The sequence below is a fragment of the Rhineura floridana genome, chromosome 1, assembly GCF_030035675.1.
Source record: "Rhineura floridana isolate rRhiFlo1 chromosome 1, rRhiFlo1.hap2, whole genome shotgun sequence".
NCBI lineage: Eukaryota > Metazoa > Chordata > Lepidosauria > Squamata > Rhineuridae > Rhineura > Rhineura floridana.
The window spans coordinates 181,852,514-181,924,602 of record NC_084480.1 but is presented as its reverse complement, the minus strand read 5'-3'; positions in this window follow the sequence as shown (position 1 = coordinate 181,924,602).

Sequence of the window (72,089 nt, the reverse complement as noted above, 5' to 3'; positions counted from 1 at the left end):
GAAACATTCAGGATGCTGATACTTGACCCCTGGCTGCAAGCTTCTTTCTAACCCTGCCCATGTATAAGATTATGGGCAGACATTGCCACTGGGGACCACAACAAGGAGCAGGGATACATGAGAGTTTCCGGATATCAGATGAGGGAAGCAGCCCACTAGGTAATTTCAATCAGGGTGACTTATAGGTCTTCAGTAATTGCTGGAAGTGATTATTGTAGGTTGCAGTTCTGACCAGTGAGTTGGTTGCTAAGGCCTCTATCAGAGTTACTATGGGTGGTATTCAATCCAAAAGTTGCGCTAGCGCAAGGGCTAGCATGATGGGATTTCCCACTATCCTCCCCCACCCCGGATGAGCTGGGGAAGCCCAGAACAGATTTAGAAGGCAAGTGAAGGGACAAGAGGGGGAGATGGCTCCATTGCGCAAGGAGAAATCATCAGCAGTTTTTAATATCCTGATTCAAATGTTGTGTGAGAATAAAGTGACCTTGGATTTCTTTCATGAACTCTGGAAAAAGGACGATTGCCCCACTTTTTCCAGGAATTCATTCCAGACCTTGGGGATAACCACATGAAGGTCCTGCTCTTCTAATCAACCATGTCATCCTCTTTGGTGGACGGGGTTTTGAGAATAACCTTATTTGAAAATTTGAATGAAGAAGCTCATGCAGTGAGAAGCAAACCTCTAGAAATATATGGGCCTTTGTTGTTTAAAGAGTATAGATTTGACTGTAACAGACATAGTGTGTCTGTTACCATCAAACTATCCAGAGTAGGAGACATATTGCTCAGTGGGGATATCATGAATCTGTGATATTCCATCTAGTCCAAAAACACATAAAAATATTTGTTGTAACAGATAAGGGTAAACTGGTAGCAGGTTTGATATGTAACAATGATAACTGTACATACGATGGACAGACCCAACTAGAGATGTCTATGTTTTTGAATGAGGAACAAGATATGCAATGAAGCCTATTGTTACAGATAACAGGCATATAGTGTGCAACAGTGATTCAGATCTGTACTGCAAAAAAGAAAGAAAGAAGCAATGGTAGCATTCAGGAAGGCAACATATATCTGTGAAAATGAAAGGACAGCTTTTGCTAATCCTTGATATTTATTCCTTTAACAGTGAATAAACTGAGTCATCAGACCTGTGCACCTCACATTTATGTTGCCGGAGAGACTCTGGGGCATAGATTGGTTGTGCAGGATCAGGACATTGGACTGTGAATTTAATGGGAGGTTGCTAAATGAGGCTTTTTAAAAATAATAAAAAAAATGCATCCTTTTCTTCCTCAGGGAGATCTGGAGGCAGTGGTTTTTGTCTTTGAACATCCTCAAGTCAAGCATCAAGAAAAGGTGATGAAGGTTAGGGAGGCTCCCCTGACATTTGGAGCCCTGGCATCAGCCTTTGCAATTATGGGCCACCTTTCTAGCAGATGGTAATTGAAAAGTGCGACCCACATGGGCTCCAGTCAATAATGGCGTCAGCATACAAATGACGCTTAGCTTCCCTCCCTCACCATCCCCTGTTCTCGCTCTTCACCTTTTATCCTTCTCAGCATCGTGACTTAATCCACTCTAATGAGGTGAGCTTTATTGCCAAAAAGACAGCAGCTACCATAGCTCGCTATCCTGGCACCACGGGGTTTGCAAGGAAGTCAAAATAAAAGAAGCGATTTTGTGAGTCTTCCAGGAAGGAGGACAATGTAGTCTTTGAAAAGTTACTGCGCTGCCTTTTCAAGTGTGGATCTTTTCTTCCCCCTCGCTCTGTCCCTGCCCAGGAACACTTTCCGTCTTGCTAAGATGTGGCCATCATTAGGGCAACATCAAGCCAAGGTGGCTAAGTTATTGACTTTATTGTTGTACAGGATTCACCTAGCTTGAAGGCCATTACTGCCAACCACATGACACTCTTTACAAACGGGAAGCAATGACCAATATCAGTGAGTGTGTGAAATTCTTTGACTGTCCCCCCCCCCGGTTTCTGAAGTCAGAGTAGCCTTCTTAAAGGTAGCCAGATGATATGGTTTCACACACACAGAGCAGAATGGGGTGGAGAAGAAAGTTGAACACTTCCAAGTAAACAATCAAACAGGAGAGAAGACACGATGGAAAACAATTCATTTACAGAGGGTTACCCCCCCATATTTCTGACAGTCACTCTCAGGCAATATAGATTCTCAGGCTGCATCCGCACCACAGATTTGAAGCACATTTTCTCCCAAAGTATCCTGGGAACTGTAGTTTACCACTTACAGAGCTGCAGTTCCCAAACTACAATTCTCAGGATTCTTTGGGGTGGTGGGAATATGATTGAAATGTATGGTGTATATGCAGTCAGTCTATTCACACATATGGCAAAATGCAGTATGGCAATGTGACGTCTGAGTCCACCTCACCTTCATTTTTTTTCATTAAATTTCAGTGGCAGGCCTGTAGACAAGTGCTCAATCACACTCTGTATACCACCCACTTACCCCCAGTGATGAGGGTTCAAGATTGCACCTTAAAAGATAGCAAATGTTGCAATGGGTGAATGCAGGCTGTGTTTAGTCTTCAACCTTTTCAGAGCCAGGACACACTTTCACTCCAACTGGCAGCATGGATTTGGGGCTATTTAATTTTTTTCACCGTTCATTTACATCTTTTCTCTCTCTGCTTATGTTTTTCTCCTCTTCCCCACTTCCTTGTTTCCATGTCTATTTCCCTCTCTTTCTCCTCTCTCTTTTTCTGCCTCTTACCTAAACTGCTGGTACAAGCCACCTTGAACCGAGGTGCTGTTCAGTGAGTTTTTGAAGATCTAGATGTTATGTTAAAAGTATGGGCAGCTTAGTGTGCAGAGTAGGGATGGGTGAGAATTTCGATTCAGTTCACATCTCAAGCAGAATTTATCAAATTCGTAATTTCCGAAACAGTATGAGAACCGACACACAGCCATCCTTCAAAATTAGCATTTATAAGAATTTTGGGATGCAGTTCGCTAATTAAACAACATTTACAAAAATGCATATATTAGGGGAAAGTGTGCATAAAAATCAATACATGAGTGAAAATAACAGGCAAAAAGGCATGAAATGATGAGAAATGGCTTGCAAAAATGTGTACCTTTGTCAACACTGCCTACAAAAATGTGTTTATTTCGAGAAATTTGCACTAAAATGGTGGAGAATTTTCATGAGGATTTTTTAAAATAAAATCGCAGATTGCTGTAGAAATGTAGAGAACTGAATTTAACATTGGAGAAATGAGCAACTAAGAGAACCGAAAGAGACAGATCTTTCCATCCCTAGTACAGAGGTGCCAAGGCCAATCCTGGCATCTCCATGTAAAAGTAGCATGTGTGGAGAGCAGCTGTAGAACTGTTGCCAATTAACACTGACAGTATAGGGCTGGATGCACAAAAAGTCCAGCCTGATATAAGGCAGTTTCTCTGTTTCCATTGTCCCATCACACATTCATCTTACCCATTTGTTGAATGTTTCATTTGGCCTTGTGGGTCATCTCTCTATCTATACTGCAAATGTTGTGTTCTGTACAATGCCGTATGAATCCATCATTAATTGCTAGGATGCTACAGCTCTTTAAGCCATGATTTTATCATTTCTGTTTACCACAAAGGTGTCTTCTCTTTGGTCAGGGTTTACCAGAAGGGTGTCTTCTCTTCGGTCAGGAATCCCAGCGCAAAAATCACTGGTGAGTTGGAATTGCAGTTAAAAAGGCAACTCCCAAAATGCCACACAAAGCTTACCATCAGTCCATATGCTTCAGAATTCATGTCAGGCCACTGATGAGAATGCAGACAAGACTCATGTACCAGGGCTTTGAACATTATATGTTAAAGGGAAGGACCAGGAGTCATTCTCACATCTCTTACCTGCTACCCCCCACTGTAATATACAGACAAAACAACCTACATTATATGGCCTAGGTGAGCCTTTGCCAAGCTGGTGCTGTCCAGATGTTTTGGCCTGCAACTCCATCAGTGCAGCCATCGCGGCTGTACTAGTTGAGACTGATGGGAGCTGCAATCCAAAACAACTGGAAGGCACCAGGTTGGTGAAGACTAGCCTAGCTACATTGGCAAGCATTCTGAACTGGAAAAAAAATCATACTTTAAATATATCTAGCCACCAGGAAGATATGAGAAGCACTGGGGGAGGGAGAAATATGTTTGTCAATGAGACTTGCACAGAAAATGTAACAGTTGATTGTGCCCAGCGTTACTACATATTAGGGTTGTAGCTAAAACTACTCACTTTCTTTTTGCATTTTTCTCAATGCCAAAAATTGCCTCCCCTCTCACGCAGAAGTCGCACTGTGTTCAAAAGGGCTTATAAACAGGTAAGTACACATAGGCAGAGCTTGGAAAAATTACTTTTTAAAACTACAGCTCCCATCAGCCCCATCCCACATGGCCAATGGATTAGGCTGATGGGAGTTGTAGTTCAAAAAAGTAACTTTTCCAAGCTCTGCACATAGGATTACAGCTTTCTTTGTTTCAGTTGCCTTCATTTGCTGATGTCGGACAGCCAGACCTGATTGGCTATGTAGCATTGTGGTGTCATCTTATTCACTACGCAGTGCCTGGTTGGTGGGTGGGATGACTCAGGTGACTAATCTGAAGAAGGAAGCAGCAACACCCAGAGGAAATAATTGTGCTAAATGGGATAAAAGATGAATATGCACCTGGTGTTGTTTTGGGGAGACATTTCCATCTCATCATAATCTCTAGTTTGGACCAAAAAACCCAACACCCAAAGTTATTAATGTTAACATTTATTAGTTGATAATAAATAGCATTAGCTGTTTCCATTTTCAAAAATGAAAGGAGCAGGATAAAAGTGAAAGACAATGGGAAGGCTTTCTATGGGATTACAGTGCATGATCTTAAAACACTATATACACAACCAAGAAAAACAGAGAGAATCCTACCTCTTAGACTCCTTGGACCTCCCCTCCTTTTCTTCAGCTCTAATCTGATTGTTGCTAGATCCTTTTGATCTCCCAGAGGCAAGCAAGCAAGGTCCACCACTACAGATGGAGTAAATATGGAGATTAGCCTCTTCTCGAACTGCATTAGCTCCTAATACCTGATTAAGTCCCCCGAATCAAGCAATTGTCTCAGCTTTGACTATCAGAGAGGCAGAGCACAGAAGGGGGCAGGATGAAGGCTGATTTTGTAATGGATCCTTATTTTATCCCAGTGCTCTAAGAAGATTAGGCCTGGGGGTGTCACATTAGCCATGATCTCTGGGCCTCTGGTTGTCTCTTGCAGTTTTCAAACGCCTAGGCTTCAGCCTTAGAACAAACAGTCCGCTTGGACTCTGCGGCCCCATGTTGTGGCATGAATAATGGCACGTAGCAAAGCATCTCTGAAGCTACCCAAATGCTATGCAAATTCACCAGTTTTGCCACAGACAAAAAGTGACTTGTGGCAACAAACCAAATATTGGTGCAATGTGGGATAAAACTACATTTGTCCATAACCCTGGACTAGGAACTGTGCATCATCATCATCATCATTAATTATTATTATTATTATTCCTACTTGCATCTTATCTTTCCACTTCACAGTAATCACACTGTGAGTTATCTGGAGAGAAGATGACCAGCCTTGGCCACCTAATATGTTTCATGACTAGAGATCAGAACCCAGTCTTCTCTGTAGATCCACTACACTCTATGCGTTGCACTATACTTGTCCTTCATAAGCAAGCATTAGTCTATATATAAAACACTGGAGTGAGGTTCACAGTCCGAGATTTTATTTTTAATCATTTCACCACCACCATGGTCATTTGCACACAAGTCTAGTAAATAAAAGTCTAGTAAATCTTGACCATACCAAAGTCCAGATTTTACAGGCCCATTGCTGCACAATCTAAAGGGATGATCATATGACCAGTATAAATGGTAGCACTCAAAATTTTATGAATGATTAACTGCACAAATCAGTAGCTCCTTGTAAAACTAATATTTTGCTCACTAAATATGCTCACCAGAAGATATATTCTTTGAATTTTTGCCAAAAAATTACCAAATATTCACTATTGTTATTTGGCATCCCCTAATACTTACCCATACAGTGAGATTTCATTTGAATATTTAATCTCTGATGCTTCAGTGAACAATCTGATTACTTCGTGGAAATCTTCAGCACTATTATGGGAAGTGATTGGGTGAATTGGCATCAAAACTACCTATACAATAAAACTTTGACTGGATTCCTGTTATGTGAAAGGGCAAAGAACTGGTGCTCATTTATATGCCCTCATTAGAGTAAAATCCAAGCTATGGGTGTTTACTAGGTTTCTCATAATCCACGTACTCATATGTGAATATTTGATTTATTTCTGTTGCTGGTTGGGAAATGTATCTATGCATAAATATCACATAAATCTTTGTGATAATGACATTACAAGTCATTACTTAATTATTTCCAGTACCTGATTGTTCCCAAATGCAGTATGAAATGTTTTATTATTACATTATAAAAGGGTGTGTGTGTGTGTAAGAGAGAGTGAGAGAGCACCCATGCACATGTCATCACTTTTCAGTAACCTAATCCAGTGATTTCTAAAGCTTTTTAAAATTAAAAACCCATCATCAAACCAATTCACATCTAACTGATCTCCAAGGACCAATTTCTGTGTGGAGCTTCTTGCCAAGAAGCTGCCTACTTCAGTGTTAGGGTTCAGCTTAAGCAGTGTTATGCATCACTAAAGCAAAAGGCAACATCTTCTTGCTTCCCAACTTTCCCAGAACCCCCACCCCACCCGCCCGCCTGCCGGCCCGCCCGCCTTTCCCTTTCCTTCCCACTGTTTATGGCTGGTCAAGCTTTGTGTCAACCCCTGTGCCTGTTATGAGGCACAGAAGCCACAGGAGGTTGAAGCAGCCCCTTCTACAAATGAAGCTCACATTTGTGTTATAATTCATCCCTTGGTACTCTTGCTCTCCTTGGCCTTCTCTTCTCTCATGTGATTTCCCACTGTGAAAAAAACCTGAGATTCTAAGCTCTTTGGGACAGAGAATTGCATTTTATTTTGCTTATGTTATTCTGTAAGCCACCATATACATTGATGGCACTCTGAAGGCATCAAAGTGTCATTGTTTAATGCTGTTAATGAACAAACAACATTCATTTTTGGACTACTTTGTAAACTCAGCAATGCATTTAAAAATAGCTGTTCAGTCTCAAAGAAACAAAAAGGATCTTTTGATATTCTTCAAAGTAATATGGCGAAAGCTAGTCAAGCAAACTAGCATAGAGAAAGGATTGAAAGAGTGTAGAGCAGATTAATATAAAGATTTTCATTTGTATTTTAAGTGATTGATTATAATCAACAGTTAGATCAGCGCAAAGTCTGTTTTAATTCTTCCCACAAACTGAAGCTTGTTTAGTGAGTTTTCCATATAAAATATATAATGGAAAGCACTAATCCATTTTTCTTCTTCTAAAGTAAAGCTGCTTTCTCCCTGCTTGGATGAATTAATATGTACTGAGAAAACTAAAACAAACATCCTCCAGCCTATACACCCTTTAAGAAATGGGTGTGCTTTGTTTTAAAATAATAAGATATTCTCAGACAAGTGGGGGGGAAAACAAACCACCAAAACATTGATAGAGGCAAAGTAGAATGTTGTCTAGTGCTACATCAGTTCCTGCAGGATTTAGAACAAGTGTGCACTAAAGCATAAATAAACAAAAGGAAAGAAGCAACAAAGCCAGAACAAATAGCAACATCAGTCTTCAGGGCAGATAATCCTGTGCCCTAATTCAGCAAGTGTGACGCACACAATGTAGCAGGCTTCTGCATTCTCATAACTTGCGACATTGGAAATCCTGGGTTGTATCTCAGTTAAATCATGCTCAGAGTAGACCCATTAAAATTAGTAGGCTTAAATTCATCTTAATCCATTGATTTTAATGGATCTACTCTGAGTGCGACAGGCAGAGCAATCGAAAAGATGGGGAGCTGGTGGAGGAGGAGCCGGTGGAAAGCCCTGCGAGATCCTCCACCCGCTCAGGAACTGGTTCCATTGGGAGCTGCGTGCATGATCCAGATGAGAAGCACTGGCTCCCACTATCAGGCTTCCCGGGGAGTAAGCGCTTCTCTTATGCCTTTATGGTAATGCTTTTACTGTGCCAGTATTTTGGCCAGCAGAGTTTCTGGGTGGATCAGAACCCGGGGGAGGGCTCTGAATGTGAGGAGGATCTCATGCAAGCCACCCCCACCATGGCTCTGCCACCATACCCACACTACATACCATTTTTGGTCTTCTGCTAGCTTCCACTGGCCCTCCATCTTCCAGGCTGCCCATCCCCTGTGGATCCCTGGTGGTGCCGGCAGGTTCCTGGTGGCGCCACAGCTCAGCCACAGTGGGGGGGAGCTGCTGCTGGCAGAGCCCAACAGTGGCTGGCAATGCTAGGAGCCTGCCAGCGCAGCCAGGAGTCCACAACATCCAACTCGCCCCAGCCCGGTGGAAAGATAAGTTGGATTGCGCTCTTGGTAAGATACAATCCCATATATACAAAAGGACATCACATCTTCTGTTTCTGATACTGGATCTCTGTATCCAGACCCAAGGCTACACATACTGTTCTTGGTACTGGGATGAACACGGTACCTACAGTGCCAAAGGTGTGTAGAGAAGAGTGTAGGGCTGCCTCAGCACCCCCTTCTCTCCTCCTCTCCCATCTAAATGGAGACTTGAGTTCAGCTCTCTCATTGCACCCCAAAAGGTAAGCCAATACTGCCAAAGCATGGGTATCCCTGACCTAGAGTTGCATGCAGCCCACTATTGTCTCCCATCTGAATACCAACCAGGCCTATCCCTGCTTCCAAGGGACTGCATCAAGCATTTTCAGACTATTATTTGGACCTGACGACAAGATCCTTGTGGAACTCGGATGTCTAAAAGTATCCAATGCACACTGTTGCCCCCATTCTTTCAAGAAATGTTATTTCAATTTTTGGATCATATTTATGATCCTTTGATGAAACAGTGCACCACTGATATGACCAGGCCTATCCTAAAAGATAAGTAGCTTGAAGAGTAATAACTGACCCTTAGTATTCTGTTATCAAAATACAGGGGACGGGGAAGAGGATCATATTTTATTTTAAATTAATGTGAATGCATATGATGTGTGTGTGTGTGTGTGTGTGTGTCTACATACATACATGCACATCTTCATTTATTTATGTACTAACATTGCCTTGACTTACATTTTCCTTGTGCATGAATTAACAAAACAGAGTGAACAGGGCTGACATTATGTTAATAGATCAATATTAGTCATACCAGGAAAGAAACGGCAAACTTTGAGAGTTGTATAAATGCACAGTAAATCTTTCTTAACACCATTATTATTTGTAAATTGCTTAAATGGATATTAGAATTTAGCAGCTGCCAAGTTAAAGATTAATATTTCCAATAAAACCCTGGTTCTACAAGAGATATTACAGTATCTTCCAGGTTTTTTTCTCTCTTCATGTGAGAAATAGAACATACATTACTCAATGGAGCAACTAAAACTTGTTTAAAGGAGAGATAAGGTAATTTCAAGGAATAATCTTGTTCACATTTTGGCAGCTGCTGCAATTATTTGTCCTGCTATCATCAAACTGACATTTTTATGAACTATTCTGTCCAAATTTGTATTAATATATGATTTAGTAAATTTGTTCAATGGAGTTGTTTAGGGAAGAGAGAGAGAGAGAGAGAGAGAGAGAGAGAGATTCCTATGCAGAAACAGACTAATATTAATGGATATTTAAGTGTCATTAAGCAAAGCTGCTTCTATGAATGGTCCGTGATCTGTGTGAATATTGATTCTTTTAATTAAAAGAGATCACAAGGGGAAAAAATCTAGGGGGTGAAAAGCACCTGAAGAGATACCTTATGTACCTATTTATGGGATTGCAAATGATCAAAGCTTTTGAGATGTCAATGGTTGGGGGCTGCATCATTTGTAATATACATCGTTTGTGGAGTCTTTCAATTGCACTATTCAGATTTTGAATGTGAAATTTTGATATTATTGCTCCATTTTTAAAACATTCAGTTCAAACAGGAAATTCAAAACATGAGTTATTTCAGCTGCTGCCCTGTGTACATGTCATAGAATCATAGAATAGTAGAGTTGGAAGGGGCCTATAAGGCCATCAAGTCCAACCCCTTGCTCAATGCAGGAATCCAAATCAAAGCATTCTTGACAGATGGCTATCCAGCTGCCTCTTGAATGCCTCTAGTGTCAGAGAGCCCACTACCTCTTAGATAATTGGTTCCATTGTCGTATGGCTCTAACAGGAAGTTTTTCCTGATGTCCAGTCGAAATCTAGCTTCCTGCAACTTGAGCCCATTATTCCATGTCTTGCACTCTGGGACAATCAAGAAGAGATCCCGGTCCTCCTCTATGTGACAACCTTTCAAGTACTTGAAGAGTGCTATCATATCTCCCCTCAGTCAGTGGCGTCACTAGGGCTGGTGTCACCCAGTGCGGTAACTCATGGTGTCACCCCCATGGACCTCCTTCTGTACCAGACCATACAGAATCCTTAGTAATGTTTTTTGTACTAATGTTACTTGTAAATTGTAATTCCCATATATCATTGAATGTAATGGCAATAGTAGTGACATAAACAACTAGCGAAATTAAAATTACACCTTTAAATTACAATATCATACGCACAGCCCAAATTCTTGCTCTTATCACTAATGGAGTTAATTATCTTGCATATGCCCATCGTAAATTTTCAGATACTTTCAAATCCTCAGCAATTTTCAAGTGGTCTATGTAGAAGAAAAGTTTGGGAACCCCTAGTATAAGACATCTGCTTATGTCCCTATGCTGCTCTCACCCCTCATTTAGGTGCCTGGGATGCATGCGTGTGGACATACCTCCTTACAGTTATGGAAAGTGATTCTTAATAATAAGTCTCCAGACACAAAGTTACATAGGTATGTATCAGTTGTTTAGTAGAAAATTCAGAAGTGCAGAATCATAGTTTGCAGCCACATACACCCTTTTTTACTCCTGGATTAAGAATGAGATCTTTGTTAATGCATTCTCTCACAACAACAAACATCTCTAGGAACCAATCAGCATGTAAGTGGAGGGAGTTAGCAACTGAGAAGAGTCTTCTCAGTGGCTGACTCACCTCCTTTCACTCTGATTGGCTCCAATCTGCAGGAAAGGCAAGGAAGCATATTAGAAGACTCTTCTCAGTGACTAACACACTCCCTTTTCATGCTGACTGTAGGATGCTTGGAGACATAGGGACCCTGCTCCCAAAAAAGCAGAGGGACTAAAATCCCCTGGGTGACTACCCTCCTGGTGCTTATGGACATGACCGTAATATATTTTGTGATGTGCAAGTTCGATATTATTTATTAAGTGTGTTTAGGATTACACTGATGGCATTCCCAAATATGTACTTTCACACAGACTTTGCTTTTCCATGTTTGTCCAAGCCTCCACACTTGGGGGCAGGCACTACTTGCACACCCCTTCCATAAGCACATCAAAGTTGGATACACACCTGAACCAAGACCCAGACAAAAGGGCACTCAAAACAAAAAGGTAATTACAGTGGCTGAGTAGATCTTGTACAGTGGTTATACTGACTGGGCAGCCACTGTCCTTCATATTTTACTAAATACTTTTTCCTATACAAAGATTAAATGTCTGTGTATGAAAAAGTAATATATGAAGTGGTCTCAATAGTGAGAAAAGTAAACAAGTGAATGGTGATCCAAATGTTTTTCATTCTTACATTATGAAGCTAGCTGCCAGATGATGTATCACCTTCCCTACGCATGCAGCGTAGACTGAAAAAACAGCACCCAAGCCACCATTCAATACGTGCATGTGTTCTTTCCAACATGAATATACAGGTCTCAAAAAGTAATGTGTGACACAGTCCTCAAACACCTTATAACATGCCTCAAACATGGTCTATTGTTCTACCAGCATGCCTTCACACCATCACTTTGCCAAAGCACAAGGATAGGTAAATAGCTTTTAGGGAGGTTCACAATTATGATTTCCTATTTATTTAATCTAAAAATATTTAAAATACATAAAAACAGCCAGGGGAAGATATTGGAGAAATATAAAATAAATACAAATAAAAAAGGGGGGGAGGTGAAGAGACCTTAAATGTGCTACTCACCATCTCTCAGCCTATCCTCCCCTCGGGATGAAAACAATGGAGAACCATGACCACCCCCAGGAAGAAGGGCACACTTAAAATGTAGAGGAAAAAATCATCTACAACCATAGTGTGAAATCAAATACTTGTTGGGACACAGTATGAAGAAATATTTATATAAACATGACTCTCAAATATGTTTATGAATTACACAATCTGTAAATATATTTATAGTGCAATCCGATGTTTGTTTACTCAGAAGCAAGTCCCAATGTATTCAATGGGGCTTACTCAAACTGGGAAGTGTGCAGAGAACTACAGCCTCAAGTGATAAGGAACTTGTTCTTTCAACTTGTTCTTTTCAGTTGAGACCTTATCCCAGTCTGAGTCTGTGTTGGAATTGCTTTTTAATATATTTTTAAGCCTTTTCTTTTTTTTAAAAAATGTTTTTTTAAAGCTTTTAAAAATATTTTCAAAGATGTTTTAATATATTTTAAAGTCTGTTTTTATGATGTTTTAAAGTGCTTTTAGTGCTTTTGTTTGCTGCCCTGGGCTCCTACTGGGAGGAAGGGCAGGGTATAAATCAAATAATAAATAAATAAACTTCATTCACCCAACCCAAAATTCAGGATCATGCCTCTTTAGGCTGTTTTCCAACTGTTTATTCTTGCTTTATGGTTATTGGATTTTAAATGGCTTTATTTCTTGTTGTGAGCTGCCTTGGTTTCCAACCCTACCGCACAGGGGTGTTGGAAAGACTGCACACACACACTGCAGATGTATAAATACATACAGCCCATATAATAGTTTATTGTCAAACCAGTTGGTCATTGCAGAAAAATCAGTATTAGTTTTTAAAAAATCAGTATTAGTTTCCTACAGAATAAAAACTGTAATACCTAAGTAAACCCTGCCTACTTGCTTTAAAATAGGACTGGAAAGGGGGGGGGACAGAAAGAGAACACAAACACAATTTTTTACATTCATTCCAAAGTCCCATTGATTTTCAGCACATTCATAACCATGTCTACTCAAAAGTAAATCCTATTGAATTCAATGGGATTTACTCTGGAGATATGGGATTTGCAATGCTTTTACCCCCACAAAACAAGTATTGGGAAGGTTTTCAAAACACTGCCCAGGATCTGACTCCTACACACGAGGGGGAAAAACTGAAATGTATATACTTACCCAATATATGAGATTTTCAGATAAACGGGGGGGGGACCCACCATATTCTGGCCTTGCAATGAGGTTTACTAGACACTGGCACAGGTCAAACAAACACTTCACTGATTGGCTGCAATCCTGAACGGGCAGGGTTAAAGCTACGAAGTGCTATACAGTAGTTTAAAAAAAGATTTAACGGGTGGGCTGACGTTTTTATGTATATCTCGAGAATCGGACCACCTAGAAGCTTAATTTTTTTTAAATTAAAGCTGAGAATCACCCCCCTCTGATGGTGTCACCTGGTGTGGTCTGCACCCCCCCACACCCCTAGTGACGCCACTGCCCTCGGTCTTCTCTTCTCTAGGCTAAACATGCCCAGTTCTTTCAGTCTCTCTTGGCAGTAAGTCTTTCTGGGAACCTCGGTGGCTTCAGTATTATACCCTCTAATAGTGTTCCTCCGCTGACAGAAATGGAGGCTAACGGGGACCACTAAGAAACAAGAGGGAGATAATAGCATCCTTGAAGGAAACCCCAACATCTACAGAAGGACAAAGCTCCTTAAAAAAATGCTGAAAGGGGGCAACCCCCCCCCAAAATAACCAGCCCAATGAGGACTGAGCATGCTTAGTGCTCACCAGGAGCCATGGAATTTTGAGTGTCAGTTGGAAAAGAGAAATGGAAAAATTAAGGGGTAGAGTGAATTGGCTTGCATGAGCCCCTAACAGCTGATAGTATTCTAGATGGTGTGGCTGGCTGGACCATTCCTGTTTAGGGATTGAAGGTATGCTGCAACATTTTGTTGTATTTCCCACTCGAACCTCTGAATACCATGCTTGTGGGCTTCCCCTGTCCTTCTTCTCCAGCAGGGTTCTTCTTTTGTTCATATGTTCTGCATTCTTCTTCTGAGTAAACATACATCAAATTGGGATGTTTGACTTGTTGGCATTTCTTGATTATTTTGGTAGACATCAGATATGAGCTCATAACCTGTCAGCTGTCAAACAGTATAATATGTTAACTTCTATTAAATGTCATCGCTCCAATAGTGCCAGGGACTGAATACTGTTGCACACCAATTGTCAAATATGACATAAATATCAAATATTGTAAATTATCCCTTGTCATATCTCAAACATTAAAATAAGATCTCATAGGATATCAAAGATACCACCAGATACTAAGTGTCATTGCATGTCAGCTATACAATGCTGCCACCCTCTAAAAACCCTTGCTTGTTAGCTGTTAAACATTATATGTCAACTATCCATTACAGAATAATAGCAGCATTTATTACCCGCCCTTCACCCAAAGGTCCCAGGACAGATTACAATAATTTTAAAACATGACATTAAAAATAATTTGAAAAGCAATCTAAAATCACAAAATAGGGTGAGTCCTAAAAACATACCTCTCAGTTGTTAAAGGCCAGGGTAGAGAGGGTAAAAATGAACTCTCACATGTCACATATTTAAATGAATTATTGTGAGTGGTCAAACATAGATATCAGATATTCAATGTATATTGAAAAAATCAGAGTGTATTCAACACCAAAATTTGTAGAAAGAGTCATTTGGGGAGTAAAGGAATTTCAGCTTTAATTTGGGCTTGTGGGTGACTTTGTGTGTGTGTGGGGGTAATGCCTGAGATTGTAGAATTAAATGCTTAGTGGATGTTATGGCTCCAGCTTTAACAATGAAGCATGATGATGGCTTTTAGTGGAAAGGATAATATTCAGAGCTGACAGTTTAATGCTAAAATATAATTTACACTTTTGAATCTGTTTAACTTTTGCCACATACAAAAAAGAGATACAACATGATACAAGATTTTTCTCTCTGCTTCTTGAGAAACACAGTTACAGCAACAGCCTAAGGGGCATCTGATAAATTCCAAATAGTATCCAATGATATGGTGTATCCAATACCCCTGGTCTATTGTCCACATGTATTAGAGGCCTAGCTTTGTGTATTTATCCACATCACTGGCAAAAAAAACTACCACAGGATCAATGTGGGATAGTTAGTGCCAGTGATTAGGGTGGAAATTTTTCCAGTGCTTTAATAATAATAATAATAATAATAATAATAATAATTTAATTTCTGTGTCGCCTATCTGGCCAATGGCCACTCTAGGCGACGTACATCTTTGTTTCAATAAAATACATCATAATAAAACAATACAATGATAAAACTATAAAACTATAAACAATGACAGTTCAGAGTACTAGGCAATTTATCATAGTGATTAACCCTCCCCAGAAGTCCCAAAGGCCTGTCTGAAAAGCCAGGTCTTCAAGGCCTGGCGGAATACATTCAGGGAAGGGGCATGCCGAAGATCATACAGGAGGGAGTTCCAGAGAGTGGGGGCAGCCACTGAGAATGCCCTCTCTCTCGTCCCCACCAACCTAGCTGTTTTAGTTGGCGGGACTGAGAGAAGGCCCTGTGTGGCTGATCTTGTGGGGCGGCATAATTGGTGGCGTTGGAGGCGCTCCATCAGATAAACTGGGCCGAGACTGTGTAGGGATTTAAAGGTTAATACCAACACCTTGAATTGGGCCCGGAAAACAACTGGAAGCCAGTGCAGGTCGAATAGCACTGGGGTGATATGCTCCCGGCGGCGACAGTTTGTAAGTAGTCGAGCCGCCGCATTTTGTATAAGTTGTAATTTCCGGACCGTTTTCAAGGGTAGCCCCACGTAGAGCGCATTACAGTAATCCAAACGAGAGGTGACCAGGGCATGTACCACCAATGGGAGCTGGTGAGCAGGAAGGTATGGTTGCAGTCTACGTATGAGGTGTAATTGATACCAAGCTGCCCGACTCACTGCCGAGATCTGAGCCTCCGTGGACAGCTTGGAATCAAGAACAACCCCAAGGCTGCGGACCTGGTCCTTTAGGGGCAATCTCACCCCGTCGAACATCAAGTCAATATCTCCCAACCTTCCTCTGTCTCCCACGAGTAGCACCTCGGTCTTATTGGGATTCAGCTTCAGCCTGTTCCTTCCCATCCATCCACTCACGGATTCCAGGCACTTGGACAAGGTCTCCACAGCCAACTCTGGTGAGGATTTAAACGAGAGATAGAGCTGAGTGTCATCCGCATATTGGTGACACTGCAGCCCAAATCTCCTAATGATTGTCCCCAGCGGCTTTATATAGATATTAAATAGCATGGGAGAGAGGATAGAGCCCTGTGGCACACCACAATTGAGAGGCCAAGGGTCTGAAACCTCTTCCCCCGATGCTACCTGTTGATGCCTATCGGAGAGGAAGGAACAGAACCACTGCAATACAGTGCCCACTATTCCCAACCCCTCCAGGCGATGTAAAAGGATACTGTGGTCAACAGTATCAAAAGCCACTGAGAGATCGAGGAGGACAAGAAAGGTGAATTCTCCCCTATCTAATGCCCTCCTCATATCATCCACCAGAGCGGCCAAGGCTGTTTCAGTACCATGTCCAGTCCTGAAACCCGATTGGTATGGATCCAAATAATCCGTTTCATCCAAGTGTGTCGACAGCTGATTAGCCACCACTCGCTCAATGACCTTGCCCAAGAATGGTAAATTTGAGATTGGGCGAAAGTTGTTCAGAACTTGGGGATCCAAGGAGGGCTTCTTTAAGATGGGCTTTACAATTGCCTCCTTGAGGGCTAATGGCATTACACCCTCCTCCAGGGATGCATTAACCACCGCCTTAATCCCCTCGCCCAATTTCTCTCTGCAGCTCATAAGGAGCCACGACGGGCAAGGGTCATTTAGACATGTGGTAGGCTTCACAGTTGAGAGCACCTTGTCCACATCCTCAGAAGGGAGAGGCCGAAACCGATCCCATTCGACCGGCTTGCAGCTGGTCAACTCTGGTTCATCCACTGTATCCACGGCGTACGGGATCAGGCTCCATAAGTGTTCGATTTTGTCAGCAAAGTGCTTTGCTAATTTGTCACAGGAGGCTTTTGACTGTTCCAAGGGTTCCTGAGCAACTGGACCAACCAGGCTTTGGACCACTTGAAACAACCTCCTGGGACAGCACTCTGCAGACGCAATGGAGGCAGCAAAGAACCTCTTCTTTTCTGCCTTCACTGCCACTTGATAGGCAGCTACTGCTGCTCTAACCTGTGTCCGGACATTTTCGGAACGTGATTTCCGCCACCGGCGTTCTAGTCGTCTCACCTCCCGTCTCAGATTACGCAACCGTGGTGTATACCATGGTGCTAACTGAGTTCTATTCAGGGGGAGAGGACGTTTCGGAGCCACCCTGTCCATTGCTCTGGTGATTCCCTCATTCCACTCAATCACCAGGGTATCGACCGGGCAGCCTTCAGCAGGTTCCAATTCCCTAAGCACAGTCAGGAATCCTTCTGGATCCATCAGGCGCCTGGGGCGGACCATTCTAATAGGTCCTTTACCCCTGCGGAGGGTGTGTGGCATCGAGAAGTCTATGTTCACCAGGTAGTGATCTGACCATGACACAGGGGTGGAAGAAACCACCCCCAATTTCAGAGCACTTCCTTCCCCTCCCAGGACAAACATAAGGTCGAGAGCATGATCGGCTACATGGGTGGGCCCAATGTTACTAAGGTGCAGTTCCCAGGAAGCCATGGTTTCCAGGAAATCCCGAGGGCTCCAGTGAGAGTGGTCTCGGCATGCACGTTGAAGTCACCCAGCACTAATAATTCTGGGGACAACGCCCGTACAGCCGAGACCACCTCCAGCACCTCGGCCAGGGAGTCTGCTGTGCAGCAGGGTGGCGGTACACAAGCAGGATCCCCAAACTGCCCTTCGGGCCCAACCTCCAGTACATGCAGTCAACAAACTTAGTCCTGTGAAGAGGAGGTCTGGTGAAAACTAAAGACTCCCGATAGATGACTGCCACTCCCCCTCCCCGCCTTCCTACCCTCGGCTGCTGTGCATAACGGAAACCCGGCGGGCACATGGCCTCAAGAATGGGAGCTGAGGCCTCATCCAGCCAAGTCTCCGTAATACATGCCAGGTCTGCCCGCTCATCCAAGATAATATCATGGATGTGTGATGTTTTTTGTACTACAGACCTGGCATTGCACAACAGCAGTCGTTTTACCATGGAAATTTTTTTGTTTTGTAAGTTCAGTAGTAGCAATGAATGGATGCCAACTGCAAATGCAATAGTAGGCAAGTAAGGCATGTTCAATTTTTTTCAATGCAAATTACCCTGTGCCAATATCCTAATGCAAACCCCAGTGATGTGGGTTTTCTGGAATATTTTCCCATACGAATTTTTTCTAGAAAAACCACACCATTAGTTGGTGCATGAAGAGAACATCCAGTTATCTTATTTTGAATGCCCATACAGAAAAGGTGCTTTTGAATTACATGGACCTCACTGCTGCCTCACCCCTCTACTTCCCAGTAAGCAGCAGCAATGCAACTGATCAGAGGTCAGGTAAATGCCACCACCTTTCCCCAGCATCGGCTACTGCTCTGAATTCTACTTCAAAGTGTAGTTCTGTGAAGGTTCAGCAACACAACCATGAAGGTTCAATGTGGCCCAGATCAAGGACACCCTGGAATCTAGTGGGCTTCTGTTACAGGTCCTGAGGCACAAGATCACTCTAGTGTGCAGGGGCTTTGGGGCTGTAATGGAATGATGTTATTGCATCACAAAAGACAAGCATAGTGTGGTCTAAAATAATACAGAAGAGTCAAGAGCCAGCCAAACTGCTGGAATTTGGTGCATTGTGATGGTAAAACTGGGCATCAGAATGCTAGGCAGAACAGTCCCATTCTGGCATATAAATTCTGGAGCAGAGCCCAGTGGTTCTGCCCATTCCAATTGGAAAGCTACCTTTTTTTATATAAGGACTCCATACCTTCAGATATGCGCTACACTGGCCTATAAAAACTGTGGGCAACTGCTGTGCAGATACATTTTAATCCTTAACTATATATTGATCAGTCTCCACTTAAAAGCCCATTAATTAAAATGGAGACCCTGAAGCACTCACTGTAAACAGCAAGTTGTGGCTGGGCATTTCAATGCAAACTTCTCTAATTTGCAGTTCTCAAAACAATATGTGAACCAGAACACAGTGATCCTTCGAAATTCACAAATCTTTATATTTTGCAATGCAGTCTTCCAATAAAAAATGTGTTTATTAGGGAAAAGTGCACATAAGCTGCGTACATTAGTGAAAAATAACATACAAATGCTGGCAAAATGTGTACATGAGGCAAAATTGCACATATAAATGTGTATATTAGGAAAAATGTGTATTGGGAAATTTTTGTGAGAAATGCTGCGAAATTTTCCTGAGGACTTACAAAAACATAAGCTCATACAAAACACGACAAACTGAATTTAATCTTGGAAAAATGAGAAGCTGAGAGAAATTTAAACTGACAGATTCACTCATCCCTAGGGATGGATGCTTCAGCCTGTTTCTGCTCTGTGCCGTTTTTGCATATGTTCATCCATAAATCCATTCCATTCCATTTTTGCAATGTGTAATTTTTTTAAAAAAATCCATAAAAAAATGAATATGTATTTGTGAACATATTTTCTACAAAATACAAATTTCTAGATTTAGTTTCTCTCAAAATGGATATTTAAAATATTTTATTTTATTTACAAATATGTTTTTGATAAAGTTTTGATGTGAAATCCAAAGAACTACATTCTGATCCACACATCAGTCCTAGTGGTGGTCAGGTCAGTTTGTATCAGAATCTGTAAAGAACAAATTCCTCAAAGATCCCTACAGTAAATAACTGTGGCTGCTCCCTGAGAGCATGCGATTTATACAACAATGTTGTAAACAGCGCTGAGAGTTTCGGCTATATTGCGGTATACAAATGCAATAAATAAATAAGCAAGTTCAACAAGCTTCACAGCTAATGGTTTGCACGTAAGTTCTTTCAGTCAACTGCTACTGCAAAAAAGAGCAGTTCAATCTCATGTATGTTTACTGAAAAGTAAGTCTACGTTTACTGAACAGTAAGTATTCAGTGAGGTTTACTTCCAAGTACATATTCAGCTTTACTTTAATAGATTTGCATAAAAGAATGTTGTGATGCAACGGCATTCAGTTCTGGCTCCAGTGAAGTCAATGGTCATTTGACTACTGAGTAAAAAAGAATATAAATTTCATCTATTGTTTCCAAAATGCTATTCAGGCTTTGTCCTCCAGGCTTGGGAGATCAGTTTCAAAGATCAAACCCTAATCTCCAGTACGGTACTGCACTGCATTGCCTGATTACACCAAGGAATCACTCTTCTACTTAACTTATCTCAGCTTTAGTAAGTCCCATTGTTTGGGAAATCCAGTACTTTTGAAGCTGGTTTCCAGATGACTGTGAGCCTCGACTTAGGTGGCAAGCGATCAGCTAATATTTGTTGGTGTTTGGAAAGCACTGGGGATACAGCTCAGTGGAGAAGCAGTGTCATGTCATTAGCATATTGATTAACGAGCCTGAAATGAAAAGCATGAAAAGAATGCGAAGGAAGCCAATTGGATGAGTGAAAGCAAATACAGGAAGCTGCCACCCCATGGAGAAATAAGCATGCCATACACAATTTTATTTCAAATGTGGGGTGCTGCAGAATCCTTCATCATCATAAACCTCCATTTATAATTAAACCTTTAAAAGGGTATGTAGCAAGCATGTCCACCTTTGGCCCTTACATAATTTAAACAAAACAAAAATGTGGTTAAAATTAATTCACTCTAACAATATTAATTCACTGTAAGCCAGTGATGATGACCATTTATCTTACATATAAATATATATCATACAGTGAAAATATTCAAAACCAACCCAATAAGGTGAGAATTATGTTATAAATGTACAGTGGTAGTCTCTCTCTCTCTTTTCCTCCCTGCAACACCATGTTTTAGTCCATGTGTGGCTGCATAGGAATAAACATAGGAAACTGTTTTATACCAGGTCAGACTCTTCTTTCTCCATCGACTCCAACATCTACTACTATGACCAGCTTTCCACGGTATGAGGAAAGAGTCTTTTCTAGCCCTTTTTACCTGAGATTAGAAACACCAGGGATTAAATGGGACCTTCTTTATGTAAAGTGTGTACTTTACCACTGAGCTATTTGGAGTTCTTCTCAGCCTGGATACCCAAAATATGAGATGGCAGAGGCTGACCTTTCTGCATGCAAAGCATGGACTTTCCCATTGAGCTATGGCTCCTCTCCATTTAGTACTGTGCGTATCTCTGATCTACACACTGGTTCTGTAACAGGTCTACACAACATGTGACCCACTGCACTGGACACAGATCACCAGTGATGCACAAGCATGGCAGATACTTGATAATAGTCTCCCCTCTCCCGTATTTTTGCTATCCGAGACAGTTTATCGGGCTTCTGATCTGCCATGCATGGCTGCCAGGTTACATTCAGCTTCATGGGTTACAAGTAGTACAGGCCTGCAGAAGGCCGTCATTGCTTTGAATTCACCATGTATGTGAACACTTCATAAAGAGTGAGGACAAATTAAGTCTGCAATCCCAAATGTATCTATTTGGAATACAGTCTTGTTAATATTGATGGGACTTATTTCTGAGAAACGTGTTTGGGCTGTAGGCGTTCAAGTCACTGAAGGCTATATTACAAACACCAATAATTATGAATCAGAAAATCCTTCACTGTAATGAGCTCTCATTACTATCCTGATTGGAACCCATCACAGAAGGAAAGTGAAAGAAAACAGAGCTACTCTTTGAATCCAGGTGCACCCTTCAGGGCAGGATTGAGACATGATGGCAAAAGTATGGAGTGCGGGTGGGGGGAAGTGTTTCAGAGCTTTTTTCTGATGTTTGCTTGGGCTATGTTTAGGTATGTCATTCCAATGCTCTTTAAGCATGTTAGGTATATTTAAAATATTAGCAGCAAGGAGGAGGGAATCATTATAACAACCTGATAGTGTCCTTTTAAGTTTCACAAAAGAAATATTAATAGCTCATTTCAAGAACTGCAAACCTGTCAAGGGATGGCTGACTGAATGTCTAGAAAGTTTTATGCATTGTCCATTTGCTGTTGTTAATCTCACTGTAGGCTGGATTAATTTATGTGGGGTGTGTATATATATATATATATTAAAGTCTGTTTTTAAGATGTTTTAGAGTGTTTTTAGTGTTTTTGTTTGCCTCCCTTGGCTCTGTGGAGGGACAGAGACCTTTTGGGTCTATGTCCAGAGACTTTGGGTCATTGCTCAGAAGTTGTAAGATGTGCTGAGTATGTGACAAGGTAGAGGGGCAGGGGAGGATATACACCACAAGATATTCTGAGCTTGCAACAGCAGTCTGCCCTTTACTGTAGCTAACTGCAAACTTCCTGCAGAAAGAAACAAACATGTTTTGCACTGGGAATGGTTATTTTCCAGATAAAATAAGAAATGAAATTAAGCTTGCAAAAGCTAATTGCTAGAAACTATAAAACACTAGCAGAGATCCTATGATATGAGAACCCTCTATGAAGCAGCTACACACTGCTGTCGGACGCTTCTCCATGCGTGCATGTTTTCTAATTCATTTTCATTGGCGATCACTCATGGCCGAGTAAGATTGTCTTCCAAGATAAGGTCTTTAACATTGGGTCCGTAAGTGACTGTGGAGGCAGTGAGGACATAGGTTTCCAGATGGAAGATGGTTGTGATGAGGATTTGTTTGAAGTGCCTTCTGCTTAGTTTGTTTGTTCCGTTCACCCTGTATTTGTGCATCTTCAAAGTCCACAGTACCTTTGATAATAGCCGACCTCCATTTGGGATGTTCATGGGCCAAGACTTCCCAGTTGTCAATGTTCATGTTACATTTTTTTAGATTCGCTTTAAGAACATCTTTAAACCTCTTTTGCTGTCCACCAATGTTCCATTTTCCATCCATAAGTTGGGAGTAAAGTAGCTGCTTTGGAAGACGGTGATTAGGCATTCGAACAACATAGCCGGTCAAGTAAAGTTGATGTTGAAGGATCATTGTTTCAACACTGGTAGTATTTGCTTCTTCCAAAACGCTAACATTAATCCGTCTGTCTTCCCAAGTAATTTGCAGAATTTTCCAGAGGCAGCGTTGGTGAAATCTTTCAAGAAGTTGGGAGTGGCGTTTATAAATGGTCCATGTTTCACAGGCATACAGTAAGGTCAGTAGTACAATGGTTTTGTAAATGAGCATTTTGGTCTCCCTGCGAATATCCTGATCCTCAACACTCTATGATTCATTCGGGAGAATGCGGCACTTGCAGAGCTCAGACGATGTTGAATTTCAGCATCGATGTCAGCTTTTACAGAGAGATGGCTGCTGAGATAGGGGAAGTGATCAACGTTCTCCAACATCACACCATTAAGCTGGATTGATGGTGCTACAGAGGGATTAGTTTGCACCTGTTGATGAAGCACTTTGGTTTTTTTAATATTAAGTGACAGCCCAAGCTTCCCATATGCTTCTGCAAAGACATTTAGGATAGTTTGAAGATCTTTCTCTGAATGTGCAGAGACTACATTATCATTGGCATATTGAAGTTCTACAACAGAGGTTGACATTACCTTACTTTTTGCTTTCAGCCTACTGAGATTAAAAAGCTTTCCATCTGTTCGATATATGATTTCCACACAAGTAGGAAGTTTCCCCTCAATAAGGTGTAGAATCAGAGCAATGAAGATAGCAAATAAGGTAGGAGCAATGACACATCCCTGTTTTATGCCTGATCCGGCTCTGGATCGCTCTGAAAACCATTGTTGTCCAAAATTGTTGCTGTCATGTTGTCATGAAGGAGTCGCAAAATATTCACAAATTTATCAGGGTATCCAGTTTTCAGAAGGATGGTCCAGAGAGCGGTTCAATTCACAGTGTCAAAGGCCTTAGTTGGATCAATAAAAGCCATATATAAATGTCGATACTGCTCCTGGCATTTTTCTTGAAGCTGTCGTGCAGTGAAGATCATGTCCACTGTCCCCCTGGAAGGGCGGAAACCATTTTGAGATTTGGGGAGGACATCCTCTGAGATCAGCAGGAGGCGATTTGCAAGGATCCTTGCAAGGATTTTACCTGCGGTAGCAAGAAGAGAGATACCTCGATAGTTCCCACAGTCTGTTCTATCACCCTTCTTAAAAAGGGTGATAATTATGGCGTACCTAAAGTCTTCCGGGATCTCCTCCCTCATCCAGATTTTTTCAATGAGCTTATGAAGTTGTTGTATAAGTTCAGGCCCACCTTCTTTAAAGACTTCAGCAGGAATCCCATCCGGTCCACTAGCTTTGTTGTTCTTCATTTGATTGATGGCTTTACTGACTTCATCCAAATTAGGGGATACTGCAAGCTCATCTCTAGTTTATTGTTGTGGAATTTGTGAGAAGACCTCATCAGCCACAATAGAGTTACGATTGAGGAGGCCGTGGTAATGCTCTTTCCAATGCTCCATTGAACGTAAGGGATTTGTACCGTAATTTGTTGGTCCATAGATGGCCTTTGTGGCATTAAAAAAGCCCCGTGCATCGTGAGCATCTGCAAAGTGCTGGATTTCTTGAGCTTTCTTTATCCACCAGGCATTCTTAAGTTCTCTAGTTCTTCTTTGGACCTCAGCCTTTGCACTGGCATAGATTTTTTTCTTAGCACCACAGTTAATGTCTTTTTGCCATATCTGGAAGGCTTTCCTTTTCTTGTCAATTATATGTTCAATCTCACTATCATTCTCATCAAACCAGTCCTGATGTTTCTTAGTTTGGTATCCAATAGTTTGTTCACATGCTGCAATAATGGATGTCTTCAGTTTAATCCAGTGTTTCTCAACGTTTTCAGGGAGTTCCGTAGATAGATGTTTCTTGAGAGTTGTTTGAAAGCAGGCTCACTTAATAGGATCTTGAAGGGCATGGATGTTCATTTTATGCCTTGGTTTTCTTCCTTGGAGCCTATGTTGAGGAACAATATTAATGGCCATTGTGGATCGAATTAATCAGTGATCTGTCCAGCAGTCATCAGCACTTGTCATGGCCCTAGTGAGGAGTACATCACGACGAACTGTGGCACAGACAATTATGTAATCCTGGAGATGCCAGTGTTTTGACCGAGGGTGCTTCCATGATGTTTTAAATTTATTTTTCTGATGAAAGTGTGTTTGTAATAACAAGATTATAGTCAGAAGTAGAATGCCATTCAGGTTGCTATTGCCAACTCCTTCTTTCCCAATGGTTTTTGGCCATAAATCGAAATCACGTACAACTCTTGCATTGAAATCAACCATGAGGATATTATCTTCCTTAGGTATCTCTGATAAGATGGTGTTCAGCTGGTTATAAAAATTTTCCTTGATGTCTTCATCAGCATCTAATGTTGGTGCATAAGCACTTACAATAGTTGCCTGCTGGTTTTTGGCAAGTTTTAACCGGAGAGTTGAGTCGTTCATTAATGCCAATAGGAACTTCTGACAAGAGCTTCACAAGATTATTTTTAATAACAAAGCCTACTCCATGTATTTGTCGTTCTTGTTCAGGCAGTCCTTTGCAGAAGAAGGTATACCCTCTTTTTTCTTCCTTCAATCGTCCTTCTCCTGCTCTTCGAGTTTCTTGGAGTGCTGCTATGTCAATATTAAAATGTCTCAATTCCCTTGCAATGATGGTAGTCCTGTGTTCAGGACGCTCACTATCTGTATTGTCCAGCAATGTCCGTATATTCCATGTTCCAAAATTCAATTGTCTTTTGTGACCGCTAAGTGGTGACCCCACTGGACGCAGTGATCCAGTCAGGGAGAGAGATGAGGCAGACTATGTTTAGGGCACCTTTTCTAGCCCCCTCCCCATATGGGGTGAGCAGAGTAGATCCTGAATAGGACTGCTCAGTCATGGATATAGTGGCCAAACTACTCAACTGCCTCGGTCCTTCAGCCAGGATGACTGAGTCTGTATCCACTGCTCAAGTGCTGGTCCATGACTAGATTCTTCTGGATTTCACAGTCCTGCCCCCGTTGCTATTTGGCGATCACCATGGGACTTTTGGTTTGGTTTGGTTTGCTTGGAAGATGCTTGTGCATGAATTTGTTTTATGTGGGGAGATTGGCGCACAACAATCAACACACAATCATGAGAGAAAAAGGCTTTCATCCAATGGCATGGATACCATGATGATTGGAAGTGTTTTATCTGCTACAGCCTTCATCCGCCTTCACAGCCATTGTAAGGTACACATTGTTATCCTCTGCCTGTTCTGCCTTTGAGGATTTTCTTGGATCGTTCTTTGTCTGGGTTCCTCTCCCTTGATGTTATCGCCATGGGTGACCCTGCTGGGAGTACATAACTCCCGACAGCATCGCTCGCAGGGTTCATGGGAACATGCAAGCCCACTCACCACTACAAGGTGACAATCCAGTGAGAGGTGTTTTCTAATTAACTTGATCTTCAATAAAGAAATTTTTGCTTCACCTGTTGGATTTTCCATCACGGCTCCTACTGGGAGGAAGGGTAGGATATCATCATCATCATCATGTTGGCGATACCCTGCCCCAGTGAGCAGTCATGCTGCTGCATTTTGCACCAGCTGCAGCTTACAGACCAGCCTCAAGGGCAGTCTCACATAGAGTGCATTACAGTAATCAAGCCTGGAGGTTACCAGTGCATGAACAACAGTGGTCAGCCAATCGCAGTCCAGAAACAGCTGCAGCTGTCTTACCAGCCAAAGCTGATAAAAGGCAATCCTAGCCACTGAGGTCATTTGGGCCTCTAGCAACAAAGATGGATCCAGCAACACCCCCATACTATGAACCTGCTCTTTCAGAGGGAGTATGACCCCATCCAAAACAGGCAACTGACCAATTATCTAAACTCAGGAACCACCCCACAGTACCTCTGTCTTCCTAGGATTCTGACTCAGTTTCTTGGCCCTCATCCAGCCCATCACTGAGTCCATACACCAGTCCAGGGCTTGCATGGCCTCTCCCAATTCAGATGTCACGGAGAAATAGAGCTGGGTATCATCAGCATACTGCTGACACCTCACCCCAAATCTCCTGATGACTGCTCCCAAGGGCTTCATATAGATGTTAAACAGCATGGGGCACAAGATGGTACCCTGCAGCACCTGACAGCACAACTGCCAGGAGGCAGAGAAACAATCACCCAATACTATTCTCTGAAAATGACCCTGGAGATAGGATCAGAACCACTATAAAACAGTGTCTCCAATACCCATCTCACCAAGTCGGCCCAGAAGGATACCATGGCCAATGTTATCAAAAGCCACTGAGAGATCAAGTAAGAATGCACTTGCTCGGTCCTTCTCCCAATAAAGGTTATCCATCAGGACAACCAAGGCCAATTCAGTCCCATAACCAGGCCTGAACCCAGATTGGAATGGGTCAAGATAATCTATTTCATTCAAGAGTACTTGCAATTGCTGCGCCAAAACCCTCTTGATCATCTTCCTTAAAAGGGGGGTATTTGCGACTGGGTGGTAGTTGTCACAAAACAATGGGTCCATGTTGGGCTTTTTCAGGAGTTGTCAGATCACTGCCACTTTCAGTGTCTTGCCCAGAGTGCGAGAAACAAGACAGAGGCGAGGCTGGAATTAATTCTTGTTTTATTAAAGTAACGGTTACATTAAAAGCAGTGCGCTTCATAGACCTAGCTATGCTGACTCACTAATGACCCTAAGCTAACTAGACATTCTCTGCAGTGTACGGAGTAAGTTGACTCAACACCCCAGTCAGGAGGGCGCTGCCTTAAATAGGGAAGGTCTTTGCCCGTAATTTCTGACTCCTGCGAAGTATCACCTTCTGACCACCCCTCTTCTCGCATTGTCTTGCACGGAGTGAGAAGGGGCAAGCCTCCAGCTGCTCATCTGACAGCAAAGGCTCTTTAGGTGCCAGCTCAACCTCAGGGGGTGGGAAGCAGGTTGGCGGGGAACAGTTTGACATGCCAGGTGGGAATCCCGGGGGGGTGGAGTTGGTGTGCGCACGAGATCGCTTGCCAACGGCTCTGTTGGAGTGCTTGCAGTTGGAGCGGGAGCCGTGTCCATGGGAACATGCGGGCTGTCAGCATCTCCCCCTCCCTCAGTGTCCTCGAAAGCCTCCTTCTCCTCCGACACCTCTCCCTGAGCCTCTGGGGAACTGGGGCTCAACATTCAGGGCATCTGGGACCACTCCCTCCTGCAAAGATGTATTGACCATACCCTGGATCCACTTGGGTCATGCCCTCTTGACAAGCTTTAATAAATCAAGAAGGGCAAAAGTCGAGAGGATTCATTGTGGGCCACATTGTCACAAGCACGTTGTCCATGTCATCAGGTTGCATCAACTGAAACTGATCCCAAGAAATTGCAGCAGATGTTACACTGGACACCTCACTGGAGTCTACAGTAGATGTGGATGGGGCATCAAGATTGCTACGGAAGTAAGCAACTTTACCCTCAAAGTGCCTTGCAAACAATTCACAGTGGGCCTCCAAAGAGTCTAAAACTCCATTTCCTGGAGCTGATATCAACAGACCCCTGACAATACGAGAAAGCTCCACTGGATGGCTACTTGAGGATGTGATGGAGGCAGAGAAGTGGGCCTTCTTCACCACCCTCACCACCACACAGTAGGTCTGGTTATGATGTTTTACTTGTGCCCGATCAGCCTCACAGCATGTCTTTCACCACTTGCACTCTAGCCATCGTCTAGCCTGTTTCCTTTCCCTTAGTTCACTGGTGGACCAAGGTGCAAACCGGGCTCCACAATGCCATACAGGGGGCTCAGGAGTAACTGTGTTAATAGCTGGATGGGTTTGATTGTTCCACAGCATTACAATGGCTTCAACAGGGTCACCTGCTCTATCTAGTGCAGCCTTTCTCAACCTTTGGGTCCCCAGATGTTGTTGGACTACAGTTCCCATCACTTCTGACCATGGCCTTGCTGGCTGGGGCTGATGGGAGTTGTAGTCCAACAATATCTGGGGACCCAAAGGTTGGAAAAGGCTGATCTAGTGGAAACTCCCCAAGAGCATTCAGGAATCCAGTGGGTTCCATTATTCTTTGGGGGCAGACCGTCTTAATCTGTCCATCACCCCTACAGGGGAGGATTGGAGCAGTAAGTCTAAACTTCACTAAGAAGTGGTCTGACCATGACAATGGAGTGACATCAACTCCCCTCCTATCTCCAGACCCCCCTTCCCCCATCTGGAACAAAAACCAAGTCAAAAGTGTACCCTGCCCTCTATGTCAGACCAGTGACAACTTTAAACAGCTCCATGGTTGTCATGAAGGCCGTGAAGTCTTGAGCTGGAGCAGTAGAGGCAACTTCAGCATGGACATGAACTATTGTTCTGGTCTCCTCCAATGCCACAGCTGAGACAGCCTCCACCAGCATGGTCAGAGAAGCTGTTGGGCAGCAGTGTGGCCAGCACAGCAGCAGCAACCAATTAAGAGTCATACAATCTAGCACAGTGCAAATGAAACAGGAAGAAAAAAATCCACCACCAAAGTCCTCAACAATTTCCAAGTGGTGCATAGCAGGGAAAAAGTTTGGGAACCACAGCTCTAGAGATTGATCCTTGGACTGCCCGCATTATCTCAGTCTGCGTCTGTGTTGGAATTGTTTTTTAATATGTTTTCAAACCTTTCCTTTTATTTTTTTAAAGATGTTTTTAAAGCTTGTTTTAAAAAAGTTTTTAAAGATGTTTTGTTTTAATATTTTCAAAAGTCTGTTTTTATGACGTTTTAAAGTGTTTTTACTGCTTTTGTTTGCCGCCCTGGGCTCCTATTGGGAGAAAAAGTAGGATATAAATCAAATAATAAATAAAGCATGCAAAGTATATCCTCTGGCACTGAGCTATGGTTCCTCTCCAAGATCAGGACCTAAAGGAGGCATGGAAAAGAGGGACAGGGGGGCAGAGAAAGGGAAGAAGAGTCATGATGGGGAACAGTAGGGCAAAAAACCTGGCTTGGAAGGAAATCTGGGTCCAGCACTCACCAATCTTGCTACAATCGACCTTTATGACCTCATTTCCATTTAAATTCCTAGTGTTCAGTAGGCATCACACTTACGGATGCCTGACGATTTCTGCTTTGGGTTCAATATTATTGGAGTTTTGTATATATTGCGGTGGAGTGCAGAAATAAATAATCTGGTAGGACTGTGAGTTGAAAGAAGAAAGAAACATAAGGTTTATTACTACTGGGCAATCATTTTGACTACAGGCATGCATGTGGCAATTGTAGAGCCATGAGGCCTGCACTCACAGGCACTATCTCTGACTTACTAGAAAAGAAGGGGAAGGGAGAAAATAAAGCCTGAGAAAACAGTTACTAAAGAAAGAACCAGTGAGGGAAGAATAGGATACCTTTCTGTGTATCACACACAGACGATTCAGGTTACTTGTTACAAGCATTGGTGCTTTACTCCCAACAGATATTAGGTATTTTGTTGCATTTTGAGCTACACTTGTGTGAATGAATTTATTCTACTGAACTCACTGTCTCATACAACATGCTCTGTTCTGTGAGGTACAAACCGTTCTGGTCCTGCCTCTGAACTACCCAAACCCACCAACCTCCCCTGCTGTCCTACTAAACATGTTCATGCTTCTCCTCCACCACCAGCAAAAAAAAAAGGGGGGGGACGGGAGGGGAAGAGGACATAAATTTTGAACAACAAAAAAGTTGCCTATGAAATAATTAGAAATAATTACTACGACCGAAATAATAATATAATAATAATAATAATAATAATAATAAACTTTAATTTATAGGCCGCCTATCTGGCCAATGGCCACTCTAGGCGGCTTACAGTAAAATATGATAAAATACAATAAATAAGATATAGCCAATACATTACATACAAGTTCAGTAATAAGGAAGACTGTGGCCAGGTGACCTGTTTGCCTGTCCAGTCTGCTGTTGTTGATGGGTACCTTCAAGGCCTCTGATGGTGTCCATTCTTGGGGGGGGGTTTCCTCTTCAAACCAGGCAGCCCTTCAAACAGAGGACTACCATCTATAAAGTAGGGCATGTGGCTACCCTAGCTCCTCATTTTGATGGAGCCCCACGCTCTGACCATTCAAAACCTGCTCCTGCCTCTGCCCACTGAGCAGGTATTTAAAAATCATATTGGCAACTGTGGCATGACCACAGGTATGGGCTGCAGCAAAATACAGTTGAGGGGAAGGAGGCAGAGGCCTGAGGCTAAGAGCAGCTAAGTCAGCAAACAGAAGTGAGGATAAAGAGAGAGAAGATGTAACAGCCACAAAAATTAAAGATGGGACATTCCAGCCATTTAATGAAATTATATATCTCATTAAACAGGAGATGAGATGTGTGCATATATATATATATATAATTTCTTGTAATATAGTTTGATATTATGCGGCTCAAGATCTGACAGCATTTTCTCTGTAAGGTATTTGCCATAGGTTAATTGTTTTGCATAATAGGGGGTTCCATAAAGTCTAAGCTCTTTGAGCAAATGAGCTCTTGTCTGATTCTTTCCCCCTCCTATTTGCTTTTCTTTCCCACCCCACCCTTTTATTTTTGTTCCTCTCTGGAATCTAGACATCTCCTGCAATGTTGCTTTCATACCTCTACTTTGTTAAGATTGTCTCAGGTTCCCCTGTGCATTGCTCAAGTAAAAGACTCCAAATAAATATGAACACAAAAACCCATCCTTACAGGCAATCTTTCTGCATGTGGTGTTATCATGCATGTACTCCATTGCTGAGCAAATTAGCTGTCCCTGACAAATTAATACCCCTCCCCATATCATAAAGCTTTATGACTAGGTCATTGTTTAGCTAATTCTATCACTTGCTGGCCATACGGTGCACTAAAAAGAGGCAGAAAAACACCCTTATACAAACTGTCACATTTTTAAAGCATGGGAAATTATGTAACCCTAATTTCAGCACATTGCTTAGCAATTACACTTTAAAAAATCTTATAAGTAGAAGGAGTATCAAAAGCTATAACAGCTTTGGATGCTCACTGGAATGTCAGACCTTAGCAAAAATGGTGGTACAGCCAGACCAGGCCCTGCCAATAAGCAGAAGGAGACTGTGGCCTCGGGCAGTGGATTTTAGGTGTCATGAAACTGCAGAAAATGGTAGTACTTTAATTTATTATTATTGTAGTTTTACTGCCAGGGGTGGGCAGTGGGTAAGAGGCACTGGTGTGATTTCTGCCATAGTTTTGTGTGAGGTGAATTTCAGAAAGCTTGGCTTCATCATGTGGCTTTTGACCAGTATGAATAATGATTGTATAATATGTATTTTTTATCTGGAAGCCGCCATGAGTTCCAGTTTTGGAAAAATGGCGGGGTATAAATAAAGATAATAATAATAATAATAATAATAATAATAATAATAATAATAATAATAATAATAATAATAATAATGCCAATTTACTGACTATCTTGGTAAACCATGGATAGATACACATGGCCATTTTATCAACCTTCAGCACCTGATGTGTGGTAAAAATTCTCCTTACGCCCTGGTAGATTGATACAGACAACCAAACTTTCCCAGAGAGTTCATTCTGATATAGTTTGGTCACCTGTATTATCTCTCTGGATTACGCTGCCCTGTTGCCTTGAATGCCTGATCAGATGAACGTTTCTTCTCAATCTTTGCTTATTTATTTTTAACTTGTTTATTATATTTATATCCTATCTTTCTTCCAAGGGGCTTAAGGTGGCATCAGGCCCATAGCCCCCCTAATTCTTTTGCAAAAAATAATTACATTTCTTACAAAAAAAGCCTCCCCCTTTTTGTATCACCCTGAAGTTTTAGGCTGGCTCCAGGCCTGGGTAGCATACAGTTCTCTCCTCCCCACTCCAGTTCTTTCCTAACATCAACCCTGTGAAGTAAGTTAGACTGAAGCAGTGACTGGCTCAAGGTACTTGGGGAGCTTCATGGATGGTTGGATATTTGAACCTGGTTTTCCCTACATAGAGTCTGACACTCAGGGGTGGAGAACCTATGGTCCTCCAGATGCTGATAGACTACCACTCCCATCAACCCCAGTAAACATGGTCAATGGTCAGAGATGATGGGAGCTGTAGTCCACCAATATCTGCCGGGCCAAAGTTTCCCCACCGCAATTCTAGCAGGACAATACAAATCACCAGCTAGATAAAGGAATAAATCACATCAGCAGGATATGCTATCCCCTTGGTAACTGTGATATAAGTCCACATGGTTCACAAAACAATTGCTTCTCAAAACAGGAGAGGAAGGATTGCACAAATGTACACATAGAGGCAGAGTGTGTCATGCTGCCCTGGGCTCCTGCTGGGAGGAAGGGCAGGATATAAATCAAATAATAAATAAATAGATAAATGCATTGTGTCATAGGCCTGATGGGAGTGCTGGAGCATTCACCCACCCAACAAACACGGGGATCCCTTTCTGTCGCCCTGGGCTCCTGCTGGGAGGAAGGGTGGGATATAAATACATGCATACATAAATAAATAATATAAGAACTGGGTCATAGTGAATGCCTACTAATAAATGGGGGGGGAATCCATTCCCATAACACCTAGAAACATTTTTGAATTATGGGATGAAGAAATAATCCTGTAGCTGCAACAAGGCAGAGCAACACCCTCCATACACACACTCAAGTTCAGCTGGGCTTTTCCAGTCTCTGCATTCAAGCCAAATATAACCAAATACAACTCATACAACTGGAGCCTGTGTAATATATGCCCATACCCAAACCACTGGTGAGCTAAAAGAGAAAATAAGAATGGGAAAAGGGGAAAACCCAACATAATAGACGATAATTTCAGCATTCAAAGCACAAGAGAATTGCCTTGGCTGTGATAACCACGGAAAGTGGAGAAACAGAATCTCAAAGCATTGTACTATAGCCAGAGGTGTCAGCAGTATTATCATTTGACTCAAGCTTGACAATTTTAGTGAAGTGGCCAGTTTTCTCTCAAAACTTCCACCTTCCTACATTTTTCCAATGCAATACTTATTCTGTTTTATTACATCGACTGCCAGTGCGTCTGTATGTGTCTCCTTCTCTTTAGTTACTTTTATGGTTATGATCAGAGTGTAATGCATTTTTTCCTCAATGTTCTCTGCGTAATGATCCCTGTCTCCCACTGAGTCCCACAGTGTAAATGAGATGTGACAATGCTGCAGTGCGGTAGTGTTTAAATCGAAACGTCGTAAGGAAAAGCCACGCGCTCCAGGCCATTGATGTTACAATACAGTGGCTCAGAGAGTTATGTGAACGACTCACATTGTTTACTACTCAGAGATAAAGCTAATCTTCAAGTGAGTGAAAATGAAGGCTTAAAAAAAGAAAATTAGCCACAATAGCAAGAAAACTTCAGATCTTACACTGTGCAAGGTAATCAGTGTGTGTGTATATATACATACACATACACATACATATACATACACACTAAGCATGGACAATTTTTTTGTTTCAGTTCACATTTCAAGTCAAATGTACCAAATTTGCACTTTCTGAAACAATATGAGAACCAACACAGCCATCCTTTGAAATTTGCACGTATTCAAGTTTTGTGATACAATTTTCTAACCAAACAATATTTACAAAAATGTATACATTAGAGGAAAGTGTGCATAAAAAGGATATATTAGTGAAAATAACATGCAAAAATGCATTATATGACAAATGATGAAAATGACATTATATGACGAAAATGTGTACATTAGTCAAAACTGCCTACAAAAATGTGTTTATTAGGAAAAATTAACACTAAAATGCCAGAGAATTTTCATGACAATTTTTTTTATTAAAAATGCTCAAATTGCTGCAAAAATGTGGAGAACTGAAATCAAGATTGGAAAAATGAGAAACTGAGAGAACCAAAATCTACAGATCTTTCCGTCCTTAGTGTATACATACATCCACCCCCATGCAGAAAATAAATTACCATACAAGTGTTTTCATTCATTACGAAGTTCAGGTAAGCAAAGCATTTTCTGCAGAACTTGCAACTCTAAAAGAAAAAAATCTGTCTATCCATCCCTCCCTCTAGTGTATATCACTCCTTTTAATAGAGAACTTTGGTGATGAGCAACGCCATGATTGTAGTCAAAATAGGACTGCTGGAAACAAGAGGGAAGTATCAATGTGCCTGGGAGAGCTGCAAGGTTTGCAAAAGTGCTTTTAAAAAATCACCTAAATGGGCAACCTCCCCACCACCACTGCAAAAAAACCCACCCCACAACAATCCAATGGGACTGTGTATGCCAACTATCCATGGAAAGCAGTGTGACAGTTGGAAAAGAAAAAAGGGGGCAGAGGAGTGGAGTGCTTTTCTTGGAGGGATAGTCACTGGAATCAGGATTCCAAAAAGGATGTACTTTTAGGAAAGAACATATATTAGCAACGTGTTTGCCATTGTGAGGGGCTGAAGTAGAGGAAAGGCCCATCCTTGCAGATTTTTATCCCCAGTTCATCCCAGATCATAAACTGTTTACTTAGTAACTCAGTGGGAGCACAGAGAATCAAGTGGTCTACTATTTGTGTAGTCCTTCAAGGAAACTGCATTTTGGTAAGGAAAAAATCAAGTTCTCCCCATTGCAGACTAAGAATTTTTCATTTATTCATTTAATTGCTCAGGTAATCTGAAGAAATCGTGGTGTTCTATCTATGATATTTGAGGAACTATTTTGAATGTAGGACATTTATATAATTTTGCCTTTTCCAAAGTATTGTTCTATTTTTTTTTTCATATTGGGGCATACAGATGCATAAAATTACACGAACAAACTCCTTTTGTTGTTGTTATGTGCCTTCAAGTCAATTACGACTTATGGTGACTCTATGAATCAGTGACCTTCAAGAGCATCTGTCATGAACCACCCTGTTCACATCTTGTAAATTCAGGTTTGTGGCTTCCTTTATGGAATCAATCCATCTCTTGTTTGGCCTTCCTCTTTTTCTACTCCCTTCTGTTTTTCCCAGCATTATTGTCTCTTCTAGTGAATCATGTCTTCTCATTGTGTGTCCAAAGTACGATAACCTCAGTGTCATCATTTTAGCTTCTAGTGATAGTTCTGGTTTAATTTGTTCTAACACCCAATTATTTGACTTTTTCACAGTACATGGTATGCACAAAGCTCTCCTCCAACACCACATTTCAAATGAATTGATTTTCCACCTTTCACATCCATACTTAGAGATCAGGAATACCATGGTCTGAATGATCCTGACTTTAGTGTTCAGTGATACATCTTTGCATTTGAGGACCTTTTCTAGTTCTCTCATAGCTGCCCTCCTCAGTCCTAGCCTTCTTCTGATTTCTTGACTATTATCTCCATTTTGGTTAATGACTGTGCCGAGGTATTGATAATCCTTGACAAGTTCAATGTCCTCATTGTCAACTTTAAAGTTACATAAAACTTCTGTTGTCATTACTTTAGTCGTCTTAACGTTCAGCTGTAGTCCTGCTTTTGTGCTTTTCTCTTTAACTTTCATCATCATTCGTTTCAAATCATTACTGGCTTCTGCTCGTAGTATGGTATCGTCTGCATATCTTAAATTATTGATATTTCTCCCTCCAATTTTCACACCTTCATCTTGGTCCAAACCCACTTTCTGTATGATACGTTCTGCATATAGATTAAACAAATAGGGTGATAAAATACACCCCTGTCTCGCACCCTTTCCAATGGGGAACCAATCGGTTTCTCCGATCCTCCAGTTTCTCAGAAACTGTAAGATTTCAGATTGTTCAGAATATAGGTTGCACATCTAGCAGCCAATAAAAAGATTTTGGTCTTGGATCCAAAACCGTGCCTTTATAAGCAGAAACACTTCCATTTATACATAGGGATACATAAGCCCCACCCCCAAATATGGAGCCAGCTGTGGAGAAATGTTGCATGGCTCAATGGCAGAGTACATACTTCACATGCAAAACGTCCCAGATTCAAACCCCAGCATCTGCAGATAAGGCTCATATATACCTGTCTGAAACTCTGGAGAGCTGCTGCCTGTCAGTGTGGACAATACTGAGCTAGATAAACCAATGGTCTGACTCAGTATAAGGCAGCTTCCTGTCTTCCTGTGTTGTGCTCCCTAAAAGCTACTTCAGAAGGCTGTGGTATGGGTCTGGAATTGTATATAAGATGGGGGGGGCAGAGGAAAGAAAAACTGGTAGCCTGCCCCCCTTCCTCATGAGCAAGTAGAAGTGTTCATATAAGTGCATTTTTGGATCGTATATATATATATATATATGTGCTTAAGCCACCTATCAGCAATCCTGGGTCTCATCCTTGTCACACCAAACGCTGTATCACCTGTGTGTACCTCAGGGAGACAGCCACTTTTACAACCACTAGGACAGGCAGGACATATTACATCAAACAGAACATCACCTGCAGGTCCTGCAATATAGTTTACATCATCGAGTGCAAAAGCCCAGGATGTCATATCCAAAACATAGGAAAGACCACAACTGACCTACACACACGCTTCAGGAACCACAAGTCGGCAATCTTGACAAAAAAAGTGGAGCAACCAGTTGCAAAGCATTTTAACATTGAGGGTCACAGCCTGTTGGACTTTTCCATTACAGCGATAGAGATGCCAGCAGATCCAGCAGCACTGACTAAAAGGGAGAATTTTTGGATTTACTCTCTGGACACATTAGCACCACATGGCCTGAATCTGGAGGACAGTACCACCACTGCTTAGCTTCTGCCAATGAAGCCCCTCTGAGCATTCCATCCTCAAAGCTCTATAACGGCCACCTTGGTAACAGCATTTGTATGTTGGCAGCTGATGAAGGCGGAAGCTGAACGTTTTGTTAATATAATAAAAACCTCTGTTTGGTTAATCACAATTACGTTTATATATATATATATATATATATTTATTTAAACATGCTTAAAAATAATGAATCTCAGTTGCACTGGCCACCACTCATTTTGCTCCTTTTATCCTTGCAAACCTTGTGGAATTGACTCTGGTGGTAGTTCATAATGATACACTTCATAGAAAAACAGCTGCCTGTGCTCACCTGTTTTCTCACCCAACCAGAGGCTGGGAGAAATTCCTCAATTTAGCAAACAAACTTAAGCCGTTATTAGAAATGACAGGGGAACCTGATGAAATTGTACTTTCAATTGGAAAACAAAATTGCAATCAGGCTGACATGATTTCCTCGTGGTTGGACCACGCTAATGCCGAGCGGCGAAACATGGGCAAATGTATTTAAAAGTCATAATGGAGCATTACCCATGCAGTCTTCTCCTTTTACTGGTCCTTATTAATATAAAAACTTCAATTTGCATGTAAATGTGGTCAACTTTCATATCATCAAAATACATGAGGCCCAGGAAAGTAATGAATTGAAGTTTGATGCAGCAATTACTGACGTTTATAAAGAATTTTAAAGAGGTCATTCTAGCCTGGGTTGAGAAAATGAGGAAATCAACAGGGAATATTGTCGATATAGCAACAGTGGGGGTGGAAGTCAGTCCCAGGTGTTGCAAGGCCAGAGGATGATTAATAGAGAGGGAGTAAGAAGGCACTCACCCAGAAGGACTGGGCTGGACCTGAGGCTCAATAACAGAGCTTTCATGAAAAGGTTCTTGCTGGGTTCCCTCTCGAAATGCCTTGGAAATGTGATCCAGAGGGAATAAAAGGAGCAAGTGTTTATGAGCAAGAGCTGCGCTGAAGGTTTAATTGGGCTCCACATCCTTTCAGCTCCCTTCAGTACTTGATATGCAGTTTAACCTTTCTCTCCCCCCCCCGTCGGCTCTCTCTCCCCTCCCCCCTCCCCCTCTCAAAGTCAGTACCCAAGTGCGGCTGGGATTTTAATAAGGCACAGTGGCTTGATGGTGGCTTGTTGGCAAAACATTGACTTAGTTGCTAAATTGAGTTAAACTGCTGGATCGTGGTGCCATAATGATAATTTGTAAATACTATTGCCCTCTTCCCCTCCGCACATGCACACAAGCACACTCCCAGCACAGCAGATATTTATATAATACTTGAACCATTAAGTATAGAACATCTGCAAAGCTAGACAGAGACTCAGTGACGCACACCCTTCTCCTCATTCCAGCCATTTTAACTATAGCTAGCTAGATATTGATTGATATGTAGATATGGATAAATATTAATAGCAATATTTAAGCCTTGGACTGTTCAAACTGCTTCACATACATGTTCTCACAAATCTGTCTTACAGCCTTGTAAGACAGGCCACCATTACTAACCCCATATTGCAGGTGATGGGGACTGAGTCTGAGAGATACTAGCTAACCTCACATCCTGAGCTCATGGGAGAATCAAGATTTAAACAGAGCTTGGAAAAGTTACTTTTTTGAACTACAACTCCCATCAGCCCAATCCAGTGGCCATGCTGGCTGGGGCTGATGGGAGTTGTAGTTCAAAAAAGTAACTTTTCCAAGCTCTGGGTTTAAATCAAAGATTCTCTGCTTCAGAAAGTCAGAACATGACATCCTTGGGCCCCAGCATCCCAATAGGGATCACAGTTGCAAGAACACCTATTCTGGGGCCCTTGCAGCAGGCAATTTAGAGCTGCCATTTTAATTTCCTGCCCAGTCCCCCAGAAAGTGTTGCTCCACATGGACCATAATTCACACATCTCAGAATTTTGCAGGGCACATTCTCCAGCTAAATAATACGTATAAAAATGGATACCGAAGGGGAAAGTGTGCATAAATGCATATATTAAAAACTGGAGCTTAATCCACATGTCGAGATGCTGTTGGTGGGAGGTTCTGCTGATTGGCTGAGTGGTGACAGTCCTCCTCTAAATAGGGTCACACTCCGTCTGAAGGAGGGGGTTCATTGTTTGGGAGTTCTCCTGGATCCATTCCTGTCACTTGGGGCACAGGAGGCCTTAGTGGCAAGGTGTGCCTTCCATCAGCTTAGGCTGGTAGCCCAACTATGACCCTATCTAGATAGAGAGAACCTGGCTACAGAAATCTATGCTCTGGTAACCTCAAAGTTGGACTTCTGCTATGTGCTTTATGTGGAGTTGCCTTTGAAAATGGTTCAGAAGGTTGTTAGTGCAGAATGCAGCTGCTGGACTGTTGATGGGTTTGAGGTGAACAGATGATATAATACCAATTCTGTTCCAACTACACTGGCTGTCTATATCCTTCTGAGCCTAATTCAAAGTGCTCATTTTGACCTATAAAGCTCTTTCCATCTCAGGACTCCAGTATCTTCTGGAACACGTCTCCTGGTATGAACATACCAGAGGTTCTGACAGAACTTTTTCTGAGGCCCTTCTCCAGCCTCCCCTCTGAGACCTGTAGAGAGAGGGGGAAAGCATTTTCAGTTGTGGCTCCTCATCTGTGGAATGCGCTCCCCAGTGAGGTCAGCCTGGCGCCTTTATTGGCATCTTTTTGGTGCCAATATACATAAGACTTATCTTTTTTTTCAGGCCTTTGATAGACTGAGATGATACTGTTTGCTATTAGTGTTCTGCCAAAGCTTCCTCTGGCAGTTATGGGGGTTGTTGTTGTTTTTATGTTATAATATATTTATGTGTGTCTCCGAGTAAAAAGCAATGAAAAAAATTATTTATTTGTTTATTTGATTTATATCCTTCCCTTTCTCCCAGTAGGACCCCAGGGCAGCATATTGTTGTTGTTGTTAGAACAGAGTCGTATTAGAGGCAATTGCAATATGTTCATCTGGCAAAATTGCATAGAAAAATGTGTATATTAAGAGAAATATGCACTAAAATGCTGGCAAATTTTCATAAGGACTTTTTAAAAAAAGTAAACCGATGTGGAAACGTGGAGAACTGAACTTTAGACTGGAGAAATGAGAAATGGAGGGAAATCAAAATGGATACATTCATCGATTCCAAGAGTCCAGGGCATTGTAGAAAATAGATGGCTGGCACTGCTGCTGCCCTCCTGTTGCTACCACTGCTGCAAGGTAAGTCCACTGGGCCCAATGACAAAGGAGGGTGTTCACCAGAGGGCACTTTGCCAAAGGCACCCTCAAAGTTGGAGCCAATGCTGATTCAATCTCCTGTCTCACTCAGTTTCACTGAGATGTTGAGTAGGGATGGAAGGAGCTGTTAATTTCAGTTCTCTCAGGTTCTCATTTTCCAATCTTAGATTCAGTTCTCCACATGTCTGCAGCAATTTGCATTTTTAAAAATAATAATAAAATTTCAGCATTTTAGTGCAAATTTCTCCTGACAAACACATTTTTGTAAGTAATTTTTACTAATGTACACAATCTTGCAAGGAATTTCTTCTAATGCAATTTTGTATATTATGTTCATATTTATATGTTATTTAAGCACATTTTCCCTTAATAGATGCATATTTGTAAACATTGGTTAGAGAACTGCATTGCAAAGTTCAGATAAGTGTAAATTTGATAGATTTGGTTATAAATGGGTACTGAATCAAATTTATTCCACACCCTAGCAGTGAGCCTGTGTTTGGGCTTCAGGCTGTAGGCAGGGCTCATGTGATCGAACATTTCTCCTCTTTTTTTTAAAAAAAACCCTTCACACAGAAAAATAGAGGCTAAAATTCTCCCTAAACTACCAGATGTCTATATGCAGGTGCATGAAAAGGTGGAGGGTATGTAGGAACATTCCATAATGTAACCCCCCCCACCTACATTCTGAATTGGTACAGCCCAGATCTCAGTAAAAATTTGGCCTTAGCCACCAAATTTTAGTAGCTCCTGCACCAGAGCTTGGAAAAGTTACTTTTTTGAACTACAACTCCCATCAGCCCTAGGCAACATGGCCACTGGATTAGGCTGATGGGAGCTGTAGTTCAAAAAAGTAACTTTTCCAAGCTCTGTCCTGCACACTGAATAGAACACATGTTTATAAGCATATTCTTATTGTCATTTTTTGCCCTTTTGTTAGACTAAAATAATTACACTTTGTGGTCTACAAAACCACTAAAAATAAATAAATCTCAGATTAGTATTTTAAATCTAAAATCTGCCTCTGAATAACATTTGCAATTTAAACATATATTTAGTGTGCATGCATTGTTCTGGTTGCAAAATGTGGGGAGTGGGGGGGACAAGATGTAGACAGAGAAACAAAAGGAAAAACAGAAACAGGTGGTAAAGCTCTTTCTAGGACTTCATCAAGTGGGAAACTGAATTCTCCTCCTCCATCTTAAAAACAAATCTCCCTGTACATAAAAGCATATCAGTGATGAAGGTTAAGCCATGCCCTTTTTCCTTATATGATCTTTTTCTGCATGCATGAGGAGTTTATTTGATTTGTTGGGGGAAATGCAAACATGCAATACTCAGCTTTGCCTGAGATGGCATCGTCCAGGAAAAAGTTTAAACTGCTGTGAAATAGTAACGTGGGGAAAGGAGGGAGAAACTCTCACAACATAGAAAGTGGATGGTGATGGTGAAATAGAGTATAAACGTATGGGGACATGGAAACTAAGGCTAAAGACCATAGGACAGATCTAAGAGCTGAAATAACTTCAGACACCCTCACCTTTATGACTGTGTAACCAGTGGTCCGCAAGCTCCCTTCAGCTTGATTAAGAGTAGTGTCCATGAGCCTTTTCAGCATGCATTGTTTGGTCTTTTAGTTCTCCTTTGTCCAGACGCTGTTCCTCTACAAAAAAAAAATATTTATACCCTGCTTTTCTATCACAAAAATACTCAAAGCAGTTTACAATGAAGAACAAATATAAAACAATATAAAATATTGACTACAATATAAAATATAAAGTGCAATAATAAAATTTGTGGTACACGTGTGCTGATAGTTTTACCTGTATGTACATCACACTGCTCCTTATTATCATCATCATCATCAGGGCCGGCCCCAGGCATGCCAGAGCCCTTGGGTACCAGCCTGCCCTGGGCCCCTCCGCTCCCCTTCTGCAATCCGCGGAAGCATCCACGGACCGCAAGACAGGAGCTTCCATGCCGCCCGCCATCCCCCCACTTTCCCCATGCTTCACCTACATTTCTGTTGTTATTTGCAGTGCACATAGGTTTGCCATCAATCAAGATGGAGGCTGAGGTTTCTCGAAGGGGCTGAAGCCTCTGCCGCCATCTTGGTTGATGGCAGCAATGCGCGCGTGTAGCAAGCATGCATGCCATCAACCAAGATGGCGGCAGAGGCTTCTGCCCCTTAAGGAAACCTCGGTCACCATCTTGATTGATGGCAAATCTGTGTGCCGCAAAAAACAACGGAAAGGTAGGTAAAGCAGGGGGATAGCAGGGGGATGGCGGTCCGTGGATGTTTCAGCGGATCGCGGAAGGACAGCGGAGGGCCTCCTGTAGCTCCAGGGGCCCTCGGGCCAGTGCCCCACCTGGCCACCCTTTAGAACTGGCCCTGATCATCATTTATTTATTTATACAGTGCCATCAGATGCACATGGCGCTGTACATAAAATAAAATAATAAAAAAGCCCTGTCCCCAAAAGGCGTACAATCTAAATAATTGGATTCAGTTGGGTTTGGTATCACATGCTTGTCCAGGCCCAAAACCTTCTGCTACCTCAGTAAAAGGACAAGAAGTTGTCCCTGCACCCAGCCCATTCTATATGCAGTATCTGACCAGACTAGCTGTGTATTCTTACTTCAACACAAGGCAGAGTGTCCTGCAGTGTACCTGAGTCAGGGCAGCAAGATACCTTAGGGGACTCAGGGGGAACGGTGGGGAAAATGTCTCTCCCCTGCCTTGTAGCATTCACCATCTGAGGTGAACACCTCACTCTGCCTCTGGTACACAATTTTAAAGGTTCACACACTTCCACAACAATCAACAAATGTTTCGTGGAGAGTAAAGCATTAACATGAAAGAATGTCTGCACATAGGTGTACCTAAAAAGCACCTGGTGTACAAAGTGCTGACTGCACATGTAGAGAGCCTCATTTACTATTCTGTGCTGGGGGAGAACTTCTGTTGAAAAGGGCACTTGATTCAAAATACAACCAAACATTACAAGGTGGACAAATTCTTATACTAATTCAGGCAAATACTCACTTAGGGTGCTTTCATACATGGGGCTAACAGCGCTATTTTAATGGAAAAATAAGGTAGTGCTTTGTCCCGTATTTCAAAAATCCCTTTCACACTGCAGTACCTGTGATACTGGCATTTTGCGCAACAGTCTTTCACACAGGTCTTCACCTACCGGTTTGAGGCCTGTTCTTTCGGTGCGTGGGGGGGTTTGAAGGAGGCACGATCGCGATCAGCTGAGAGGCGGGCCGGCACAGCAGCAGAGGCTCTGGTTAAGCAGCAGCAGCAGAGGCTGCTCTCCAGGAGCAGCTGAGATCGGCTAGGAGGTGCCACGGTGGCAGTTGGTAAGGGCGGGAACGCACTGCATGCTGGGATGGCTGTCACGTGAGCAGCGGCAGTAGCGCAAAACTCCCGCAGTCTTCCAGGTTCCCAGCCTGCTATCGGAATTTTCCCGGTATCATTTATTGCGGAATTTAGCGCAAAACTTCCACTACGTTCCACCAGAGCTACCCGTTATGTTGTGTGGAAGCTCAAATTTTATGCGCAAATTAACAGTAAATAAATCGTCAGAATAACGGAATAAAGTGCAGTGTGAAAGCACCCTTAGAGTGCCATTCTTGACTCTTCTTCAAAATATGCTGAATAACATTAATACTGCATCCTTTTTCAATTCATGACTCATTTTCCAGGGACTGATTTGACATGAATTGATATACTCTACTTCCCTCTTCCAGGCCCAGGGATTGGCTTAATAACAATAAGGGGTTGTTAACATCTTAAAATAATAAGTAACAAAGATTTATTTCAAAGATTCATTTCCCTTTTTGCATGAAGACCACACACCTTATAGAGCTAAATTTCTTAAAACTGTTTATTCTGCTCAATGATCATTGAGGTAAATCAATGGGAAAGATCAAAATTGGAGTAAATAACAGAAGAGAAATCAATTCATCTGGAGAGCTAGCTGGATTAATTTGGAAGATGATTGGGGTTCCTTAATACTTTCTGCTCCTATTTCTTGCTTTGTTGCTGTTGATTTTTAAAACTAATTTTTTGTTACACCATTTCACCATTTCAGATTAGTTAAATATTTTCAGTTACATTAATGAAAACATATAAGCAATTGTACTCAATTGCACTCAAGATTCAGTAAATTAAAGTCAGAATTACATCTCGCTGTAAGTAGTTTGGTTCAGTACTAACTGGCTAGCATTTTAAAATGTTGATAGGATTTTTTTTTTGTATTATTGGCAGTTTCTTTTGTCATGGGTGTGTGTTCCAGATTCAGAAAATGGAATGCCCCCTCTAAGCAAGATCATGAACAAATTGAAAGCAGAGCATTTCTGCATCCTCTGTTTCTTTGCTAGGCCTACAGACAATTTCCTCCCCTCAAGGGATAGCAAGCTAAATCAATGCTTAGATTTCTTCAACCCCTGAGACTCAGTTTAAGCATTTGCAACTTTCGCTAATCAGAATAATAAGTGATAAAAGGACAGCTTTTCTTATGAGAGAAGAGCCTGGGTAGGGCAAGTCAAGGTTCTTTATGTGACTCTGATATTTAACTGCAGGAGAATTTTTTCACATGACTAAAGAACAAACAATAATTTTCACAAATCCATAAATACCCATCAAATAGAAGCAAAAATAGATGGAATTCTGCATCAGTCTTTCTAGGATGGTTCTGAGGTCTATCAAGGACTAAATAGTGCAATCTTATACATGTCTACTCAGAAGTAAGCCCCACTGAGTTAAAGGTATACTATTATTTTATTTTGTTTTATTTAAATATTTTTATTGGATCATATCCAATTGGTGTCCCTCCACTGACAGAAGGCTCTTTGATCCAATGCAGACGTTCAACAGCAGAAAGAGTGACTGAAGTAATCTTCAGCAATTCCACCTCCCCCTGCAAGCTCCAACACTTACCCAATCTGCTTTGGAGGGTTGGGGAACCCTTTGCAACCATGTGCGAGGTGGTGTGATGGGTTGAAAGGAGGAGGGATTATCACCAAACATGGTCTTGATCCATGTTCTTTTGATGGAAGTTTCCACTGGATCAGAAAGCCTTCCATCAGCAGAGGGAATGCAACTGTCCAAGACTCTCAAGGTGCCTAACAACATTTTAAAACAATGCATATGTTACCATCACAAAACATGAAATAAATAACACAGTAAAATATTAAAACAGTCTCACAGCACAGTCCTATGCAAGCATATTCAGAGGTACGCCCCACTGAGTACAGTGGGCCTTACTCCCAGGTAAGTGAGCATAGGATTGCAGCCTTAGTCCCCAACCAGCAGTAAAAAAGCAATAACATCAAGTACCATTAAAATATAAAGAAAATTTTAAAAATGACTTGACCTGACACCCAAATGCAGCAAGACAATGAATTGGCAGGGATAAGGAGTTCCAAAGCCCCACAACTGAGAAGAACAGTAATTTAACCTAAATATATGAAAAACAGTTCAAAATATACCTTGGCAACTGCAGTGTGTGGAATACTTGGCTGTGTCTTGCACAGCTTTACTGTTCATGTGCGCACACAAGTTATATGCAATCATAGTAGAGACAACTATATCCATAGCAGACCTTGGAAAAGTTACTTTTTTGAACTACAACTGGATTGGATTGATGGGAGTTGTAGTTCAAAAAAGTAACTTTTCCAATCCATAGTATACAGGGGGGGCAGGGGGATGTAGCTTCTAGAGATCCTGAGGAGAAAGCAGAACTCTGAAGAATGAGTGACAACTTTAGGAATTCTTGCCAACAACAATTGTAAAACGCATTCCCAAAAGGTAAACACAGGGACAGTGATTTATCAGGAACATATAACAGGATTTCTCTTAGGAAATCGAGACAGTTAGTGCATATGCCTCTGCCTATGAGGGACAAAAACTAAAACAAAACCCTTGGAGAATCCCAAATAAACAAATTGCTCCAGAGCTTGGAAAAGTTACTTTTTTGAACTACAACTCCCATCAGCCCCAGCCAACATGGCCACTGGATTGGGCTGATGGGAATTGTAGTTCAAAAAAGTAACTTTTCCAAGCTCTAAGTTGGCTAATAGCCATGATGGTTATGTCCTTCCCCCACTGTCAAAGGTAATGTGCCTATGAATACTAGTTGCTGGGAATCACAAGTGAGGAGATTGCTGTTGCCCTCATTTCCTGCTTGCAGGCTTCCCACAGGCATCTGGTTGGCCACTGTGAGAACAGAATGCTCGACTAGATAGGCATATGGCCTGATCCAGCAGGACTCTTCTTTGTTCTGAGGGACCTTTGGTACCCTGACATTCATAATGGCCACACCCACAATGTCCATTTGTTGGCTTTTCAACCACTTACAGGATTATATGAAGTATTAGCATAAGTCTATTCTATAGGTGTAAATGTTAAACCTTTAAACTGGTCTAACTTTGCTATAAATAAATCCAGGGAGAGCTTATATATTTCATTCAACTGAGGCAAAATGGTTTATTTTGGCTTTCTCTATGAGTGCAACACCTGGCTAAGAGTTTTCAAGAAGATTTATAGTTGGCATTATACCTGATTCAGACAGTCAGAAGGCTCCATGCGATCATCTGCAAGAATGTCCTGGGTCACTGGTAGGCTCACAAACCAGCAGGGATTTTCTGCTTCAGGCACCAAATTATCCAAGGCTGGTACTACCTTTAAGTATTAAGCTGCCCTTAAATATGGGCAAAAATGTGCAGCTTGAATTGTGCATAGGAAATGAAAAATCAAATTACTCTGAGCAGGATCATAATGCAGTGCACTTTGAGCAGGCAGAAGGTAGACAGGTAGCTAAGGCCTAGTCTGCCATTTTCTTCTTTTAGGATTAAACATTTGGGACTTCCGGGAAGGGTGACTTAGCCTGTGCCTGCTTTTGAGACGGGCTCCTGCCTCAAAAGAAGCTTATTCAGATATATCAGTCAGTTTTTTCTTTTTTTTTTGACTGATTAAACTTCTCCCGGGTAGGGAGAAACGAAGAGATTAACCTCAAAGCCTATTTTTGTTGGGACGACCAGATCTCATTAATTTATGGGACGAGGTCCAGCCGACGAAGGTGGGACGGATTTTTAACAGCAAGCTCTATCTGATAAAGCGAACGTTCACCTTATCTTCTAAGAGAGAACGCACTAACAGGCAAGCACCCTTCTTTCTATATTTTTCTTTTACTTGACTTAAATTGTTGCTGTTTAAAAGAGATTTGCCAGATTGATCAGTTTTTGACATCTCACTGGGGAGCCATAACTTCTCTCTGCTACGCACTAATTAATAGCTTATCTCTGTTTTTGTTGCAAAAAGCTGTCCTGGATTTGCATTCTAAAGATATACACAGAAGAGGGATTTCTATTCCAGATTTTTATTTTGAAAAATATTATACTGTTTTGAGACTACTCTCTTTTTGGTCTATTTTATTTTGACGAATCTGTTTCTTGACGATTGCCATTAATTGTTTCGATCCTGGGAACTGCATTTTGTTTACTTAACTATTGGAGAGATAAGGCTGTCTGCTCTGTTTATACTGTGATGTCACCAAGTTTGGAGTATTAACCCAATTGTTGCTGAAATAAGAAGTGGTTTTCCTATATTTTTCTTTTAAAATGGCAATTAAGAAAGTGGCTGAAAATCTGGAAATAACTATGTTTCAGAAAATAATGGATGAGATTGAGATAATGAAAATTGAATTGAGTAAAATGAAGCAGGAGATTAAAGATATAAGGGTCCCTGTGAGAGAGGTGACCCTGGAAGGGGTCCCTGTGAGAGAGGAGATCCCGGAGATTGGAACAGGGGTCCCTGTGAGAGAGGAGATCCCGGAGATTGGAACCAACGTGGAACAGGAACAAGATTTGGAGTCTATGGACTTTAGAAATAAAATCTATTGTTTGGAACTCAATGTTATCTCTGAAGAAATGAATGAAGATTCTAGAGATAAAGTTATCAATGGCATGGATAATCTTCTGGACTGGAATGATGTGATGGAGCCCAATATAGAGAAAATCTATGGAATTAACTGCAGCCATGTGACAATGGAAAAACTTTTAAGAGATGACCCAGTGTATTTTGAAAAAAAGAACAGAGATATGATTTTACAGCAGTATTTCAGCAACCTATTCAGAATGGATGGCAAGAAAATATTTGGGATAGAGGTAATCCCCATCAGACTCTTACTATATGACTATGGCTTTGACAGCAAGATTATTATGGAATACTGATAATGGAAGATTGGATATTGAAATTACTGGACTTAACAAGACTACTGAAGATGGAAGATGGAAAATGGAACTAATAGAGATAATAGAACAATGGCTACTGAAATTATTGAACCTAACAGATTCTGATGTGATGGATTAATTGAAATGTTTATTTTGACTATGGTTATGACAATAAGATTATCATAATTAGTAATGAGATGGATTAATCGATATGCTTATCTGGAAAAAAAAATTGATAGATATATTTCTTAAAGAATTGAAACCTCTCTTTGACTTTTTGTGGAAAGAATAAAGTAATGTTTATGAGATTTGATGATTAAGTAAGATAACTACTGGAGGAAAGTGATTTTATAATATGACTTAAGAGACAGGATTGTTATATATTATAGACTTATAACTGATTTGATCTTTGACAAATGGGAAGTCAATATTTTACTCTTTATTTTTTATTTTTGTTTTTTTTTTCTTTCTTTTTTTCTTTTTGTTTAACTATTTTTGATTTTGTTTTTTGTCTTTGAATGTTTTATGATTTTGTCTTGTATGTTTTATGAAAATCTGAATAAAAATTATTGAAAAAAAAAAAAAAAAAAGGATTAAACATTTGGCTTTTTCCACAAAAGTGAATAATTCTGGATGAACTGTAATTATGAATAAGACTCATTCTTGAGGGAATTAAAAACAACCGAACACAAAACTACACAAAGAACAGATTACCTTTCTAGTTTCCAAGGCATTTTGCTTTCTTAAAAATATGATTACAACATGTTTTAACATATCTGTTCTCAGTCATCAAACGTATACCAAAAGCTTCTGTATACCAAATTTTCAGTTCTCCAACACATAATTAAAGGGCTTTCCCCATTAATTATTTGCTTTGTATTTCAAACTAGACTCGTGCATATAAACAAATGCTCCAAAGCCTGTGAAGCAAAATATTAGGGGCCGCACCTCAAATAATAAATTCCTTCACGCTCAGAATATGTGTTTCCAAAGTCATCTACTGAGTTCAGTCGTACAGCTCCCAATCATTTTAGTGGGTGTGTACAGGAAAATTTGCAAGTGGATTGTACCCATGCCAAACAATCCTAAACAAGTAAATCCATATTCAGTGTAGCTTACTTCCAAATAACTATACATAGGATTGCATCCTTACTGATAATTCTTATAGATGTCTGCTTGGGAGCACGTACTATTGCACTCAATGGTAGGGTTGCCAGGCCAGAAGCACCACAAACCCTGAGATTTCAGAAGCGGGCCGTAGTGATGTCCTGGGAGTGGGCCCTAGTGATGTCACAGGGGCGGGTCCTAGTGATGTCATTAAGCATGACACATTAAGCACCACAGTTGCTTGGAGCATACAGTTCAAACAAAAACATTTCTGTGATTGGAAATTAAGATAGAAGTCTTAAGAATCATAGAATAGTAGAGTTGGAAGGGGCCTACAAGGCCATCAAGTCCAACCCCCTGCTCAATGCAGGAATCCAATTCAAAGCATTCCCGACAGATGGCTGTCCAGCTGCCTCTTGAATGCCTCCAGTGTCAGAGAGCCCACTACCTCTTAGGTAATTGGTTCCATTGTCGTATGGCTCTAACAGTTAGGAAGTTTTTCCTGATGTTCAGTTAAAATCTGGCTTCCTGCAACTTGAGCCCATTATTCCGTGTCCTGGACTCTGGGATGATTGAGAAGAGATCCTGGCCCTCCTCTGTGTGGCAACCTTTCATGTACTTGAAAAGTCCTATCATATCTCAGTCTTCTCTTCTCCAGGCTAAACATGCCCGATTCTTTCCGTCTCTCCTCATAGGGCTTTGTTTCCAGTCCCCTGAACATCCTTGTTGCCCTCCTCTGAAACTGTTCCAGTTTGTCTGCATCCTTCTTGAGGTGTGGAGACCAGAACTGGACACAGTATTCAAGATGAGGCCTAGCCAGTGCTGAATAGAGGGGAACTAATACTTCACACGATTTGGAAATAGGGTTGCCAGGTTCAATCCCTGAGACTGATCCTGTATCTTTAGGAGAAAAGAAAGTCAGCCAAGTTCAGGTGTTCTTGCAACCCTGTAATGGGAAAAACCGCCAGGTGGAATTCTCCCTCCCCCCCAACTTTTAAAGATACAAAAGACCTCTTGGTTGCCCTCCAAGAGGTCGTTTGTATCTTTAAAAGTTGTGCAGCGGGGAGGAATTCCACCTGGTGGTTTTTCCCATTACAGGGTTGCAAGAACAGCTAACAGTTTGGTGTATATCTCATGAGCCAGACCACCTAGAAACTTAATTTTAAAAAAAATGAAAGCAGAAAGTCTGGAGATTGAGGTTACTCATCCAGAGACCCAGAGTGCACTCCAAAAATCTGGAGTCTATGGGTGAAATCTGGAGACCTGATAACTCTACTCAATGGGGGCATACTCCCAGGTACATGGCTATAGGGCTGCAATCTAAATGTGTTATCATCAATGATTGTTAATAATATTATGAATATAACACTCTCTTAACCATTGGCAACCAAGTGGAAAAGTCCATAACACTAAGGACCAAATTAGACAACTGAGCCTGCTGTTGGCACTGGAGTTTTTCCCCAGTGCAAATAGGGGGAAAACATGGGGGAGGGGTGATCCAGGTCAGGACTACAGCAGGAGACTAAGGGTTAAAACTCTGCTACCCATTGCTCCAGGATCCTGATCCGCTTCAGGAGCCTTGCACCTTCAATGTATAAGTCATGCAATTGCTAATTGTTTAAATGGGGTCTTAGCCAGTTTGACCTAATGTCAAATTTTGCCTCAACAAACTCTAGCTACACTGTGGGTCCAGAGGACACATGGTCCCATGACTCTATTCCTGATGACATCGCATGGCTAGGAGGAGAGGTCTCAACAGCTCCTTACCAGAATCTGCAGGCCCACTGGGGCTATTACAATTAGTCCATCCATGATTGTTCTATCTGCAGTTATTTCTAGAATTTGCCAGAGCCCATCTGCTTGCATTGCCATAGGGAGTTGCTATTGAGAGCACCACACCACAGAAGGGAAAAGCTATAGATGGAGACAATGGCCCTCTCTCTTATTTTACTAGAACTCAGTGTCACCCAATGAAATTAATTGGCAGTAGCAAGGACTGTCAAAAGAATGTATTTTGTCACAAAAACACACAAGTAACATATGAAATTCACCACCACAAGATGTGGTGATGACCACTGGCTTAGGACAGATCTATTTATGGAGGATAGATCTATCTATCTGAGAGCCAGTGTGGCATAGTGGTTAGAGTGTTGGACTATGACCTAGGAGACCATGGTTCGAATCCCCACATAGCCATGAAGCAAACTGGGTGACCTTGGGCCAGTCACTGCCTCTCAGCCTCAGAGGAAGGCAATGGTAAACCACCTCTGAATACTGCTTACCATGAAAACTCTATTCATAGGGTCTCCATAAGTCGGAATCGACTTGAAGGCAGTCCATTTAGATCTATCAGGAACTATCAGCCAAGAAAGTTAGATGGAATCTGTTATGTCTAGAGGCGATGTGCCTCTGAATAACTCTTGCTGGAGGAAGGGAGGCAAGTGCACAGGGGCCCTGATTGTGGACTTCCTGAAGTCATCTGGCTGGCCACTTTTGATGTTGTGAGAGGCAGCGTGAACACGTGTGCACATGCACATACACAAGAGCAGAGGAACAGCAATTTTTCCCAATGCTACAAAGCCAATTAGATTAGGCTACACACAATCTACTGTGTGGCTCAATATAGTCATTTCATATCAGCTCCAGAATAAACATATTTGTGATTTAGTCCATGGGTGTACACAATAAATAGTTCAACAGCTCAGTTTAAAGGGCTGCTATGTTCCAGCTATAATAGTTCACTTCATATCATTTGTCACTATGGTTTTAACATCAGAACAAAGGCAAAACCGCTGTCCCTTCACCTTTGCTAGGATCTGACCTGCAATTCTACTGCCCACCCACGATTCACCCCATCTTGAATAGGATCATGCTCCCACTTCAGTGGCACAATTCATTGCTGCAAAAGCTGATCCATAGGATCAGGTTGCCAGACATATTAATGACAAATGTTTGACATGGCTAACTTAAAAGAAGAGAGTCTTGTCTCAGAGCTTAACCTTAACCAGTCTTGACATCAGTCATTTTTTTTTTAGCAAGATATAGCTGACCTTGCAGGTCTATATCAGTTCATAGCTGTTGACATATACATTTTACAGCTTTTGACAACTTGGAGGTCTCACATGGCCACTTTTAACATTTCAACCACCTTCTGGAAACTGGCTATCCAGATACACAGCCACTGAAATACTTTGTTAGGCATGACTTTCTACAAACACCATTGTTGCCTATAACTTTCACATTAACTCCAAATATCTTCATGATACTTTGTGTAGGCAGCTTGTTGTCCAAACGAACATTCCAGAAGTGGTAAGGGATTGGCATGGCATCCTAAGAGGCAGTATTTTTCATTGTTTCACACTTGTGATTGTTTATTTGTTTATTTATGACACTTGTTTGCAACCCTATAACACAAAGTTCCCTGGGTACCTTAAAATAAGTAACTGAAAGGTAATTGCATGTAAAGTTAAACATAAAATCCTTAAAAAGCAGGGAAACTATATAAATACATCAGCAAAACTTACTGCACCACCAAAGTGAAAAACTGTTTTAAAAAACAGAGGCCCAGGTTAAGAAAGTTATTTAAAAGGCCTGGGTAAACAACAATCTTCACCTAGCACTGAAAAGACCACAGAAATGACACCAGGCAACCCTCCCTGTGAAGGCTTTTCCATAACTGGGATGCTACTACTGAGAAGGCCCTCTCCCTGGTAGTTGCCCACCTCACTTCATTTGATGGAGGCAACCACAGCAAGGTTTCACACTCTCTTTTCTTGCCACACCTTTGGTCAAACAGGTTTTGCAGGTTTTCAAGCACTATAAAACCCTTCAAATGTGTTGGCAGAGATGATAGTGGGGCTGCACAACAATACCTCCATCATACATCACGTTCAAGTGCTGGACAAAATCTGTCTGTTGCCTAGGGGGTACATTTTTAAAAGCTAAAGCAATTCCAGCAAAATGTGATCAGATGATGACCAGCCAATAGTACTTGAATACAGACCTGGCTGGATGACCTCATGGTTCACACAACAGGAGACATTGTTCTCTCTTACTTTCCTCTATCTTTCATTCACTCTGTCCTCCTGCCCCTAGAGGGCATTTCTTCTCTTATACATTTTCCTAGTTGTTGGGCAACAGCCTAATATCCTACCCTTCACATATTCCCTAATTGGTTCTTGGTCTGCCATCACAATTCCTCGCTGCTACAAACGCAGAAGAATGTAATAACTGCCTTTCTAGATCTCATTCCTTATTATTCCCCACAGGGGCTAACCAGAGCTACTTAACTATTGTGGAACTATTTAGGAGCTACTTAACTATTGTGGATGAGTCACTCTGTGCTCTACGTAGGCTTCGTCTTGGTGGAGGTGATGGAGGGGAACACACCTCAAAACCAAAGTGGTGATCTCAGCAAGAGGCAGGAGAAGAAGAGACCAGATGAAGGGCAACAAACAATTCCCAAGGTGTTGCAAACTTCGTAATGGACTGTTGCATGTGTGACTGACTGGATAGGCAAAGATCTGTCTAGACAGTAGATTAGAGCTTAATTAGGTTTCTATTCAGTTCTACTGTGAAGGCAGAAGACTGTATTTAGAGGCTTTTGCTACCTTCCATATAGGCTTATTTGTGCCTTGTTCATTTACAGCATGTGGTTCTTTTGTTGCCACACTCAGGACCTCATTTCCATATTTGGGGGAGCAATTCGTTATGGTGACTCTGGCTTTTGTTTGTTATTATTATTATTATTATTATAGTTTATTTATACCCCGCCTTATGGCCAAAAGGCCCTCAAGGCGGCTTACAAGAAAAACACAAATATAGAACTACATCAGAAAAACAATACACTTTACAAAAATTAAATAACAAATAACATTATTAAAAAATAGCAATTACAACTTCCAGTGAAAATACAGGGTGGTGCAGGCGCCTGGAGCAGCAGAAACATCTCAGGCTGCCCCCAACAAAGCTGTGAGTTGGTTCTGTCTCTTTGCTTCTATGCTTGCAAGTCCGACACCTTCAGTTGAACTTCTGATCAGCTTCTCTGATGGCAAAATACGAGTAAGCTTTCCCCAGCACCAGCCAGTCCTGCAGAAGCAGGGTGTGGCTGGATGTTGTTCCTCATCCCACCGCCATAGTTGTAAATGGCGGCAGCAGTGGCAGTCCCCCGCTTGGAGGCCACATAGATCTTCTCAGAGAAGGTGCACCCACCGTCCCAGTGAGTTTGTTCCTCTCGTTATTTTTGCATGCCTACTTCTTTTTTTAAGGAGGGAGTTCTGAGCCCTTTCACTATATAAGCTACAGAAAGACAAAGCTTAAAACTCATGCAGCCATCTCTACAAAGCTGACAAGACTCAGCCTTGCCATGCTGATGCTTGAAACAGGTAGGGGCCAAGCAATTCATCTGTGGATACTCTGTTGGTGTTCTTTGTCCTTTCTTCCTGTTCCCTGTTCTTTTTAACTGCCTCCCTCCAATTCCTTTGTCAAAGAGTAGAATGTTAAACTCATCTTTTGTATGCAAAGTAGCCACTAACATATTCTGAGCTGCAGAACATATCACAAGGAGCAAGGTAAGGCCACTTTCCAATAGACACACATCAGTCTATGTTCTCAGCTAAGCAAACTACAGGAAAGAAGGACCCTTATGTCTAGAGCTTGTTTATTCCACTCTTCCATATACATCCCCTCTTATGCTTGGTACAAAGGACAGTCTTTAGCCATTGTCAACAAGGTGCAGAATTTGCCTCCAACCATTAGATGAGCTGTTGTGATATCATGGAATGATGTTGAGCATTCTGATTGCTGAGGACAAGGATCAAGGAATCTTTGTGACTAGAAGGGGGGGGGAAGCAAGCCTATACAGTAAGAGGCCTAAGACTGGCAAGACTGAACCAAACAGCCAAATCTCACTTCACCCATGAACTCACTACATGGTCTTAGGCAAACCACTATTTCTACCATCTGTCATATGGTGATAATAATACTGGCTTCTATTCCAGGATTCTTGTAATGCTTGCTGAAGTAATCTGTTTGCAGCACTTAGGAATAGCACTGTATAAAGACTAAAGATATGATACAGATCTTTTGTGTTAGGAAAAATCCCCACATGCTCAACAGAACCCTGTTTCTCCTTTGGCACAAGTGCATGGGTGCACACAGGTAACATGATGGACCATTACAGTTATGTTCTATTATCTGGATGCCCAGGGGTGCTGCATGTATATATATGCTATGGGGGTGGGGGAGAAACAGGGTTCTGTTGAGCACAGGCACTGAAGATGGATCTTATCCTACATATCATTAGAGACAGGATTAATGTTTTGTTGGTTGGAAAAGTATCTCAACAACAGGAGGTAAAAGGAGCACTACACCTTTGTCTGGAGTTCTTTAGGAATAACTAGTTGATTCCTGACAGTCTGGACTACTTTTGTTTTCTGTTTAAATTCTTGGGTACACCAGGCGAGTTGAGGGAGAAGGTTTCCCTGTTACTCTTATTTTCAATTACCATCAGTATTTTCCCATTTCTGTATGTCTTCCTCTACAATAGGGGTGAAGAAGCTATGGCCATTCAGAAGTTATGGGACTAAGATACTGGCTGGGGCTGATGGGAGTTGGAGTCCAACATTTGGAAGACCACAGGTTCCTCTATTCTACAAGCTCATTCATACATGCATATCCAGTATAGAATGTTCACAACCCCTCAGAGCACTTTCATATCTCCTCACAGAACTGAAATGGAAAACTTTTCAATGGAGTCAGTTCACACAGGCAGTCATCACAGGTAAATTAGAGTGCACACTCAGCAAGGAGATGATTCACTAAAGTAATCAAAACTGATTCCAGATAAGACAGAGATACTGTGTGTTGCAGGCTCTTGAGACCAGGGAGTAGAGAGGTGGCCAGTTGGTGGAGGATGGGTTATACATACAACTAATAAACAATTGTTGTTCCTTGACAAGTGTACTTATAATAATATATGTATTTAAAGTGACATATTTGTTACATGCAGACTGTACAATTTTAGGTGTACACTTAGGACGTCTTAGGTGCCCACCTAAAAAAATAGTTCTTGAATTTGTCCCAAGAATATATAATCTCCAAGAACTGAGGAACTGAGTTATGTCACATGTATTTATTTAAGGTATTTATACACCATTTTTCAGGTGGATCTCACAAAGTGGTTGTAATTAGATTATTTCAATAATAAGCCATTTTTTTAAAAAATGTTACATATGTGAACCAACTCTTCCTGTTGGATCCAATAGATTTATCAACCAACAAAGTATGAAATAAGAATTGGGAACGAGAAAAAGTATGAAATAAGAGTATGCTCTTCACTGCTCCTGCCTTGCATTCTTTGATTTAGCACTGCAGAAGATCAGCCATTGATGCGACAACTATCATTTTGATTAGCCAAACCAGCAATGCACTGCACTGTCATTCTGCCTATGGAGAATTAAATTTGAGTTCATGAGAAAAGGTTTATTTTGTTCTAAATTAGTTTTTGTTTTGTCTCCTATACAGATACTCACCTTGTTGCAGCGCTGATGACATCAAGTGGAATTATGGTGGAATTCAAAAGGTGTTCCACATCCTCTGACAGCAGCAGCAGTGGTGGTTGTTTAATTTTTAATCTGATGGAGCAATGTGCTACTAATGTAATGTGCTTGTAAGTCTTTGAGTGTTTGTATATTATTGTAAAACAAAAAAAAATCTGCAAAACCCTGAATATGGAAAACAGAAAAAATAAATCAAAAGCAGAACTGGAAATCACAGTGAATACACCTTCTTTAAGAAACAATTGAATTCATGGTTGTGTTTCTATAACCATAACCAAACATGACCAGTTGGAACCAAGCCAGACAGTCATCAAAATGATATTCTTTGCTGACAATGAAAACTAAATTGTAATGTTATTAATCCTAGGTGAGTGTGAAAAGACAAGTACATGTTGGAATTAACAGCTAACTACAATGGCTGCATTGGGCTTCTAACTCATGAAATTCTAACTCATGTCTGGATAGAGCAATCTGGACAGAGGAACATGGAGAAGATCATACATACCATGACTCTCTCCATAAGGATAATGGATACTCTGGGTTCAAATAGTTCATAGCCTCCAGGTGAAGAAGCAGGATTGTTCTGTAGAAGTTACAATATAAGACCATGTCCATTTATTCTCCTATTTTTTGTACTGACATTCAATAATAATAAATTTCACTTATACTGGTTACCATATCTGAGACAAGTTTGCGCGAGTCTTTAGATGTATGAGTAATAGTGGTCAACATTTTCTGCAGGTGTGTCTTTGCCAGGTTATTTGAAGGACCATCTTCTCCCACGTGAGCCTATCTACCCACTGCACTCATTACTGGAAGCCTTGCTCCACTTTCTATCACTTTCAGAGTTTCACTTGACTGGATGTGGGACAGGGCCTTCTCAGTAGTGGTGCCTATACTGTGGAGCTCCCTTCTTCTAAAAGTCAGTTGGCTCACTTCCCCTTGGTCTTTAGGTGAACTGTAACTACAATTTTGTTTTGCCAGGCATTTTGCTTCAGATGATCCCCCCCCCTCATTGCTATAGATGTTTTTGCTTGGCTCCAGTTGTCATTAGTTATATGATGGTTTTAATTTATTTAGGCAACCTTAGGGGCCTTTGTGGCCAAAAGGTGAGATAGACATTTCTAGATAAATAAATAAGCCAAGTCCATATAATAGGAGAGTACTACTCTAATGCACATGATGGTACATATGTTGTGCCCTGTACCAAGGGATAGTTTTACCTCTGTCTAGTCTATGGAGCAGGGAAGCAAGCTCATGGGTCCTCGTGTTCATCCAGAAGTGCCACAAATGCCAATTTTCATTTGTGATGACTAAAGAGGAGATTGGCCACACATGGGCTAGAACAGTGTTCTTCAACCTTGGGTCCCCAGATGTTGATGGACTACATGGGCTCCCTCTAGGAGGTGGGGGGGTATAAATTAATTAAATAAATACAACTCCCATCATCTCGGACCATTGACCATGCTGTCTGGGGATGATGGGAGTTATCTGGGGATCCAACGCTCAAGATCAGTGAGCTACAACATGGATGTCCAGCTTCTGCATTAATGTAGACCACTTTGTTCTCTAGATACTGGTAGAAAAATTTTGCCACACAACTCAAACCCCTCACAGCTGTTAAGGCAACACCTTTAACTGCCAGGACTTAGACTCCAGTGTTATAGCAGGTGAATCAAGCAAGGTATCCAGAGCACAGCCTTGTCCTGATTTCTTGGATGAGTTTCAGTTGGTACAGCTTGAGGACGTTGACAAGGTGCTTGGACAGGTTCATGCAACCACTTCTGTGCTGGATCCTTGCCCTTCTTGGCTAATAAAAGCTAGCAGGGATGGAACAGTCAGCTGGGCCAGGGAAGTGATTAATGCCTCTCTGTGAGAGGGGGTAGTCCCTGGCTGCCTGAAAGAGGCAGTAGTGAGACCACTCCTGAAGAGACCCTCCCTGGACCCAGAAAATCTTAATAACTATAGGCCGGTAGCAAATGTTCCATTCCTAGGCAGGGTCCTTGAACAAGTGGTTGCGAGCCAGTTCCAGACACTCTTGGATGAGACCAATTATCTTGATCCATTTCAGTCGGGTTTCAGGCCTGGTTTTGGCACGGAAACAGCCTTGGTCACCCTGTATGATGACCTTTGTCGGGATAGAGACAGGGAGAGTGTGACTCTGTTGATTCTCCTTGATCTCTCAGGAGCTTTCGATACCATCGACCGTGGTATACTTCTGGGAAGACTAGCTGAGTTGGGAGTGGGATGGACTGCATTGCGGTGGTTCCGCTCCTACTTGGCAGGTTGCCTCCAGAAGGCGGTGCTTGGGAAACATTGCTCAGCACCCTGGACTCTCCAATATGGGGTTCCTCAGGGGCCAGTTCTGTCCCCCATGCTGTTCAACATCTACATGAAACCATTGGGTGCGGTCATCCAGAGCTTTGGAGTGTGTTGCCATCAGTATGCTGATGACACGCAGCTCTATTTCTCCTTTTCATCTACTTCAGGTGAGGCTGTTAATGTGCTGAACCGGTGCCCGGCTACGACAATGGACTGGATGAGGGCTAATAAACTGAGGCTCAATCCAGACAAGACTGAGATGCTGCTAGTGGGTGGTTCTTCTGACCAGATGGTGGGTGTTCAACCTGTCCTGGATGGGGTTGCACTCCCCCTGAAGGAGCAGGTTCATAGCTTGGGGGTTTTCCTAGAACCATCTCTGTCACTTGAGGCTCAGGTAGCCTCGGTGGCATGGAGTGCCTTCTACCAACTTCAGTTGGTGGCCCAATTACGTCCCTATCTGGACAGGGATAACCTGGCTTCAGTTGTTCATGCTCTGGTAACCTCCAAATTAGATTACTGCAGTGCACTCTATGTGGGGCTGCCTTTGAAGATGGTTTGGAAACTGCTGCTTGTGCAAAATGCAGCGGCCAGATTGGTAACAGGGACCAGACGGTCCGAACATATAAAACCGATTCTGGCCCGCTTGCAATGGCTGCCTGTATGTTTCCGAGCTCGATTTAAGGTGCTGGTTTTGACCTATAAAGCCTTACATGGCTTGGGACCACAATACCTGATGGAATGCCTCTCCCGATACGAACCCACCCGTACACTACGTTCAACATCAAAGGCCCTCCTCCGGGTGCCTACTCTGCGGGAAGCTGGGAGGCTGGCAACAAGGGAGAGAGCCTTCCCAGTGGTGGCCCCCAAATTATGGAATGATGTGTCTGACAAAGTGCGCCTGGCGCCAACATTGTTATCTTTTCGGCACCAGGTCAAGAGTTTCCTCTTTTCCCAGGCATTTTAGCATGTGTTTTAAATAGTTTTAAGTTTTTAAATTGTGTTTTAAATTGTTTTTAAAAGATGTGTTTTTAAATTTGTATATTTGTTTTAATGTTTTCAGTTACTGTAAACCGCCCAAGGAGCTTCGGCTATGAGGCGGTATATAAGTACAATCAATCAGTCAATCAATCAATCAACCAATCAATCAATCAATCAATAAGGAGCTGCTGCTGACAACTGTAAACAGAAATATTCCTACCAATGGAATTTGGGGTAAAACTATAATCAGGGTGTGGTAAAAAATTGATAAAGCCATCAAAGGCTAGATAAAATTGTCCTGGGCTGGATGTGGCTTGAAAATCACAAGCTGACTATTCTTGAGCTAGAGGATCTGTTTTTTTCTGAAGAAAGCTTTCATGGGTCCATCGTGAGTTCCTTTAACTCATCCTGGGTGAGAAAATCTTGTTTTTGCCTGCAACCACACTTCCTCCTGGTGCAGTGAAATGTCCATCTGCATAGCAATTAACTTTTTAAAGATGTTTTTAAAGCTTTTTAAAAAAAATGTTTTTAAGGTTTTGTTTTAATGTATTTTCAGGTCTTTTAAATGTTTTAAAGTGTTTTTAGCATTTCAGTTTGCCGCCCTGGGCTCCTGCTGGGAGGAAGGTGGGATATAGATCAAATAATAAATAAATAAATAAAATAACAATTCCATTGTGTTACAGTGTTATGCTGGCATTGGCACTCTAGGAATAGAAACATCACACTACAGAGCTGGATCTTAGTAAATGTAAAGGTGGAATAAAAACTTGTATCTTCTATCAGAGAAGGTGGGGTGGGAGATACTGTATGTATTGGAGGGCTCTATCTCCCTCTGCCCTTCAACAGGAATGATTCAGAGTACCTTTAACAAGGCACACATGGAGGGCAGTATTCAAGCAGCGTGTCCCATCAGTGCAAGAATTTCCACTTGCACAATGGGACTTTCCCCTGCTCCCTGTGCATACCCTGTGTTCTCTCCAAATCTGCTTCAGAAGGTTGGAAGAACCCCTAGAACAGACTGGGGATGCATGGAGGGGAGAAGAGGGGGAAAGGTGCCATTGCACAAGCAGAAATCCTTGCATTGATGAGAAGCATCCCTTAGTGCTACTTTGGATACAATCTGATGTAATCACTATGATGAACCTTTGCCCCTCCAGATGTTGCTGAATTACAGTACCCATCAGCCCCAGAAAGCATGGTCAATGGCCAGAGATGATGGCAGTTGTAGTTCAGCAACATCTGAAGGGCCAAAAGTTTCCCACACCTGATGTATTCTCTAGAACAGTAAAAATATAACAAAAAATATAACCGAAACATTTAAGAGTCTCAAAAAGATTTAATTAGAATCTGTTCTTTTTTTTTATCTTCTTGTTCTTTTCAACTGTCTTTGTGATTCAGAAACATTCAATAATGATGTTTTTATTATTATTAATAATAATAATTAGAAACTGTTGTGTTCGGGTGGATATTTGTTTTTTTGTTCCATGTGATATACTCATTGGGGTCAACCAAATGTAGTAAATCTGGCCTGCCTCGCAGCATGGGAATGGTGTTTTGGCTACTTCACCTTCACTGATTAATTAAGAATATGATTGCATGGAAATCCTAATGCTTTCCATCCTGATCTGGCCACTGACGCAGTCATGGGTCTTCACACATGATCCTGTCTGTCCACACATGGTTTCTAAATACTTACATTATCTAAAAAAGCATAGGGTAAAATTGCAGGGCAAGGGTGTGGAGTAAACAAATTGTTTCTATGACATAAGAATTGGCCCTTAATGTTAGTTATTGATTACTTTTAATGTTGTTACCTACTCTCAGCTTTTGGGAGAAGAGCAGGCTATAAACTGATATCAGTAGATAATTATCTCTGGAATTAAATGAAACAGGGCCAGGTGTGAGACTCTCTGAGTCTTGTACCTATACAGTAGGGCCCCACTCATACGGCGGATTACGTTCCAGACCCCCGCCTAAAAGCAAAACCTGCTGAAAAGCAGAACTCCTTCAATAAAATGGTGCCCGACGCCCGAAAAATGCTGTAAAAGTGGAACAAGCACTGTATGAGTGGAGCCTTACTCTAATTTTAGCTGCCGTATTAGCGGAATGCCGAAAAGCAGGCCACCGAAAAGCGGAGCCCTACTGTACTCCAGTACCCCTTAAACTAGATTTAATCTATTTTCTTCCTGAAAATTGTCATCTTTGCAACAGAGGTCCAGCAAAAGATCTTAGCACACCTGCTGAACTGCCATTCCTAGAACGCTTTGGAAGAAGCTAACTGGTGTATGTATGTGCATAGTAATATACAATCTTTGTCATTCTGTGATGACATCAGTGGAAGGAAATGTTCCCCTTCTATATCCGCTAGTCAATTTGCATTAATACTTATATCCACACTAAGAACAGCTTTTAGAAAGCCTGTAGAATATGAATTGGAAGCTTAAGTTTCCAAGTTGAGACTGAATTTTTAAAATTTATATTATGCAGCAAATTTCTCTCTCTCTCTCTAATATATAATTGCTATTCATTTATTTAAGTAGAATTCTGTTTATGAAATCTGGATTCTACACTTAATGCTACCAATGAAGTATGCTGATTTTTCTTGTCAAGTTCAAGGGGCACACATCAGTTCTGTTTCTTTTCAAGTAAAATGTGTGCCACTCTATGTAGGATGATGTATTAACACTGCATGTTTAATTAGCAAGCAATGATAAGTGGAACAGTGGCCCTGCAGGGATAATCTGAATCATACCAGAATGCAGGGGAAAAATAATGGAGTGAGGCTATTTTCTCTTCTGAAGCAGCATGTGATGTAGGGATCTCTGTGGCAGTGGGGCATTCCGGGCCTAGTTCACAAGAAAGCTAGTGTAAGGGACTCAAAATGCAGATTTAGTCTGCAAAGCCTAGAAGATTTATACCCTAAACCACCAGGACAAGTTGCAGACTGAAGGAGTTCTGGCTTCATCTTCCCTGTGATGCAGCTCCACCAGTATAATGGAAAATAATAAATAAAAAAATACAAGAAGGTACTGCTACTCATTAGCTGCGCCAGAACAACAGCTGGTCCCAGTGCTGGTGGGGAGCGTGGGGAGTAGTGGTCTTACCTTAATTCTGAGGTAGCCACAGATTTTTTTCTATCTTTTACTTTTTTAAAATTGTCACTATTTGAAGTGGTGATGCTTGTTTATGTAAAAGAAGGAAAGAATCCATGTCACCTCATATGTAAGAGACACCTACCAACTGCTTAGAAAGTCCCTGAATATCACACACACACAGAAGACAAATGGTGCCACAAAAGTGGGGTATTTGGCACACCTTTAGCCAAAACAGATGACCTGAGGAAACAATGGAGATCTCCCTGGCTCTGTGTAGCTGTTGATTCCTCAGTCTGACTCTGAGCCATTTATTTCAGTTAGGGTCTCATCAGTGCAAGGATTACTGCTAGTGCAACAGGACTTCCACCCCTCTCCTCCCTCCGTGTGTGCCCTCAATCTGTTCTATGGGTTCCCCCAACTCTCCAGAGCAGATTTGGGAAGGGTGCAGGGCAAGAGCAGGGGAGGAGGGGGGGAATCCCATTGTGCCAGCAGTAATCCTTGCATTGATAGGACAAGTTAGTAGAATACAGCCTAGAGAAAGTAAAAATTGCCATGTGGCATGACCTGGTCTTGCTTTCCTTGCTTGCTTGAGCTGGAACCTGGCTACCAGCCCATCTTCAACAATGCATTTTGCTTCTTGCCCTTTGGACTTTGATCCGCCTATGCCAGATCCAGGCCCCTAGCTGTGGCCTGTCTTGGAGAATGGCCAATGCCTCTCCTGAGGGGGGGCCTTACACAGGGAGCTGCAGTGGTGAGGAGGGGTAGGAAAGTGCATCTTACATTTGCACAAACTTGGAATCCAACCAAATCCTTTACTTAGGCTGTGCTCATTAATGGAGAAGCCCCATTGACATCACTGCGATGTTTTGGGGGTTTCCTATGTTTTGAGTGAACTTTGATGAGAAGTGGAAAGGTGAACTCCTTCTTGTGTCACCAGAGAACCCAAATAATATGATTAGTTCATGATTACCATGCTTTATTATGAAGTTATTTTTATGGCTCCAGTTTTGTATGATGAGATTGTAGGGATTTTTGCTATTTTTTGCCATCTTGAGGTGCAGGAGAGCTTTAAATTGATGGATGGATGGATGGATGGATGGATGGATGGATGGATGGATGGATGGATGGATGGATGGATGGATGGATGCTCATGGCTGACATAGCTACTCCTAATAAAATGTTATCTTCTGATTGATGTTTGCGGTTTCCAAAATACGCAGAATTCTCTTCATTCTATAGGGAAAGTATTTTTATAAACTTCATTGGAAAGCTCCATATTTTTGAATTATAGGTGACTAAGATATTTGACCCAATCTAACTATAGGGTGCCAATACATAGAAACAGGTTCCCACAAGAATATCCCTAGCAAATGTACATGTACACAGGTGGGGTTGCTTACACCAGCAAACATGAGAAAATGCACCTGTAAGCAGATGACATACACATGGTGCTTCCCAAAAATCCAGCTTCTGGGAGCTCCAAGCTTGGAGAGACACTAGAAGAAAATTTTCTTGTGATCAGCTGTTTGGGAAGGGAAGATGAATTCTGTCCCTTCCCCCTTCCAAACAGCTAATTGGCATAATTTATACTTTCTAACAGGCTCCTTATGTGCAGTCCTGGCAGTTGCACAAGTGTGTCGCTAGATTAGGACCAAAGTACTTGAATATATTTACAGCACAATCCTGTGTATGTTTTGTTGGAATGTATGAGGTTCAACTCCAACTGGGTGGGTTGAGGCTGCATGGGGTTAAAAAGGGTAGGTAGGGAGGAGACCTCCTTGTTGCCAGGCTATACCTGTCCTTTGATCCTTGCTGTCTCTCCCCCTCCTGCTAGACTGATATGCAAAGGATGTTGATCCCAGTTCCTTCCCGCCTTCCCAGTCCCTTCTTCTCTCGAGAGAGGGGAGCAGACATCTTTCCTTTGTCTCTCCCTCTCAACCAGCATGAGAGCTGCACTGGGACCAGTGCAGACTGCTCCAACATAGCTAGTTACCTAGATATAGAACTCTTTCCTATCAAGCATGTACTTCCAGAATAAAGTAGTTGTTTCTTATTTTACAGCTTAAAGTCTCTGTCTGACTAATTTGCAGGGAAGGTAGAATCTTAGCAAAGATTCAAACACACACACGTAAGCTCGCTTAGAACTCTCCGCTACTCTACGCAACTCAATAGAATTCTGACATGTTTACTGCAGTAAGTCCCCCTGTATTCAGTGGTGCTTACTCCCAGATTGTCTATATAGGATCACAGCTGTAGTATATTTTCACATTTAAAAAAGAACTTTGTTTTTCAATTAAATCTATGCTTCTTTTTTTGTAGCCTCTGAAGCTTTTTCTAAGATGTCTCCTTCAAACCTTTGCTTGAATATAAATATAAAAATATTCCTACGATTTTTATTGCTAAGAGTGCTTTGGCATCAGGTGTGCTGAACTAAAAATACTGTAATAGATTGTGTTGACAATATACAATTTAAGGTCCCAGCATTTCAGCAAAATTGCTGCCTAACTTTCCATATTCAGAAAATATATCTACATTTTATCTTCTGGGTTTATTGTATCTATTTTAGTACTTTAACCTTTGTCATCAGACTCCATTAAACTCCATGCATTCTGCAGCTATTTTGAGGGGGGAAGATTTCTTACCTAGGATGTTGAACCTTTTATGGTGTTCTGTAATTGTAGCATTTTATTTAAGGGTATTATAAGCAACACATAAGTCTGCCATATCTGAGAGTTTTTCAGCTGTTTGAATTAATGCAAATTCTGTTACTATAATATTTTATAAACAGGGCATAAAAGAGTGTTCCAAGTGAAATAGAAGCACAGAATACCACGATCACACAATTTCCTCAGATTTATTGCCTGTGAATCTCTGTGTAAATTCTAGCAATTTCACAAATTGGAAATGGCTCCACCACATTGTCTTTTGTATTTATAAAGGGGTTCATAATTACCAACATTCTTTTTCAGAGCCCTTTAGATATAGTCAGCTCTTATTTATTACATGCTTGCTTTTTAAAATACATTTTGCACTGAATATGCACCAGTTTGCCTTAGTCAATGTTAAGATTCATTTTGCCATGTGTCAGTGTGATTATCCAGCAGATAAACAGTATTGTGAATAAAAGCCTTTATATAGTCCCCGTTCCTCTCAAATTGAGCTCATTGAAGCCAGTCTTCAGAAACAGGAAAAGAGGGAGAAATCAAAACATCACGTAGTGGGATAGTGTGTTAAAAAGGTTGTGCTGAGATGGAAAGTAAAGGTGTGTTGAATGTTTGCTCATTTCATTTTGGGGAGCAAAAGCACATTTGGAGGGGAATATTTCCCAACCTCCCCCTCCCCGCTCATCTTGTTCACTGCCTGATTCACTGCCTGCCTGCTCTGCTTCTTCTTTCTCCAACAGGCTTCCATTTAGTGCAATTTATATATATATATATATATATATATATTTCTAAGAAGGTGAACCCAGCCAATCAAGGATCCTATAACATCATGAGGATGTTGTAATGATATACATCCAGATTTGGCTAGATGGTGATATCTCAAAGCCAGCTGAGAGTATGTCCAATGTGTGTGTGTGTACTACCTTCAAGTCGATTCTGACTTACGTTGACCCTATGAATAGGGTTTTCATGGTAAGTGGTATTCAGAGGTGGTTTACTATTGCCTTCCTCTGAGGCTGAGAGGCAGTGACTGGCCCAAGGTCACCCAGTGAGCTTCATGGCTGTGTGGGGATTCGAACCCTGATCTCCCAGGTCATAGTCCAACACCTTAACCACTACACCACACTGGCTCTCAGTATGTCCAATTCTTGCTTTATTTGTGTTGCTGTTTCTTTGAATGGGTGAACACTCCATTTCACCTCTCAAAAAAGAGGGGGGGGATGGAATTTCTTGCAGCTGCTAATTTCCCCCCCTAAAAACACCCCTTTTGGCTAATGAGAATTAAATAGTACATTACAAATTATGTAAAAGTCATCCCCCCCATTGATGATTAATCACAACTAAGCTGTAAGGCTGAGTAACAGCACATCTGTATGCTGACTTGCCACCGAAATTTTGCTGAACTAAAATTTAAAATGACTTTGAGGGTTCCTTCTCCTGTTGCAAAAGAACTGATATATGTTGATGGAAGTGAGAAAAGGTGGTCCTGCAAATCCTTTAGATTATCAGAGGAATTTTCCAGGGTTGAGTCCATGTTTTTGTGGTACTCTGGGCAACTTGGTCTACAAATGTCCCTTATTAGTTAGGGGGAGGAGGAATTGAATGGATGGCTGGTGGAAGGAAGCAGAGCATACAAACCAAGACAATAATCTAGTATCCTTTCCAGAGGAGGCATCTGGAGGGCATTCTCACTTGATTCACTAGAAGGATGCATGGGTGTGGCAGGGGGCAGAGCTAGCTTGTGCCACACTGTTTCAACTTGTGGGGGTGGGTGACTAAATCCCCTTAATATGAATAAGTTTAAGATTTACCCTTTACCCTGGCCTTCGACACCTGAGATGTATACTTTTAGGAGCCATCCTATTTCCCGTGATGTTGTTTAGGTTGTTTTTTAACTGTTTTTAATTATGTGTTTAAAATTGTTGTCACCCTGGCACCTTTGGGTGAAGGGCGTGTAATAAATTCTAATTCTAATTCTAATTCTAATAATAATAATAATAATAATAATAATAATAATAATAATAAGAAGAAGAAGAAGAAGAAGAAGAAGAAGAAGAAGAAGAAGAAGAAGAAGAAGGAGAAGAAGGAGAAGGAGAAGGAGAAGAAGAAGGAGAAGGAGAAGGAGAAGGAGAAGGAGAAGTTAGACTTTATCAATTCACCTCACCTAAAGTAGGATCACAGCAGGATTGCTATATATGAGAACAATAATATGACTGATGTGTATATTAGTCTGTATCTGTAATGGATTTGAAATTGTTTTTACATTTGAAATTGTTGTAAATTGTTTTTAACATGGACCTGTCTTTATATACAGAATAATTTAATTTTTATTGTTTAGGTTTTAGTTTGAAATCACTTTGAGATATTTTATAGGAAGCTGTTTGTAAATGGAATCAAATAAATGGAATCAAATAAATAAACAACAAACAAACAGAGCTGTGAGTGAAGTCACTAAGCAGTGAGCTTCACCCTCCATTGCCCCTTCCTTCCTAGGAACAGCACAGAAGAAGATAGGTGCTTTAGAGAACTACCACCAATATTATGATATCAAGAGCCATTGATTATTTTACTTAAGGTGAAAATAAGTGGATCAGATTCACATTTGTCCTGGAAGAACTTCAGTACTTTTCTCTTGAGAGCCTTCCCCTCCACCAACACTTCGTTCTTCAGAGATCTCCCAGAATCAGCATAGCATAATGATATTCTTCAATAAGCATGCAGATAGAAAAGCATTAATCCTTAACTCTCAATCTGTTGCAGGTGTTGTGCAGGGAGAGCCCCAGTGTGGTGAGAACAGATTCTTAAATAGATATGATTGAGAGAAATAAAGACTCACTTAACCAGCAAAAATAAAAAAGGAATATACTGTATAGGCACCAACTTGTCACTCAGAGAAGACTACAAGACGTGGGGTACTACACTCGCAGGATGTATTTTAAATAAGCAGCTAAGTTATGTGCTTTTAGGGCATTGAAATCTCTTCAGAGTTTCAGCGAAAGTAAGAAACAGTTTGACGACTTTAGCTGAAGCCTTGGTATCGCTTGCTTGGAATAGCAATGAAACATGTCAAAGGCCAGTCATTCCTAGCTCTCAAGCTACTTCGCTATTCTTGCACACAGATTTCCAAGCTGTACTTTGAAACCTGTATGGAAGCCAGCAACCATGATCCATTTGAGGAGCCATTGTTGTACAGACCCTGGAGGCTAAAGGGAAGATCATTACACACATTGCTCGTCTGCTGACTTAAGCAGAATGAAATTATCTGGTCTTTCAAGGCAACAAGAGCTCCATTTTCTAGTCAAGGCCTGAGGCACCATGATCCATGATCCTCCTTTCTCTAAACCACAATTATTATCAGTGCCAATAGTAAATGCACAGTAAATCCACATTTTAATGCTGTTATTAAATAATAATAATAATCTGGATAAAACACAGTATATTATCGGTGAGTTCTTGACAAACAGGTGGTCTGTGAAGAGGTAAAAAAGAGAGACATTAGTTTCACTAAATTTGAAGGAGGACTCATATAAATAGAACACTGAAGTAGAAATGTAACACTTTGAACCTATCTGATGGATGTATCGTAGTGTTAAGATGTTATTGTGTTTGTTAGGGGAGAGATATGCAGTGTCTACTGTTTTGCCATGAAAAGAAACTTCATTGTTTCATGTTTGATTTGGGACTGAGGAAAGGGTCATCGTTGGAAACAGTATTTTTCCTTGTTTGGAACAATAATCTCGGTGGGCCTTCACTGTTATTGTTCTACATTCTGAGGAGAAACCAAAGTATGATCATTACTGTTGTTCTTTTGCTGCCCTTTACCATAATATACCAGGGCTGATTACAATAATATAAAAATACAATACTAAAATCAGTTTAATCAATTTGCAAACAGAAGACTACAGTGGGTCCTAATATATATATATCCCAGATGTCAAAGACCAGGGTAAAGAAGTACGCCTTCAGCATATGACAAAAAGTATATAATGAAGGTGCCAGATGCACCTCTTTGGGGAGGGATTTCCTCAGTTTAGGGGCTGCCACAGAGAATGCTCTCTCCTAGGCTGCCACCCCAAACTTCCAAGGGCAGCAGAACTACCAAGAGGGCCCACTCTGTGGTTCTTAACAACCAAGAGGGACTGTAGAGAAGGAGATGGGTTTTAGATACGTGTGGTCTAAATTACCTAAGTGGTTTGAGATTAGTTAACAAGTAGCTTTACTAGAGGGCCACTTTGAAGAGGGATTAGAGAATAGAAGAACACCTCCCACAAGTAGTGTCATGGCCACATCCCCCAACAGACCTCTCCAGCCATTGGTTGGCATTGAGGGGCAAATGTCTTTTCAAATCATATATCAGATTTGGTGCAATGGCAGCCATGTGCTGGTCAGTATAGTCAATTATGTATTTGCATTGATACTTATTTGTTGTCTTTATATGGGAATCCAGAGGCGCTGCTAGATTAGTCTCCCTACATCCATTCTAAACTGCAACACTAACGCCTAAACTAAATGTGATGCTGAGTCCTATGCAGTTTTTCTTTGGTATAATCCCTTTTTTACCCAGTACAACTATGGAGGTAGCAATCTGAAGTAGATGATTGGGGGGAGGGAGGGGAAGAGAGAGAGAAACTGAGAAAGGTTCTTGACCCTTTCCTCTCTTGCGAGAGTTCTAGTAAATAACCCCCTCTGCTTTCATCAACATAGGAAGAATATAGGAACTTAGGAAGCTGCCTTATACTGAGTCACATCATTGATCTGTGCAGCTCAATATTGCCCACATTCTCCAGGATTTCAGGCAGGAGTCTCTACCAGCTCTACCTGGTGATGCTGGGTATTTATTTATTTATTTATTTATTTCATTTATAAACCGCCCGTAGCGAGTAGCTCTCTGGGCGGTGAACAAAACAGGAT